The 70,694-nt window shown below is 46.3% G+C and overlaps 1 protein-coding gene across 1 annotated transcript; it reads right to left on the bottom strand.

Moving 5' to 3' along the window:
* Positions 1-28,108: 28,108 nt before the first annotated feature.
* On the bottom strand, positions 28,109-52,058 carry CAPN14 (calpain 14). Its single transcript, XM_057742961.1, has 18 exons — positions 52,036-52,058; positions 51,184-51,358; positions 50,509-50,571; positions 48,669-48,754; positions 44,471-44,545; positions 43,295-43,458; positions 42,125-42,288; positions 41,627-41,635; positions 39,229-39,434; positions 37,615-37,651; positions 37,069-37,125; positions 35,680-35,737; positions 33,095-33,159; positions 31,688-31,756; positions 30,945-31,023; positions 30,211-30,327; positions 29,786-29,841; positions 28,109-28,236 (listed from the first exon to the last, which is right to left on the bottom strand). The coding sequence occupies exons 1-18, from the start codon at positions 52,056-52,058 to the stop codon at positions 28,210-28,212; spliced, it is 1,530 nt and encodes a 509-aa protein (XP_057598944.1). The 3' UTR covers positions 28,109-28,209.
* Between the last annotated feature and the right edge of the window lie 18,636 nt (positions 52,059-70,694).

The raw sequence follows: 70,694 nt of genomic DNA, 5'->3' as shown, positions 1-70,694 counted from the left end.
GTCTTGATAGTCTGGAACAAAGTCCTCATTTCTTAGGGTCTGTTTCCTCATCCCTAACATCACACCCTCTCAAAGGCCTTCCAGCTCACACATATGGGGTTGTCCTTCCTCGTCCCCGAATTGGGACTCTTTTTTGCCTCTCCTGTCGTTGGCAAGTTCTCTCCTCGCAGCCAAAGACGTTAGAGAGCGAATTGGGTATTGGAGCAGATGTGAGTCATTCGTGTTAGTATAAAAACTATGGAATAAAACCCATTATGGCCCCAGAAAGCTGTGTAAAGCAGCATATGGAGCCAATGTAAGCTGGGAACAGGAGGAAGCTGTGAAGTCCAGTGCATATGCTCTCCGGTGCCTTTTGCTGTAGGTTTTCACACTTTGCTTCTGGTTGCCTTTAGCTGTCCTCCTGTCACTCACTCAGCTCACTGCAGAGGCTGCAGCCTTTTGTTCCTTTTGGATCCGATTCCCTGCATCCCTCCTGTCTGCCCACTGTGTGACTTCAGTGAGAGTGTGTGTGGTGCATGTGTGTCTTCCATCTGCAGACTTATTAGACCTGCCACCACCAGCGAGATGCCCTCTGTGCCCAGCCTAATGAGATTGCACCCACAGAGGCCCGTCAGCTTCCTCATGAGGGCTTTACCCCTTCTGGGCTGCAGGGAAATGTAACTGAGAGCAGGGCAGATTGGAGCATGGTGAAGAGCTGAGACACACACGCACCAGCCCAGCACTGGCGAGGGTCCCCAGCAGCCAGAGGAGCCGCAGCAGGAATTCAGAGATGTCTGTCTTTATCCCACGGTCGTACAGACACAAGTCTTTGCGCCCATTCCCGCAGCCTGCTTTGTTCAAGTTCACCACCTGTAAATAATACATCAGCTCCCTTTTCCTCTGTGTTCCTCTCCTTTTTCCTTGCCACTGTAGATTCTATCAAACTGTATGTCCTGAGTCTCCTGCGAGGCCTTTTTATAAAGTGAGTGATAGAATAGTTTAGGCTGTGTGGTAAATGAGAATGAGCTGTTACCAGCCTTCTTGCTTCCTCTCTCTGCCACATTGGTGCATCTTTGTCAAAAGAATAAAGCCAGCCGGCTTTTCCTCTTATCTTCGCCTAGTAGATGGGTGGCTTTATCTAAGGGATCTAAGACACCTTTCTGGATCTTTCTCTATCCATTAAACACCTCCTTTCACCATCCTGCTACCCTCAACCCCTCCTCCCTTTTTTTTCTTATGTACTACTGTATAATTTGCTTCCTGGAAAGGAATTTATATCTTTGCATTTCAAAAGCCTGCTCCTTTCTTTCATGATTTGAAATGCCCCCAAACTTTCTTTGTTCCTCACCCAAATGCCAAGTATAAAACTCACTATTGCTGCAATGATATGCCTCTGCTGGTTGTGAAAGTGGTTTGATCTTCAGTGGTGCTGTCCTGCAGCGACCTGAGCCATGGACCACCCCTCCCCCCGGAGAAAATGTAAAGTTCTAGCAGCATGAAGGGATGACCCAATTAGCTTCAAGGAAAGGAGGGGAAAATTCTTTAACCTGAATTACCTAGCAGGGTCTCTGAAAGAGGGGAGCAGAAGAAGAAATGGAGCGCGCCAAAGACAGATATCGTTCATTCTCCAGGACCCAAATTTCAGACAGCTACATCTGATAACCACCTGCATCACCTCTGACAATCAGAGACAGTCCTTGGGAGGCTTAAGCTTAGCAGCACCAGTGAAAGGTAGAAGGGGGCAGGAGAGCTCAGATCCTGGAAGGAGTGGAAACAGGGTGAGTCCCCTCCAGTCTGGTGGGAATTTCAACAATGAGAGGAGCCAAGTGTGCTCTGGGGGTGGAAATGGGACACATCTGGTTCCCAGGACAAGCTGCTTCTGCCAATGGCAGATTTTGTAATCAAGTCTTTCGTGGGTGTTGCGCATTGAGCAGGGTGACCACATGCCCCAGTTTGCTTAGGGCAGTCCTGGTTTATTCCTATATTCCAAGCATAATTATTAATAGTGCTCCCTTTCACTTTCAAGAAATGTTTTGTTCAAAGGAGAGACAATGTGGGCAAATCTCACTGGCTTTAAGTGGGAAATCATTGTGCTGCCCACGTCAGTCAATGGTTGTCTGATCCTATCTACCCACCTGAAGGCACTTTATCCACCTAGCAGCTCACACATCTCAGGAAACAGCCAGGCTCCTGGCACAGGTGTCTCTTCAAAGGACAGGAGGTTCCTGACATCAGATTATAATTCTCTCTCCAACCCTCTCTTCCTCTACCCACATACCTCCGTGGGCCATGAATGAGTGAAATAGGATGAGGTCAGGGAAACAACAGCATAAGCACAATGAAAACAACAGAACTAACATTCAACCTTCTTACTGAGGACACATTGGGAAGCGGTGGGGTCCACGTAGGACTCACAAGGATGCAGTTCTAACTGATCATTGCCAATGAAGATGAAGCAGTACCAGAGTTTTCCAACTTCGCAACAGACACGCAAGTCCAACTTCCTGATATCTCCTGGATTTTAACTGTTGTTAACTAATTCAATTCCCAGCCCCCTTCAAAAAAAATATATTAGGTGGGCTAAACTAAACAGGTCCACAGACTGGATCCAGCCTGCTGCTTGCCAGTTTACAACCTGTGCTTCAGCCACAAGTGTTTCAATAAGCACTGAGATTTCCTGTGGACCATTAGTCTACTTACTTAGAATAGATACACCCAGCCAAGACAAAAGGGGAAACAGTGGATCAGACTACATTGGAGTCAGAAGGGGCCTTGGAGACCACCTAATTCAATGCTTCTTATTTCGTCAGTTGAGGAAAATGGAGCTCAGAGAAGCTACCGATCTATTTCCAGCAAGACAGCGCGTTCATCAGTAGAGCTTGCATTATAACACATCTCCCCCAAGCCCCCAATTCTCTCAAGTGACACCCCTCACTAGGTTCAACAGACCAAGTGAAACAGGGAGCTGAGATGTTCTGGAGACTAATAAGCCCAGAAGTTTCAGGTAATCAGCAAAACAATCAATAAAAACATCATGGGCACAGATTCTGGGCAACTAGCTGTGAAGAATACAAATAAATACAAGCCTGTTCCCAACTCTTCAAGAAAGTGTAAGCTGGTGATTAGGATGCAGGCTTGAGCACCCGAAGATCTGGTCCGTCCTCTCTGTTGAGTTTCCATTGAGTAATGATAGGAGATCCAGGTAGAGGCGCTTCAGTCCACCTGAGAATGAGCTACATAGCAACAGGAAAGTCATTTTTGTAGCCATACTCTGCACCTGTCTTCAGTTTCGTCTCTAAGTGCTGTACAAATAATAATTAAACATAGATTATTTGGAAAGTGCTTTTAGCATTTGAACTCAACTGGGCTGCATCAGAGGATGATATTAAAATCATCCCCCTGTTGGCAGAATGCTGTTTTTTAAAGTAAAAACTCCTTCCCTTTTGCAGTTTCCCCCCACCCCATAGACAATTTATTTTGCCCATCCTCTGGCTATTTCACCTTTTGTGTCATCATTTTCATGAGACAGGTGAAAATAATATTTCTCTTGTACTCCAAAGAGCCAAATCCCTTTTTTTCTGGCTCAATACAAAGAAGGTGGGTTTGAGTGGTAATAGAAAGATGCCTGATGTACAGTCCAAGCACAAACCCTTGGGGAGAAATAATGCATCTCTTGGGGAAAAAAAAAATAGCTTATACTTATGAGGTAGGAGATTTTCAATTTATAATGGTTTTCTATTTCCTTCGATTGCCAGGATAGCTGCATTCCAGAAAGGTTAGGCTTCCATGTGTAAGGCAGACCTGCCTCTGAGATGTAGAACGTAGATTCAAAAGTGATGAGTGGTAAATAAGCATCTCTCTCCATCCCCCTGCACCACTGTCCCAGGGATTTTGAAGCAACACACTTCAAAGGGTTAAAATCCATTACCCAGAGAAATGGCAAAGTTCCTCTCAGTGATTTCTTCCCCCATCACTGCTCTCAGGCCTGAATTCCAAATTGATTTCCTTAATAACTATTAAAGATCTTTTTAATTAAACCAGGCATCCTCTTCCTTGGCAAACTTTGCTTGATGACATCTCTGGTTAATTAAAGGTTTAAGCTGCAAAAACGTATTACATAAGAACACGAGAAGCTGCTTTGTGGCGTGCCAGTGAAGGACCCTGCTGGTTCTTGCTGCAAGAAACCAGGGCTGCACCAAAGGGCAGCTCCCAGCTTCCTTTAGGGAGGTGTAAGAAGTCCCAGAAAATGTTCATAATAAAAGTAGTTGGGTGAGGCGGAAGTGTTCATTTTCCTGTTTCCCAAGTTTTAATTTCTCCTTTCAGGCTTGCCGGCTAATAAGTGTTCATCAAATGTTTTTCATTAAACGCGTGGTTCATTTGGATCATAATTTGCTGATACTAACAAGATATTTTTACCTTTTCATCCAAAATTCCTGAGGTAGGAATACACTTGGTAATCAGAGAACATCAAATAAAGGCCTCTTTTCACCCATCAACAAAACACAGCCACCTCTCCAATAGAGTGTAGCAGGTTCTCATAGAAGGGGAAAAAGTCATATATGTGTTTGCAGCAGTAAATTGCTCTGATCCATTCACCTTCTTTGTCCTGGTTCCTTTTTTTTTTTTTTTTTTTCCACCAGGATCCCAATTTTAAAAATGATAGAACAGAGTAAGGTGTGCAGGATATCTTTAAGGAACAGAACTTTTCTTACTGCAAAGTTAAATAGCTCTTCAGTTGGGAATCAAACCTATGACCTTGGCTTTGTGGTCATTGTGATCTAAAATATGGGTCTCAAACCTAGATGTACATTAGAATGACCTCTGATGGCTGTTAAATCAGATGCCTGTGTCTTGTCCTAAGCCTGCTGAAATTCTGCAGTTTGGGAACAACTGTTCTAGTCAATATCTTCAAGTTCAGTCAGTATCACCTCTAGGTCTGCCTGGAAATGTTAAAGATGGTTTATTATTTCAATACTTTGGTCTTACAGATGACACAGACAGGCAAAACAAAGCAACAGGAAATAGAGCCTCACCAGTATTGCTGAGGAAAAGTGATTCCACTTCTGAGAAGACACCAAGCAGGGAATTAAAAAGACTTTTCCACTCACATAGTCATCTGTCAGTGGCTCATAGCTCCACATCAATAGGCTCAAACAAATAGAGAGAATCAGGATCACCTGGAAAACTTCTTTTGCTAGTCATTTTATTATAAACATTTTCAAACACGGAATGTTAGAACACTAGTCTACTCAACAGCCAGGCATATAACATACCTACCACCAAGATTCAGAAATTAACATTTTGCCATATGGGTGTATGCACACACAAGCATGCACCTATAATTTCTGAACCATTAAAAAGTAAATTGCAGACATGATACATAACACCTGAACAATGACCCAGAAACACTTCATCACACAGTCCCCCAAATTAATGATGTCCTGGGCATAACCGCAATACCATGAGGACACTGAATGGAATCGAAAATAATTTCCTAAGATCATACAACACTCAGTCCATAATCAAGTTTCTAGGGAACTTTAAAACACAAAACAAAACTAAAAAGCAAACCTTTCTGGCCAGATTCCCGAAAATGTTTGTTCAGGTAGGTGATGATCGTTGACTAATTAAAGACTGCTTGTCTTGCCAATAACTGAAATGCAGTTCACTTTTTGTACTTGAAAATTGCTTGGTGATTTGCATGGCACTTAACAGTCGTTATTTCATGTGATGCTCTTAGAGCTTAGTAGTAGCTCTTAGTGCTACTCTAAGGTAGATAGGAGCAATGAGGCAAGAATTGTTGTGACCTGCCCAAGTCCTGTAGGTAAATCTCAGTGATAGCTTGAATTCCAAATCTGGGGTAATGGGACAAAATACTGCCCTGAGAGTCTGGAATCAGGAATCCTGGTTCTCCCTCTGCTTCTAATCCTGCTTATGGGACTTGGAGCGTTAGACCAAACTTCTCTGGTCTTCAATGTCTTCACCTGTAAAGTGAGGAACTAAACTGATGGTCTCTAAGATCCTTTCCACTTCAATCTCTCTTTGATTCAATGCATTTCTGACACCTCCTCCTCTTAAACCTTTTGCTCACCTCTATTTGGTTCTGCAGCAAATGTGTACAGGGGTTTATTGAGTCATAGGGAAATACCCACCAATAAAAAGTTGATGAGAAGCGATATACTTGACAAAAGTCTTCCTGTTTACTATGGCCAAGCATGTCCAGGTCCCTTACACTCAGGAGGGTGTGAACCAATAATGAGAAATTCATTCCTTCAGGAAGTCAGATGGGACAGAGAATGTGTGAGGAAGATTCTCTTTCTTCAGCCTGAGCCGCGAAGGCACCCCTCTGGAGAGAAGTCAGTGGGCCAAGATGCCGAGCATTTGCCTCTGATGCTGGCTGCCTCAAAGCAGCAGGTGTTAGAGAAAAGGGTGAATCTCTATGGAGGTGCAGGAGCCCTTGCCTGCTCTTCCTCACTCCTCGGAAAGAAAACTGCAAAAATCTAAGAACACATTCCCGGCAAAGTCCACAGCTTCTAAACAGAAAGGATAGGTTCAACTAGAGCCCCCCAGCCCCCCATTTCATTTACAAGTGACACCAGCTTCCCCACCCTTCCCTGTATAACAAAGGCTCCATGCTGCCTTAAACCCCTGCCCGGTTCACCCACATCCCCCACAACTGGTCCGTGGCAGACCTATGGTCTGACAGGTGAGGACCAGAGCTATTTAAAATTCTCCACTTGCAGGAGACTTTAATTTTATATGTATTGTGTGAATTTTTTACAACCAGAACATATTCAAGCATTGCTTATGTAATTAAAAATAAATAATTAAAATCTTTGACGGCTGATGGGTTTTTCTCTTTGGTCTCACAAAGACAAAGCCATCCCCAGGGTGTAGAAAATGGCTCTGAGGTTTTCACAGGGGGTGTGTGTGTGAGTTGGAGTGGGAGGAGGTGGTAGGTACTGGCTCATATTTATAGAAACTGAATAGAAATGGTCCACTAATGCTCATACAATGGTAATAACGTTTAAGACCTTACATGCACAGCATGGGCATATTAAGGGGCAAGATGAAAACTAAGGCTCCGTAACCTTGGTGGAAGCTGGACCAGTGGCGGGAGGTGGGAGAGAAAGATGTAAAGAACCAATTCCTCTAACTCTGTCTCTTTCCCTCAGCCTCTCATGACGTCTCTCAGAATATCCTCTCCTCTTTACCCTCAGTGCTACAGACCTGTCCAGTTGGGAGGCATGTCCTCATAATGTCACTCACATCATCCCCCACCAAGGCTCTGAGCCTGCTCCTTCTTCAGGAGTCCTTTATCCTTATTAAGAAATTAATCACCATCAGCAGCCTGTCCTGGGCGGCCTTTCACCTCTGAAGATGCCCTCTCCATTGTAGGAATCTGATCTGGTGCCGTCCACCTCAAGCATTCTGTCCAGTGACCCTGGGTATTGAATTGCCATTGGTTTGCTATGACTTTGATATTTAAGTTTTACCATTTGTGTGTACATATTAATAATTTGTTTTAATACAGCAATTCTTTGTTTTTAAAAAAGCAGCCTGCCCTTGTCCTTTAGGGAAGTAACTCACCCCAGTGGGCCAGGGTGACCGACCTGAGATCATAGCATCCAGCAGTCTCACAGAGGGGAGTTAAAATTGAGAGCTTATCTCCCAGAGAAATCACACACTCTAGGAATGAGTCCTCCCCGTGGAAAATCAGACAGGGAAGTGACCTTCATGCTCAGCTGGCCAGTGCCCTGGTTCTCACTAGCCTGTGTCCTCAGAGTGTCTCTGGGTGATCTACTTTTAGTGACACACCCCTGTCTCCTGGAATCACCTGAGGTGGGTGGCATCCCTCAAAAACATGGGACTGGAAAGGACAAGTTTCAAAACTTCAAGACTGAATAAATGGTGTTCAGAACAATGAAGGCAAAGAGGGGCAGGCCAGCCTACACCTAGCGTGACGTGAGCACAGCTGATGTCAAGCCAGTTTTGCTTAGTGGCTAAGCACACAGGCATGGAGTCAGAGGCCTGGGTTCTAATCCTGCCTTTGCCATCAGCTGCAGACTTGTGTCAAGGCATTGAATTCTTCTGTCCCGCGGTGTCCCCAGGTTGGAGTTGGTCAGACAGATCTCTGGTTGTAGTCTGAGATTTGCTGCTTCTTAATTGTGTCATGTGGGCATGTTATATAGCTTTTCTAAACACCAGTGTCATCATCTGAAAATCACGGATATCTCCTTGCAGAGTTGTTGTCAGGATTTAGAGACAACAGATACAAAACACCTGGTACAGAAGGTAATCAATACATTAGTCATCCATCATTGCTGCTCATGACCATGTGATAATGGTTCAATAAGCTATCACCTTGAGGGCAAGGACCGTGTCTTTTGACCTTGGCACCCCTTCTCCACTACTTAATGACATGATGAAAACTCTCAATACTATATTTGTTCAATGAATTTTTAGAAGCAAGCATCTCCTTCCATTTGATCAGCAGAAAGAAGGACTGTGAAGTAGTGGGCTCTGGAAAGACATGCCAATTCCACCCATCACTGGCCATGTCACATTGGCAACTTTGGAAGGCATGTGACTTTTGTTTGGCTGTCTACATCTGAACCCCTTTATATTTGGGGGGAATTCACTCCCTGATAAGGAGCTGAAGCAGCCTCTCTCAGAGGAGTTGAAACACCAGCCCTTCCTTTCCTAGCCTCCCTTGCAGCTACAGCCCAGATTTATGCTTGCCTGATCAGACCACTTGGCCAAATTTTTGTGTAGGAGCCTATGAGACAAGAAAGAAGGGACAGAAGGCAGTGGGAGTCACGAGAGTTGAAAAGTTGAATTTCTGGCACAAAAGAGGCATGGGGCTTGCAGCAACAGCAGAAGCAGTCTAGCTGGGTACCTGCATGAAAATGGCAGTGGTGCATATCCTGGCATCTAGTGCTCTTTAAGAGTGGCGATGGTCTGCTCATCAGACCAGTTCCACAGTGCAGTTGTAGGCATACCTCTGGAAGCTTAGCCCTGGTTCTCTATGAGCTTCCCCAAATCCTTTTTGTTTTTTTTTTTTTTTTTTTTTTTTTTTTTTTTTTGTGGCGCACGGGCTTAGTTGCTCCGTGGCATGTGGAATCTTCCCAGGGCAGGGCTCGAACCCGTGTCCCCTGCATTGGCAGGCGGATTCTTTACCACTGCGCCACCTAGGAAGTCCCCCCAAATCCTTTTAATATTCTGTTTCTGCTTTATCAGCCAGAGTAATCTTCTGGAGCTTGCAAGCCAGAATTTGACTGATCATGCAAGGTACTTAATCTCTGCAGTTGTTTCCCCATCTTTACAATAAGGTTAATTCCTTAGGGATAGAAGAAGATACTATATGTTCAGTGTCTGGCATCAGAGTACTCAACAAATACTATTTCCTTAAACACAAGTCCAACAGCAGTCAGAGCCTCAAGCTACAGTGTTACATATATTCCTTTTTGACATTTGAGTATTTGTGTGTCTTGGGGATGCACACAGTTCCAGAGAGATCCCAGCATATTGACTGGTTCTCTAGCTAAGGTGAGATCAAAAGGCCAGGAATAAACTGTACCCTGGGTTCACGTGCAGAATCACTCAGAGCCCTCAAGAGTGACCTGTATGAGCTGACTCCAAGAGGGGACCAGCTCTTGCCCTCAGTTCAAAGAAATTGCAACTAATATCTCCAAGTTTCCCAGAATCCTCCAGATGAAATGGGATAATCTTGGCATGAAAAAATACCCTTTTAATGCTTTCAAGAATACAATTTCTTCCATTTTCAAAATTTGCCAAAATAGGGATAAGAAGCAGTCGCATTTATTATTTCTTGTCATCTATTGTGCTCAGGGACTGGTTTTTGCCCCTTTGTAAAGGCACCTGCATCTCCAGAATTTTGGCACCAGGTGGAGATAAAGAGCCACATGCTCTGACTAAGGAGCCTTGACAGAAATTCAAGGTAGCTTATAACTGCTTTAGATTCACCTTGTGGATTTGCAGATGACTTTGAAATCTGTTAACTGCAAGAAAACGAAAGTCACTCAAACTGGCTTAAGCAAAAAGGGGTAATTCATTAGATGTATAGCAGGTTATCTCACAGAACCCAAGGACAGTAGGACAGCCAGATCTCAAAAGCATCCCTCTCTCCACTTCTCTATGACCACATGCAGCCTTGTCCCTAATCCCCTCAGCCACCCCCTTCTTCCTTTTCTCCTAGATAGCTACATAGACTGTTCCCTTGTTTCACCTTTCCTGTCCTTCTTATCTAAATAGCAGCCTCTCAACCCCATCAACCTCTATGGCCCTAGTGGCTTTCTTTGCCTTCATAGCACTTCTTACTGCCTGAGTGTATAATGTATGTTTACTTATTTTATGTCTCTCCTATGCCTCACTAGAATATAGACTCTATGAGGAAAGGGACTGTGTTTTAATCACTATTGCATCACCTGTGTCCAAAAGAGAGTATGGTGCATAGAAGGTGCTTGGTGAATAGCTTTGAATGAGTAAAGAATGAATGAATGAATGAATTCTCCTTGCCCACCCAGTGTTGTTCACTGCACCTGGGTGCTCGTGGAAGACATGGCTGCCTAGCACAGGTCTCTGTGACCACCCCCTCCTCACTTAAGCTCCTAATTATCAACTAATTTAGCTTCTTAGTGAAATACTTAAAGATAGAAAGAATCTGATTGGCTCTGTCCAACCTACAAATGAGTTCCTTTGGAGTCCACCCTAATTCCAAAGACCTTTGCTTACAGAGTGGGGTTCAAAGTACCAAAAGGCAGCCAGGAATGTGGGCAGAGAGGATTTGCATCCTTGTGTCAAAAACCATTATGGGCACAGCCTTTGTTTTGTTTAATTTTGCATGTGTATATGTAATCACAAAAACCAATGAGTGATCGTCCAACTTCCCCATGGATTACTGGGGGACTTGGACAGTGACCCATTAGTTTTTGTGAATACATACACACATGCAAAATTAAACAAAGCCCACACGGCTGTGTCTTTCTTCATGAATTCCCAACTGTTTCTACAAAAGCCCTTCTAAGTGGATCTTCTCGGCAGCCCTAATCAGAAGGCTAAACTTTACATGAAACCTGAACGCCAACTCAGCATTAAGCTTCTCCCTTGATAGAGCCTTCATGCTGTGGTTTCATTCTCTCCTAAGAAATCCATCAACCATTTTTCTGCTGGTTATCCACTTGTTTACGGGTTGAACTCTTTTCATCCATAACTCCCTCCCAACACCAGTTCTCTCCATGTCTTGTCCTGGTTGGCTTTAAAATGGGATGAAAGCCCTACTGTGAAACTCCTTGTTTCCCTCTCACCTGCCCCTCACAGAGAAGAAAAACATCCCAACCAGCTTCCTCTTCTCTTTAGCTGGAATGGGGTGTGATCACTGCAGTATTAATTAATTAACAGACTCTTGGTCTGGTTGCCCTGGCAATGCTCGCCAAAGCATCAGAACCCTTCCAGAACAGCACGTTCAGCAGGCAATTAACTGTTTTCTGCACACACAAGCCGAGTGCATAGAGCACCTGGTGCAGAGATGAGCCCAAGGCGATACTCCGTAAGCACTTGCTGACTAGCTGACAGCACCTTGGCCAACGAGGATGGTGCTGGGTCTGCTGACTCGAACATCTGAAGGCATTTAGAGCTGGTGGCTGAGACACAGTCCAAGGGGAACAGCAGCCAGTGTGATTTTACAAGAGCATCAGCGTGGTGCTAACGCCTTAGAAATAATCTAGAAGAGCAGGGGAAAGACTAAGCCCTTTGACAGGCCAGGCTGCCATCGGACGGGAAGAAGGAAGAGCTAGATCAACTCCTTCTGTATCTGTCATTTCTGCTACCATCTTCCAAGGCAGCAAAGAATACTCTCCACATCGAACCTCAGTCTTGGCAGTTCCCCCACAACAGGCCATGAGCCCAACTCGTGCTAGGTCAGGTGTCCAGTCAGGAAAGTCTCCCTCACTCAAGTAGGAGTAACAGAGAATGCTAACTGTATACATAAACACAAGCACTGGCTTTCCACTTAGTTACAGACAAGTGTGATATTCGCAGCTTGTTTCTCCTGAAGCTATGTTCGTGGCTCCAGCCTTTAAGAAAGGTGAGTCCCCCCAGGTTCATCTCAAATTCAAATTTAAACTGTTTGCACCATTACATGCCCACTCACTGATTGCTTCTCACACTTCTTTTGAAGATAAAGAATGGAGAGAGAACCCCTCAAGCTAGCCTACTTAAAGGAGAGTTTATTGTAAACATCCAGAACTCACAGTCACCTGACCCAGTCAAAGAAGAAGCTAATGTCATAAATACAAGCAGGATGATGGAGCTGGGCCTGGGCCAATTGTAGGCAGTAGAGGATGGATTTGAGAGAGATTATGGGGAGAACCATCAAGAGCATGTAATTTGCTGAGAGCGCCAATGCACATCCGTAAGCTGTATGAGTTAACCTGTTTTACATGATACAGAGAAACTGGTTGATGAGGAAGGTGATGTTAGCTCTAACTAGGGAAGGTATCATAGAGAACATGGGTCTGAGCTGGGGCTGACTGAAAGATGGGTAGATTTGGACCTGCAGGAATGGAGGAGAATGGGGACTCCAGATGTCCCCTAGAAATATGTTTCAGGGTTTAGAGGATGGGTTGTCTCACTAGTATACTTTATACACAGCCATCTAATTGCCCAGTGAGGAGCAAAGCTTGAAAAAATAAATCAGGTAATATGGAAAGTGCACAGAAGTACTCCTTTAACATTGGCCAATGTGTATCGGGCATCTCCTCTGTGACAGGCACTAAGATTATATACAAATTGATGTCACACAGGCACTGCCCTGAAGATGCTTATGGTCCAAGCTCACCATCTTCCCAGCCCACGGAACAGCCTCTAAAAGTAGAGTCTGAAGACCACCTGTGCCAATGTCGCCTGGGCAGCTTGCTCCAAGTGCACATTCCCAGGCTTCTCTCAAGACCCACCAAATCTGACTCTCTGGACTAAAACCCCAGAATCTTCCTTTAAAGCATATTCACCAGGGAGTGTGTATGCATGTCAAGCATGAGAATGGAGTCAGGGGACAGAGGACACAATACGTGTTTTCCAAGTGATCATGCCCCATGTGTGACAAGCATTTTACATAATAATTCATTTAATCCTCCCAATGATGCTACCATGTTTATATTATTATCCCCATTTTACAGATAAAGAAACCAAGATGCAGAGAGGTTAAAGGTTTTACCTAATGTTACAACTCACATGTTATAAAATAGAGGTTCCACAGGTGAAATCTCTTCTTTCACAAAAGAAATTTTAAGTTCCATGTAACTGTCAAAAAATTGAGGCAGACCACCATCTTTTAGCTCACCAACAGAATGACATTGGTCCATTTGATGAAAATACCCGACGAAGATCTACTGTGATTCTCCCAACAGAGACAAGCAGTTCCTATCGGCATCTCTAGGACGGGGGGAGCAGTCAGGGAGAGAAGGAACAGAAGGAAAGAGGGGAACCAGGGAAGAAGAAAATTGACTTGCAAATTAGTAAACTGAGTCAGGTGGACCAAAAATCACCAGAAGGGCCACTTGAGGACTTCACATGCTATCACTTGGCAAAGTCATTGATTTGCAGACAAAAATGCCTCCCTAGCACTGAGACTCGGTGGAAATTCAGTGGCCCAGAAGTACAGACTCTGCAGAGCCACTTCTAATAAAGAGAAACAGCAAGCAAAAATATACAAAAATACACCCTTTTTCCCCCATCCACTGCCATTTCAATATAACCTCCTGGTTCAGGCACTCCCTGGTCCGTCCTGGATTGCAGACCATACGCAGTAAAGCAGACATAGACCCAGAGAACCAAATCTGCAATGAAGCTACTGGGAGTTAAGAGGAGAGAATTGCCAGGTAGAATAAGCAGGCTTGAAACTGCAGCAGGCGACAGTGGAGGTTTCATTTCATCGTTCAGGGGAAGATTGGCAGGCATGTCCCAACTGGAGTGGATTATTGCAGTGGAGGTGAAATATATCATAGGATATTTTCAGAGGGAGATGCATGCAGAGGAAACTGTTCCAAATATATATATTTTAAAATATCTTTGCAGTAACAAGCTAGGTAGGAACGCGTGGGTAATTGATACGTATGCATGAGAACATAATTAGGAACTATAAGACCTAGAAGATTTTCAAGCTCTATGGCAATTATAAACATGAAAATACACCCTTCCTTGGGGTGTAGGGCTATTATTCAAGCATCTCGCCTCATTATAGTAGCTGGAACTTACATAGCTCCGCACAGAAATGGAATAAACAAGGGGTGAGTTGTCATAAGCTAGTAATGACTCCTGGCTTTGTGTTTTTCCAAGAGTCATCCCACACAAGATTTCACTGGATCCCTACATGTATTAGTTTTCTGTTGCTGCTGTAACAAAATTACTACACATTTAGAGGCTTAAAATAACATTTTTTTTTTCTCTAACAGCTCTGGAAGTCAGAAGTCCAGAGTAAGTCTTGCTGGGCTAAATCAAGGTGTCGGGGGTGGGGGGGTTGTTCGCTGTGAAGGCTCAGGGGAGAATCTGTTTCTTTCCTCTTCCTGCTTGCAGTCCTTGGTCTGTGACCCCTTCCTGCATTTTCAAGGCCAGCCACACAACATCTTCAAGTCTCTCTCTGCTTCTGTTACCACATCGCCTTCTGTCCCTCTGATCTCCTGCCTCCCTCATATAAGGACCCCTGCAATTACATCAGACCCCTCTGGATAATCCAAGATAATTTCCCCCTCTCAAGATCCTTAATTCAATCACATCTGCAAAGTCCCTTTTGCCATATAAGGTCACATAGTCACAGGTGCCAAGGATTAGGATGCGAAAATGTGGGGGGGGACATCGCTCAGGTAACCACACTCCAAAAACCCTGTGAAGCAGGTACATAAACCCCATCTTAGATGAAGAAACTGAGATCCAGAAGGCTTCTTGACTTGCCTTTGTTGGGTAATATCAGTCATGTGTCCCACCAGTATTTACTGAGTGTCTTCTGTATGGGAGACACTATTGTATATACAGTAGAGGAAAATCTACCTTGAGGAGCTTACATGCTAGTAGGAACAATAAACAGTTAATTTAAAGATTTCCATAGATACAAATATATTTGTGTTGTAAAGGAATGAGCAGGTGGGAAAGAAAAATAGCAGAGGAATCGTCATTTAGATTTGTTCAGAGTGAGGTCAGGAAGCCTCCCTGAGAAAGTGGTATTTATGCCAAGACCTAAAGATGTATGGGAGGAGACAGACAAAAGGAGAGGGAACAGCATTTAATCCTGAGGGAACAGAGAGTGAAATAGTTGGAGTGCCTAAGAATCTGCAACTGCAGGAAAGACCAGCATGGCTGGAGCAGAGTGAGATGTCACCTCTGCCTGGAAGCTTTTCCTGATCCTGGACTTGGGACCCTCCTTGAACTTACATGACCCCTTACACTTACCCCTCATCAGAACACCATGCTGACTCTGAATTATGGAGAACAAGACTGGGTCTATTCAGCTCTGAATACCCAGCCTTGCACAGTTCTTGGCATGATGTAGGTGTTCAATAAACACGCGTGGAATAAACGTATGAATGAGTTAATGTATGGCATTTGGATTCTTCTCTGTCCCAGGACCTGCAAACTCAGACCACAGGCCCACAAAGGTAGAGTCCTCCAGCCCTTCCAGACACAAGGGCTCCTGCAGCAGTTGGAGACCTCTCTCAAACAGAGAAGGTGGTAAGAAAGCTGATTTTCTCTTAAGTAAATAATTGTTGTAATTAGGGAACATTATTCTCAACAGACCAGCAGACAGAAAATAATTTGCATAACAGACGCAGTTATTCATGGAAATGTTTGTGATTTATCTACCAAAGCAGATGAAGAGCCTAAAATTAACATGTGTATGCCAGCACCAGGAAGCCAAATGCTCACTTCATCCTCTTCTCAGCAAGGTACCCATGCTGCCAACAGGTCAGATTCAGCATCTTCAGATCCCTTAACTTTGGGAGCTCTGGAGAAAGTGCAGGTCTGAGAGAGCAGCACAGGACCAAGGATGCAGAAATGTACAAACCGCTCAGCGTTTTCATTTATGCCAAGAGGTCAGTGCTGCCAATGCCCAGCTGGTGGGTACCTGACATGAGTCTGATATGTCCTGGAAACCAATCTCCGGAACCCATCTTAGAGAGGTATGAAACGAATGAAATCTGGCAAAGCAAAGTTAGTAAGTTCTGAAACACATCAGAACTTTGCATACATCATAATCATTTTGGTGATTTTTTTGTGTGAAAATGGGAGTTTTATGAAAACCTGGATTTTCATGTCTTGGCCCCAGAATTTCAGATTTAAGTGGTGAAAGGAGGTGCTTCCCTACATGCCCAGAGAAGCAGCCATTCTAAAGTTCAACCAACAGAAAATCATCCGTAACCTGGGAGAACCCATCATGCCCTGAAACTGCCATATGTTAAAATGAAGAGGGTGATCTATGGGCCCCTGGAAGCTGTGTGATTAAAACTCTCCAGGTAATCTGATGTAAAGTCCCACTGGTCAGACATGCTGAGGAGGTAACTAGGTCCTCTACAGCATGTCAATTACCCAAACCCCAGAGTTAACTCTTTCAAACCAAGTAAACAATCAAGAAACTCAGTTTTGAAGCAAAACTGAACTCGTTTAGGGACTTCTCTGGTGGCACAGTGGTTAAGAATCTGCCTGCCAATGTAGTTGACCCAGGTTCGCTCCCTGGTCCAGGAAGATCCTATGTGCCTTGGAGCAACTAAGCCCGAGTGCCACAACTACTGAAGCCCAAGCGCCTAGAGCCCGTACTCTGCAACAAGAGAAGACACCTCAATGAGAAGTCCGCGCACTGTGACGAAGAGTAGCCCCTTCTTGCCACAACTAGAGAAAGACCACGCACAGCAACGAAGACCCAACACAGTTGATAAATAATTAGTTAATTACAAAAAAAAAAACTGAGCGCCTTTAAATATCACTTCTTTATGAATGGGCTTTAAGAGTGAGAGCTCTTGAGGGAGGGAGGGAATACGGGGATATGTGTATAAATACAGATGATTGTCCTTGGTGTACCTCAAAAGCTGGTACAAGAGTGTAAAGCAATTATATTCCAATAAAAAAAAAAAAGAGTGAGAGCTCTTACAAACTATTTGGAGACCAAGCTGTGGGAAACAGATACTCCCCAAATGAAACTTCATAAATGTGGGGTTCTGAGGGAGAAGTTCACATTTGAAGATAAAGACCTGGGGTTTATCTTTAAGGTTTTGTTTCTTCTAAAAAATTAATTTCTAAATGCCTAATAACAACACTTATTGTTTGCTTGCCTTAAAAAAAATTCTTTGTGAGGGCTGGAAAAGCTTTCCATTTCAAAATCCCAAACTCTTAACTCAAAGGTTGGCCTTGTTTAAGGTCCCTGCACGCTTACTGATGTTCTTGGCTTAGATGATATTTATCTAAGCTCCCACAGGCTGTCAGCAACATTAAAGACAGAGGCTATTAGTGAAATAAATCAACACATGTGGTGCTGTAAGGGCAGGGCAGATCACAGAGAATCTCTTTGATCAGACCTAATGGGAATCCAGACTTGTGATGCGGATTAACTGTCTAAAAGGAAATCTTCCCCGGAGAAAGGTTGGGCTGTGGGAGCGACTGGGAGAGCGCCACTGGTGAATCACAGGCCCTCTCCGCACACTCAGGGAAGCAGCCACTCAAAAACACAATCAACATAAAATGACCTGTAAACTTAGCGCGGCCTGCTACAAACGCTCCATGTGTTCAGATGAAGATGATGTCACACACGCGCCAGCAGATGGGTGGAAGTAACTGGCAGCTGATCAGGGCGCAGCGGGCAAGCGGAGCTCTCCACGGCGGTGGAGCACCGTCCAGGGGGACCACGGGCGTGCGCATCTGGCAGCACAAATATTTACTCACTAGAAAGGCCTGTGCTGCAGCGGCCCAGGCTTGTCTCACTCCCTGGGCTTGAAGTCTGTTTAGACATCGAATGATTTGTTTGCTTTTCCAAGTTCTCAGAGGTGGCGCCTCTTGGAGGGTGGACACAAGCATCTGGTCACCCTAAAGGGGCCTCTTTCAAATGGCTGAGTTCCCAGGACACATTACAAGTACATGAGCATGGCAGTGGGGACTCAGTTACCCAGAGGCTGGTCACTTCCGCCTGCCCTGACCCGGGGTTTCTGACCAGCCGCGTCTTGAACTGTGAACGTCACACCACCATACAGCCCCTCCGAGACCCAGCCAGAAGCTGGTCTCTTCTCTTCTCCAACCTCCCACTGCCTCTCAACAAGGGAACTTTCAATCTCTTTTACTTGTCTGAAAAAGCATCTGATTACTTTTGATCTAGGATATAGAAAGTTGCAAAGGCGTTCAGGAGGGGTGCTGAGCACATCTGAGAAATGACAAGAAATCTTGGGAACTGGCTACTCAGAGGTCATTTTTAGCTGGGTAGGATACAGACATGGGGAGGAGGGAAAACTTCTCGAATGTGGAATATGAGGGTGGGAAGCATCTGAGACTCCCGTTCCAGGGCTGGGTTCCTCCCCTGTCTTATGAAGGCCAAGGACTCCTCTGTCTGACGAATAACTGACCATGCTCAGCTCAGCCCTGGCCTCTGTCTCCCGGGGGAGAGGAGCTGCAGACCACCCGTGCTCTGCTCTCTTTGGGCGATGTTCCCCAAGCCCTCCCCAGCCCTACACACACACACACAGACACACACAGACACACACACACACACGGTCTATTTCCAGGCCAGCCCTGTGTGGCTGACTGGGTTTGATATTATCAAGCCTGCATGGTTGACAGACCTGACGCTACATCCTTCAACCTGGTCTCTATCGGTAATAAAAAATGACACCTGGACCCTAGTTTTATTTTATTTTTCAACTGATTAAGAATCTGGACAAGAAAGAGGTGTGCTGGAAACCAACAGTTCAGGATACTTTCAGGGGCCTTGCAGGGCCAAAACTGTTTGAATAATAGTACTAAATTGCTCTGTCCTTTTCTGTTGTGTCGACATGTATACCGATGGTGCAGAAGCAGTGGTGGGTAAACAGCTGGTGCTTTAGACTCAGCACAGTCCTGCCTGACCGTACCCTGCCACCATGTTCTTCACCACCACATATTTGCAGGAGAATGGACGGGAGAGGAGACAATTTCATTTAAGACTGTCTTTGAGAAAGCAGTAAAAAATGATTACTTTGATTAAATCTTAACCCTTCAACTCATGCCTTTTCAATATTTTGTGTGAGGAAAGTACACATAAAAAGTGCCCATGATGAGGCACCTTCCCGTGAACAGCTTTCCTCGGTGCCCTTGGAGGGCAGATTTCCCGCAGGTTCTGGAGGGCAGATCTTGAGCAAGTTCCCAGCTGAGATCTCCAGCGAGTCTGCCATGTCACCTGTACCCCAGTGGCTTCTCAGCCATGCAGGAACCACAACCGTGCACTGTCCAGCAAGGCTTGGGTCAGCTCTGGGCGGGGCAGGGGCTCTTTCTCAGTCCCCCATCTCAGCCCTAGGGATAGCAGATGCCCTTACATCTGCTTTTGTTGCATTATTTAGCCCTCTTATTACTTTCTACTACCCCATCTCCTGTAACTCCAATCCCCTGTTATAGTTAAAAGGTCCTCATGTGAGGGACTTCCCTGGTGGTCCAGTGGTTAAGAATTCGCCTCTCAATGTAGGGGAGGTGGGTTCGATCCCACACGCTGCGGGGCAACTAAGCCCACACGCCACAACGAAGAGCCTGCCCACCACAACAAAAGACCCCACGTGTTGCAACTAAGAGCCGATGCAGCCAAAAAAAAAAAAAAAACTTTTTATGTGAAACATCCCTGTTCAACTTACTGTGTGGTTTCTGTCTCCTGATATGACCCAGATTGATACCCGTACAATAAGATGGTTTCCTCCACAAGGACCATCCCATAGAAAGGAAGCCCCTGTCAAACAGCTCCCTGAATGGTCAGTAAGTTTCCATGGTAATAAAACGGGGTTTCTAAAGCCCCTGCCTAGAAGGCTGGTCTTGCACAGGGTGAGTCAGGGGGGTGGGGATTGGGGAGGGGCGGGACCTTGCCTTGCTCACTGATGCCCTGTTCGCTTCTGAAACAAAATGCCCTTTGGCTGAGCAGGGGGCTGGCAACACAGGAGCGAGGAGCAGCTGTGAGGTCGCCTGTTAAGCCTCCTCTTCCTTCCCTCTCTTCCTCTACATCCCGCAGGACCCTCTTGAGGCTGGCTGGGCAGGACAGCAGGGTCTGCGGAGGCCTCCTCTACACACCTGCCTGTCCCCGAGCCGCCCCGACCCGGTCCATCACGCTCTCAACCTGGCCTTGGTCTGGGTCTCTGATGACGTGAGGTTGGACTGGGCAGCCTTTCCCCCTCCCCTCCCTTCCCGGGCGGCTTGATCTGCAGCCACCAGGGTGGGGGCTGACAGCCACTTGGCTGCAGAGGCACCTATCAAGCCCTTCTGAGATTCTGAGAAACCTGAGGAGAAGGCCCGGAAAGAGTGAGTCACGCACGAGGACCCACCCTTCCCATGGACCTTGGGTAGGTGGCTGACAATCTCTGAACTTCTTCCCATTTCTACTCCTGTTAGTCTGTCCTCTGCTAAGGTACCAGAACAATCTCTCCAAATCACCCTTATCCTGCCACAACCACTTATTACAACACTTCTCCCTCTCCTGATGAATCAACCTTCTAATACTCTGTCCTCGTCCACGCCATTCCTTCTACTGAGCTCATCCTTCTGTCTCTAGATCTGTCTTCGAGCATTCAAACTAAGTACCACGTCCTCCAGGAACTCTTCCAAGCCTCCCCGAGTTAATCTGAGTTCCCTAGGTGCGTCCTCGCCCCCTACACCAGGCTACTTTCTTGTATTTTCCTCCATGCAGACTGCAACCTCCTTAGGAACAGGAGCTGAATTTTCATCTCCATATGTTAGGATCTAGGCCAGCACCCATATGTCTATTTTTTTTTAAGTCTAAATAATAAAATAAAATCAAGTAGAGTGGATGCAGATACAGAGAATGGACTGGAGAACTCGAGGTATGGGAGGGGGCGGGGGGTGAAGGGGAAACTGAGACGAAGCGAGAGAGTAGCACAGACATATATATACTACCAACTGTAAAATAGTCAGTGGGAAGTTGTTGTATAACAAAGGGAGTCCAACTCAAGGATGGAAGATGCCTTAGAGGACTGGGGCGGGGAGGGTGGGGGGGACTCGAGGCAGGGGGAGTCAAGGAAGGGAGGGAATACGGGGATATGTGTATAAAAACAGATGATTGAACCTGGTGTACCCCCAAAAAATAATAAAATAAAAAAAAAATCAAGTAGAGTAAGTAAAGTAAAATAAAATGAACTACCTGCCTTGTCTGTGCTTGGGGTCCTTAAACAAACATCAGCTGTTACAAGTGCCTGGTCAGGCATCATTTTACTAATGAAGAAACCAAGGCCCAGAGTTTAGGTGACCTGCTTACATCCCACAGCTAGTATGTGGCAGACGCAGGACTCTGGCCCAATTTTCTTTGCATTCTGACACGTGGCCTCTCACGGATGACTTTCAGAAGAGGCTATGGGAAGGCGATGGTGAGAAAACTGGAACACTGGTCAGGCCAGTGAGGTGAGCATGAGATTCTGTCCAGTGGTTGCTGAAATCACTTGACTTCCTCTCCTTTTAGGTCAAGGGAAGAGAGCGGCAGGGTCGCTGGGAACCCGTACACAGTGTGTGGTCTCAGGCACTGCTCGGCGCGCTGTGTGGGAGCTGACCCACCTGACGAGGACTGGGTCCTGAAGGCCCCCTCCACCCTCCACACATGTAGACACAGCACCCGCATCTCAGCAGCCAAGCTGGAGAGCTGGAAGCATGCAGGCCTCCCTCCCCCAGCCCCAAGGCCCCCATTCTGGCCCCAGGTGTCGTGGGGGAAATTACCTTGCAGCAAGGGGAGCCTCCAACTCCTCTACCAGCAAGTCACCAATCATGTGGTTGATTGGATCGATTTAAATCACAGCGGGAAGCAAGGCAGGGAGAGAGAGACGGGGTGGTGAACACACTTAGGACACTGTGGAAGGTCCACACCGCTGAGTCCTGGGCTGCACAATGCTTGGGTGTCCTGTCCCTCTGGCACATCAGCCCTTCCTGCTGACGCTGTGGTCACAAGCACCAGAGTTGAGGCTTTGAGCGAAAGACAGAAGGTTCTGGGACCAACCACACAGGTGCTCTATCAACGCGCCTCGGGCAGAGATGGCGGGGCACAGCTGCAGCTCGTCAATTAGTCAGCTGAAAGCCATGGTGCTTATCTGCATTTCTAGGGGTTAGAATAGGACCAGATGGGCGTCACCAACGGGCAGCTGATTGAAGACTGAGTGCCTCTTGGGTCTCGTGTGTGTTTGACGTATCCTGAATATTTGATGCTTCGTGTGCCTCATGTATATTTAGTGCGAAATCATGAATATTCATAGCCTGCTCAGCTCCTCCATCCCTTCCTATCTATGTTCACGCTGCGGTTCACTCTCTTTATCTACATCTGACTTGTCTCTCAAGCCATTTGCTTCTACACTTAATTTTATCTACCCACTTTATTTGTTTGTTTCTCTTATTTTCTAGAGCAGACTCAGATATTCTCAAATAACCCAGCAAATGCAGATGACTCCAGGTCTATCCACTAGAACAGTAACCCCCAACCGCGAACCCTACTTTACGATTTGCAAAACTCTCTCATGCTCACAATCTTACCTGGGAAGCAGGAGTCGCCATCCCAGATTGGTTGATGACTATACCAATACTCAGGTTAAATGGCTTTCCTAAGGCCACACAACCTCACCTTCAGTTAGTGGCAGAGGGACGTGAGCTCACGTCGTCTGGCTTCTGGTCAAGTGTGTTGCCCATTTCATTGGCCCACTCCTGGATATTCTCACTCCGTAAAGGACCCCAATTTTCACAGCAGAACTTGCAGAATTCAGACCTCTTGTCTAGCTCCTGAGCCTCCAGCCCGGCACAGCCTGATCTGAAGAAGCCATCAGTTCTGGGAGCCTGGGTGTGTGACACACATGCACAGCCTCGCTGTAGGGCCTGAGCCAGCCTGCTTCTCCGAACGTATGCGATACTGAGGATGAGAGAGCAGAGGGGCTGGCCTGGGGCCCGCAGCCTGGTCTACCCGCTCTGCCTGAGCAAGGCCGCTGCTGCCGCTGTGTGGCCCCCAGCTGGGCGGCCTCTCCAGTTACTGTTGATGAGCTAGTCGGGCTGCTAGCTAGGTGAGTGGAATGTCAAGCTTGGTGACACTCCCTCTTGGGGGAGATTTGATATGAGGGAAGTGAAAACAAAGACAAAGATCATTTTGATCCTTTCATTTGGCCAAAAGGAAAATGAATCTGGGAAACAAATCCTTTGTACAGAAGCCCTGAAATGGCTGTTTTCCAAGCAGAACTAAAGCTTGGGTTTCAGGCATGACAGCCTTGTGGCCTCTGGTTTGCCCCAGTTCAGAAACCACTTAGCTTCTCCCCTGATGGAACGCTGGGGCCATTGCAGAGTGGAGACCTCCCCTCCTGTGGGTCCACAGGAAACCATAGCGGAGGCCTGGCTTGGTGCTAAGCAGCGTACCCGTGTGATCACACGTGATCCACAACATCCTCTGGACCACAGATACACTGGCAACTCGCCAAAGGTAACTTACAGTAAATGGTGGAGCTGGACTCAAGCAAGCATTTTTTTCCAAGCCCAGCCTGTGCTCTTGGCAAATTTATCTCCAGCCAGAGGCAGATTTAGAAGTTATACAGTCCAGCCTCCTCCAACTGCACACATAACTTTTGTAAGTAGTTGAATTGAGAAGTTAGGGAACTCATCTAAGTCCCCATGGACAGCTTTTCAGGAGAACAAAAATACCCAGACTCTCTACCAAGGTGAGGCCGTCTCCTTCCACCACCCCACCCTGCCTGTTCTGGCCTCATTTTCTTTTGCAAGCAGGAGAAGCTGTCAAGGCTTAGGATGGAGATGAGGATTCAACAACCAGGCTTCAGGCTCGGGACCAGCAACCTCCCACTGCTCACAGAGCTGCCACCGCCATTGACACCCTGAAAGAGAAAGTCTCTGGAACTTTACCCAACTGGTTAATCCCTCTGGGAGGATGCGTTCTAAATGTGTAAGAGCAGATGATGGCCAAGTCCCTAGAATGTCAAGATATGAAGAATGTCTTCAGATAGAGCCTGATGAGCTTTTCAAAGGTGGTTTGAACAGCCCCCTTGGTCAGGGCACAGAGCTCGATATCAGAGTGAAACTATACCTTATGTAACATCAGAGGGACCATTTTAGAGCAAAGTCACTTGTCCCCAAGCAAACCTTATATACTAAATATTTTCAGCTAGAAACTCAAATAGATGCTGACTTTTTAAATGACAAGATTCACCTATTACTTCAAAAATCATTCATTCGTTCAATAAATACCAGGTGTGAGTTAGGCACTAAGCCAGGTGCTGGGGTCCAAGGGTAGGTAGACTGGGTGCGTCATCAAAGAGATGCATTTGAAACAAGGGCTTAAAAGCATAGTTCACTTTTTTCCCGAAATGAAATTTAAGGTGTATAAAATACAGTGCATCAATTAGAACCTAAGCAGGAGAAGGAGGCAAGAAAAGAGGAGTGAGTCCATGTGGGGCTGAAGGGAGCCTTTTGCGCTGAGTCAGGCTAGCAGGACTCTAAATCAGCTGGGGTTTTCCAGTCTGGGGCCTGGAGCTGTCATCTGCAGTCTGGCACCCAGGAAGGAGCACTTGCATGGGGACAGGGCGCCATCTAGTGTCCACACAGCCTCAGCACATGCCACAGATGCAGGACCTGGGTCCCTGGTACTGGAGACTGACGTGTGCCCTCCTGAGGCCACACGTCAAGGAAGTGGTGATAGGTTCAGAGAGGGGATGTGGAGGAAGAAGAGGAAAGTCAAAATGGAGTATGAAACCTTGGGCGTTGCAGGGGAGTGGTCGTTATGAGTGACTGTGTTAATAACAAAAGTAAATAATAATAGTTGTGAAAAAAAAGGCTTATCCTGCCTAAGGAAAAAAAGAGGAGCTTGATTTATTGAGTGCCTACAGCATACCGGCATTATTTAATCTTCATAATGACCCAGTAATGTGGACATTTTGGGCTCTATTTTACGAATGAGTAACCTGAGGTCTAATGTCGTACAGCTAGACTGTTCCTGTCCAACCTCTCCTCACTTTCATTCCTGTTGGATTGTGTATCCCCTCAGCCTTTGGGACGCTGGGAGAGAGTTGGTAACTCAGGCCCTGGGGCCAGTGACCCCAGAGGGCTGTCTTCCCAGAGCTCCCCAAGAGCTGGACACACAGCTTACTCCTCCACAAAGCCAGGCAGAGCTGGCCCCCTTTTACCTGCCTAGGACCCACAGAACTCATTTTTTCCTTTTTTTTTTAACATTATAAATATAAAAGACATATATATCATTGGGCAAACATCAGCTTGGGAATCCTGGAGTCTACAATCATTTCTCTAAGCCAGTGTGATGACAGCAGGAAAGCAGTGCTCTGCACAGTCAGCTGCTGACTGCCCTGCCTGGGCCTTAGCTGGTATCTGGGAGATTCTCTTTGGAGACTAAGTTTTTATACAAAACATACCCGAATGGAAAAAAGAAAAACAGGGATAAATAAAGGGCAGGTAGCCTAGTCCCCTCTTGCACTGTCCTTTTCTTTTATCAATGAGAGTCCTTTTTTTCTGAGATTTGAAAGCTTAGGATGGGCTCCCCCGGCATGCTCTGTCTGCTTGGGCTGGACTTCTGGACAACCCTTCCTTCTGGACAACCCTCCCCTCTGGACTCCCTGACTCACCTGTCTTGGCACCTGAGGACTGACTGCTTGCTCCTCTGTTGCTGGGCTTCTGGAATGCAGACTTTCTATCTGTCTTGGTCATGATAATCTTTTGGCTTTTGGCTTCTGGAAATCACTGATGTCCACCACTCAGACCTTCAGCATGACTTCATCCTGACCCTTGAACAGTCTATCCTGTCCTAGAGTTTTACTTGCCCTCTATGCCCTGAGGGGACAGAAGATGCGGAGGGGATATGTGGGTGGGGACATGGCTTTGCCTCTCATCTCCAGGACTCAGCTTTGGGGGGCACAGAGGGTATCAGTGGAGGTGGAGGTTGGCAGGGCACAGGGTATCTGTGAGTTGCCACAAAACAGTGAAACATAAACTCAGAGGAGTGAGGGTAACACATGAGTGACAGAAGGGCAGCTCAGATTGCCACTGAGAAGCCAAAAAGGGGACTCTGTCAGAATTAATTACCTTGACTGTAGATCCCATCTGCACCAAGCAAAATCATCACACTGTAATCCAAGTGTCATTAACAGAAAAATGGTACCACCTTCCCACCACCCAAAAAAAAATCTGCAAAATTGCCTTCATAGTGCAAAGCAATAACAGCTTAAACCAAATGTTTAAAATGGCAGAGTCTAAAGAGAGAAATAATGATAAATAGGAACTTCCCTTGTGGTGCTGTGGTTAAGAGTCCACCTGCCAGTGCAGGGAATACGGGTTTGAGCCCTTGGCTGGGAGGATCCCACATGTCTCGGAGCAACTAGGCCTGTGCATCACAACTACTGAGCCTGTGCTCTAGAGCCCATGAGCCACAACTATTGAGCCCACGTGCCACAACTACTGAAGCCCACACACCTAGAGCCCGTGTTCCGCAGCAAGAGAAGCCACCACACTGAGAAGCCCACACACTGCTATGAGGAGTAGCCCCCACTCACCACAGCTAGAGAAAAGCCCGTGCACAGCAACGAAGACCCAAATGCAGCCAATAATAATAATAATAATAATAAAAATAAAACAAAAATGATAGACATAAAAATCTTTAGAAGACTATAAATATACAATCACTACTTACGAAATCAGTACCACCTCATGTCTTAGTGTGTATGGTACTTTAAGACAAACTATTTTATGTTTTCTTATTTGGAATACATAAAGGTTTTTCTAAATAAAATGCGTTTCCACTCCCTGAGCCATGCTTTGCAAGAGCTCTCTCCTCCTACCACACTGTCAAACTCCCTTTAGTTCTGCCAACGGACACCCTTTTATCCCCTCATTCAGCCGCCTTCTTCAGTCTGCTGTGGACCTGGAAACCAGGTAGTCATGTTTGTTAGAACAGTTTGTAAATTAACAATAAATAGAGTCTTAATGAAGGGCTCTGGGTTGCTAACTTACGAGTAAAATCTATGTGCCTTGGGAAATGGCCACTGTTCTGATTTTCCACCTGGGTCCTGGGTCGGGAGGGATGCCACAAAGATGAGGTATCAGTGTAGTACAAAAACTCAGACATACCGACCATCCACCGATTAACTCTACAATGTAGCATGGATTTGTTGCTCTTCTTTGAAGTAGATCTGATAACCCATAGGTCAGGTAAACAGACTGACACCCATCACATGCAAGAATCCCTTAATGAAGTCGAGTGTTTTAAATCCACTAGCACCCCCCAAATCTAACCATCGGGAATATTGTCCGTGGACGATCACCCAGTGACCTCAGAGGCCAGATCCAGCCCATCCCAGCTGGACCCCGCCAATTCTGTTATTTTCTGTGTTCTTGAAGTGCAATATACCCCCACCCCAGCCCAAGACCGTTAAAACTTAGCCTATGCCTCTACCAGTTTATAGATGCCAGTAGAGATATCTACAAACATATCATTCCGTCTTCAGATCTTGAAACCTAGACTATTACTGTAAATGTGATGACGCGGCATATCCAACTAAGGTCATTTAAGTTGGACACCCGTGGAGGCAGTATTTACAAAGGTAAGCACACCAACCCTGGAGTCAGATCGCTTAGACCACGTTTCTGCTTGTGACAAGGTTGTGGTCACAGGGAAAGTGAGCTGGTCTTGACAAGTCCCAGGCAATCTTCACTACCTCACTTCCCTTTTTGTATGCTGCCCATCCAAAGGAGAGTTCTTCAGAAATCTTCCCAGATGGCTGGAGATACGGTCCTGAAGAACTGTAGGTGAGCTGAGCATGGGCTGGTCTCAGCCAAAGGCCACCCTGGGGCCATATGCAGAGTCTTCAGTGAGGCCTGGGGCCATATGCAGAGTCTTCAGTGAGGCCTGGGGCCATATGCAGAGTCTTCAGTGAGGCCTGGGGCCATATGCAGAGTCTTCAGTGAGGCCTGGGGCCATATGCAGAGTCTTCAGTGAGGGCCAAAGAGCGTCCAGCCTTCTCAGGAGTACAGAGTCATCATCAGCCACTGGAATAACGGGGCAACACATTATGGCCCATTCAGACCCATCTCTGACATCCAGTTACGGATGCTTCATTTCTCAGTCGCCAGGTCCTAGAGCCTGACACAGGACTTGGGGCCTCCTCCCCCTCACTCCTGGGAAGCCATGGAGACAGGGCATTGATGGATAGCTTAGCCAGAGGGACCACATCACCCAGTAGTAAGTATAAATCAACCTGAAATATAATCAACCTTGACTTCTCTTGGTGCCTGTGAATGATGATAGCTAAGATGCAGGCTGATTCCATATTCAATTCTCAATGCAATTTTCCCCATGAATTCAATCTGGCATGCTCATGACAGCAGTGTGCAGGTGTGTGGGGACCCACTGGGTAGCAGAGACCCACTAGGGCATATTCTACACATTTACATTTATGGGCCCATTTGTCTGACAGCTTTATGTAGGTGTGAAGAGCACTTCCTCTGACTCACACGGGGGGACCTCTGGGGAAACCTCTCTCCAGGCCAGTTCCTTAAAACAGTGGCGCTGGTGCTTGTGATGATGGAGATGGCTGTGGCGAGGTTGCCGATGGGATCAGAGAAAACCCCAGAGTGAAATTCCACCAAGCTGGCTACCACTCCCTGTAGGCCTCCTTGGAGGGCCTTGAGGATCTTCTCAAGGGGTCAGAGGGTGTCAGAGCTGGAGTGAATCTTAGAGACCACCTCACCCAGCCGGCTCATTTCACACACAGGGAAGCTGAGGCCCAGCGTTGTAACGTGGTCTGCCGACAGTCCCACAGGTGGTTACAAGGGGTGCTGTGGCTTCAGCTTGGGTCTCAGTCCAGTTCTGTGGCCACGATAGCACGTTGCTTTTTCAGAGCCAGCTCAGGCTGTGGGCTGCCCTGTGTCACCTGCCTCTCTGATGCTCCCCTGCTCTCTCAGTGCTGAGTATGCCCCTATGGAAGCACTGCTTGGGATCAGGAGGTAACCTTGGGGATCTGTGCTTGGGGATGGGCTCAGAAGTTTCAACGATTGCCTCTCTGCCTCCATCCCGCCTTCACACTCAAATATGGAAGTGATTGAGGGTAGACACACGCTGAGGGTTCCTATATCTTAGAGGGTTATTCCATAAAATGGAAGGAAAGTCAAGGAAGAAACCCCAGCTTTTATTAATCCCCTTCTAAGCAGCCCAAACACCTCTGTGTTTTAGAAAGAAAGGTCAGATGATTCAACTCCAGACTCCAATGTCTCCACACCTGGCCCATAGCAGGTGCTCAGTAAATCCGTGCAGCTAGAATGATCAGGGAGGACAACCGGTGTCAGACACAGAGCTGTTTTCTCCTCAGCCTGTCACTCATTCACTCGACACACACTTGTGCCTTTACATTTGCCTGTCCCACAGTGGGTGCCCAGTCACATCTGACGCGTGAGTGAATCAGTGCAGTGACTACAGTGCTGCAACCTGAACTCAGAGAATGAAGGGCCCTCAGAACCCTTCTGCTTCACAAGCCCCTGGACCGGCGGTGGCCACTGCTCCCTGAGATCGCGTGAATCAACCCCGTGGAACAGGTCTTACCTCTGGCTTCTGGAGGTATATCCCTTTGCCATCTTGGGTCAAGTTTTGGAAGGCATCTGCGAAAATGCAGCAGAAAGGAACACAGCTAGAGTGTGTGTGTGTGTGTGTGTGTGTTTGTGTTGGAAACAAGAGGGACTATTTCCTCCCATGTGTCCCCTCACCCAGGAACCCAATTTTGGCCTCTGTGCAACCACATGGGCCACACGTGTTCTAAGCAAGCCACCTCACACCTCTGCCCGGCAGCAGGCAGGGCATAAGTTACTTTGGGCAGATGCAGCCGGGTTTCACAGGCGCAGAGCCAGCGTTCCCCAGAGCTCCCCGCGCTGGCAGCCGTCCCCTTTCGTGCTTGAACTGGGGACAGGTGGGCAATCCACGCAGCGAGCAGAGGAAGCCTGGGCCCTCCCTCCTCCCCTCCCCCAGCTCACCCTCCATGTTCTCCGCACGCAGCATCAAGTGAACAAAGCTGACGAAGTCCATCTCCAGGTCGGGGCCGCCGTAGCGGATGAGCATCAGCTGGCAGACGTCGTCATTGAGCACGATTCCTGCATTGAACACGGGCTCTAGCTACGGTGCCGGGGACCTCATACCCAGCTCCCCTCCCACCTGAGGCCCCTCAAGTTGTGCCTCCACTTCCGGGACCTAAATCCTAATAGCCTGAGATCTTCTTCGACACGGTTCATTGTGAATTGTTTAATTATTTAGCCTATTACTTTTATTTTCTCTCCATTCTCCACCCCTGTTCCCTAGGCAACCAGCATGAGGATCTTTTTATCAAGTGGGTTACTGGCCTTCAAGGCAGGAGGTAGTCTGCTTAGTGGTCAAGAGCATCTGCTTTGGAGTCTGGGAGTCCTGGATTTAAGCCCCAGACAAGTTAACGTCTCTGAGCTTCCATCTCTCCCTCTGCAAAGTGGGGATTATAACAGGGTGTTGGCGAAGGCTAAATGGGAGTATAGATGTGCCAGCCCTCCATACACGTTAGCGGTGACCATCGCGATAATAAGCAATGTTTCACTCACTTGTGGACCCTCACCTTTGGGCCTCTGAATTCAGGGAGCAACTTGGCTCATTAGAACGATGCTGGACGCCATGCACCCCACCCCCACCCGATGAGTGTGCGCCGGGCAGCACCAACTCCCCCCACCCCCGCCTCGGTGCCTACCTGCCTCCCTCATGGCAGCCCGCAGCTGCGCCCAGTTCAGGGATCCTGACCGGTTAGTGTCTTGCTTGTGGAAAACCTCCTGTGAAGAACCCACACCAAAGGCTAAGGAAGCCAGGCGTTTCCAAGCCCAACCTGAGAGCCCCTCGCGCCCCGCTGTCAAGGCTACAGGACTCTGAGGGTGAGGCTCCACCTGTGGGTCCGGTTGCCTGGACAAGAAAAGGGCAGGGGGGTCCCTGCCAGGATCCCACCTCCTCTCCCAGTTCTCCTTAAGGCTTGTGATGGGGGCAGTCTTCCTCTCACGGGGGATGGAGAGCCTGGGTATCGGTACCCGTGTTTAATCTAAGCACGCTATGCAAATTTTGAAGGGCTTCCAACCTTATGACTCAGGAGCCAGGAGGAGAGCTGTGAGTAATGACTGGAAAAGGAGGAGGGGGCCAATTTATGAAGGACTCTGAATGCCACGCTAAGGAGTGTGAACTTGAACTGAAGGCCACGGGGAGTTTCAAAAAGCTCTTAGTAAGGAAGCAACATGATCAGCTGTCGCTTTACAAATTCAGAAGGCTACTGCAACAGGCTCTCTGAGTTTGGGAGAGAAAGGAGGAATTACTAACAAGACGTTAGGGAAGATCGGGTGAGTGGTTGGGTTGAAATGGCTTAAAGGGAGAGAAGGGCTTTTCACATCTTTGCAGAACTGCCATTTCTGCACCGCCCTGGCAGGAGGCATGCCGAACACCTGTTCTTACCTGATAGAGCATCAGCTGCTTCCACAGTTCTCTGAATTCCTGGATACTCACGGTCCCGGATGCATTAAGCTGATAGCAGAGTTAAGGTCAAAGCCACTGGGGGAGTTTCATCCACACCTCTGGAGGCAGTGATGGGCCCTTCACACAGCAACATGCAATTTGGGACGCCCCATTCAGCTATCCCTAGCTGGCCTCCTCCGGGCCAGCCCAGGGCTCCCTGGACCTTGCTAGGAAAGGACAGAGTGAGCTGGAACCCAGCAGCACTGGGAGGAGAGGATGTGGTGATGATGGCAGTGATGACAGCTTCCATTTAGTGAAGCAGGGTGTTCTGACGTGGCCAATTTGATGTGATTTAAATAAAAAATAACTTTTTTTCATTGCTGTCAAAACCAGCTTATGGAAGGGGTCAGGCACAGCGGGGCTAAGGATGCCTCTTATGTTTAGTCATTTTATGATACGTTAAAAGCTGAATGGTTGGCCCTGTAGACCATGTCAAATACCCCCTCATCAGAGAGACTGAGTCAAAAACACCACCACACGCCACCTCTGTCTGAGCCCTGATGGTGGGCCTAGCCCTGAGCCATACACTTGACCTATGCAACTTCATTTTCACCTAGCAGGTGGGATAGGGGGTAGGTACGAATTCACGCCCTGTTATAGATGATGAAATCAGCGCTCAGAGAGTATGATCTTGTCTGAGTCCAAACAGCTGGTGACAAGACCGGGCCCTGCCCCGATGCCCGCACACCTGACCGCCATCCCACACTGCCCACGCTCGCTGCCAACTTTCTGCAAACATCCTTTATACTTGCAACCTCCCCACAGTCTCCATTCTATGTGCCTCTCTGTAGTGTGGGCAACTGAACTCCGACAAGTTGTCTGGTTAGAAAGGCAGAAGCTTTGCTAGAAAAATCACCGTGTTGAGGACGAGGAAAGCGGATTTCTCAGCATGTCATTGAACTCCCTGAACTCTGGTTTCCTGGTCTGTAAATGCGGACCGCCGCTGCCCCATCACCCAATGGTGGTGAAGACTCAGGACCCTGAGGCTCTCGTGAAAGCTTCTCTTAACCTAGAGCATTGTTACTAACTGCTACCCTGCGGCTGCCTCACCCTCACTATCAGGAAATAAGCTTATTGCTATTAGTAATAGTACTGATCACCTTTAGATGTCGGTTCTGCCCTAAGCGCTTTGCATGGGTTATCACATTTGCACTCGCATACCAAGCCTACAGAACAGGTTTTATACCATCTCCATGCTGCACACGAGGGCCTGGCAGCCCAGTGAGGCTAAGCGACTCATCACAGACCTAGTAAGTGCTGAGGCTGGGATTCAACCCCAGGCGTCCTGGCTCCAGGGCAAAGCTCTCAAACAGCAGAATGCATCCTCCCACAAACCCAAAAAGATACATCCAGTAGGGCCAGAATTCCCTGGCAGGCCTCGAGGCTGAAGACAGGCTGTTTGCTCCCTAGACCTGTGAAGGAACAGAGAGAGTCTGCACGGGGGTGGGTGGCCCCAGGACTGCATGGCCCTTTTCTGAACAGGAAGTGGCAGTGCTGTCCAGGCCAGTCATAGTTTCCAATGACCACTACTTATGTTGGGGGCAGGAAGAGTGAGAGCAGTGGACACAGAGAGAGAAGGCTTAGGGGGGATTCCTGCATCCAAGTAACCCAGTAAAACCCTGCAGAGAACATTCTGGTTTTGCTTACACAGTGGGTCAGATGATCATGGCCCTTTGTACCTGGGGGTGGGGGTAGGGGGTGTGGCCAGGACCACAGAGTCACAGACTCCCCAAGCTGAAAGGGCAACTTGTTCAAGCTCCCACCCACACTGGGAGGCAACCTCAGATGACTTGACAGTTGGCCTGTCAGTTACAGGAGCTCACTTTCTCACATGGAGCCACACCTCCAAGGTAGAAATTTCACATGTTAATTCTAAAGGAAGCTCCTGTAAAATTCACTCACTAGTCCTAGTTCTACCTCCAAAAAAGGCATAAACAGGTACTTGTCCCCTCTTCGACCTCTCCCTCCATTCTAAACATCTATATATTTCTCCAACGTTTCCCCAGGTGACTTGGTTTCTAAACCCTCACCTCCCTCTTCTACGCACTGTGCTTTGCCAGCATCTTCCTAAAATGTGGTACCAAGACTGGAACACACTCCCGCAGCTGCAACTGGATTAAGCAGCGTACAGTGGGTCTATCACTTCCAAAAATTTCAGTCCGCATTTCCCAAATTAGGTTCCAAGAGAGATGTTTTGCAGAGCAAAAGTTTTGAGTTCAAATACATTTGAAATATTTTGTAGCTACGATCCTTTTCTCCATCACCATGTACCTCAGCACATGATTGGTATAGAGGAGCCAACATTGAAATTTTGTTTTACACAGAAATTCCTAAGCACGATTGACCATAGAAACTAACTAACCCCTTTTACCTTACGGAACACTTACTAAAACCTCTTGGTTTCTAACATTTCTTGGAACACAATTTCAAAAACACACATCTAAATGCTCCCATTAAATACTGCCTGAATTTGGAATAGCTTATTTAGCAGCAACTTGAAACTATTAGTACATGTTTAAGCTCAAGGTCAACTAAATTAACCAGATAGCTTTCAAATTAACTGCCACAAAAATGAGGTCTCTTGTGTTAGGAACTTTTGCAACCAATTTTTAAAAAATTATAAAATGGCAGTTTTTAATTATCATCCTGACTACATTTCATCTTTTTGGCTTGGGCACAGCTTGTGGTGAACATTCTGAATTTCAATTCTGTTGCCTATTATATTAATGATTCCTCCCAGCTCTGTGCCATCTGCAGATTTGATAAGCCTACACACCATGTCTTCCTCCAAGTCACTGACAAAATTTGAGGAAGTGTAGGGGGACCAAGGACAGAATATAGAGACTCTCATCTAAATATCTAAACATATAGACTCTGATCCATAATATAACATAGAATTATCCCCTTGGGTTTCACATTTATGTAACTCTCGGGATTGATGATAAAACTTGTGACTCATATTGCTACTTTCCAACCCATATTTCATCATTTATCATGGGAGATTTTACCAGCCATTTTGCCAAAATCTATAGTAGCTCTCTGATCTATCAACCAGAAACCTTCTCATAGGAATAAATGAAAGCAATGTGTCTATCCATTCTTTCAAAACTCATTTTTCATACTTGTGGTTAACGCCTTAAAAAATTTAAATGTGCAGAAGCCATCTCTTTTATAATTTTTTTTTTGAGGAGGGGAAGGGAGGCGGCGCATCTCATATTCTATAATTTCTAGAGTCTCCCCTTCTGGCTCTTTTACAATACCTGAGTTTGGCTTCGAGAAACCACCTGGAAATTATACAATTTCTGAGTGTGTTTGGGTTTGAAGTCTTGGCTTCATATAATGGAGAAGCAATCACATACCTCAGGTAGCAAATGCCCTTTAATTGTTTGATTTACTTTTTTCAAAATCAGGTTTTTCTCACTCAAAATATACATATAAAATACTTTCATATGGGCTTTAAGCTTTCCTGATGATTTATCCCAAGCTTCATACATGATGTGCTCCCTTCCATCAGATTTTTGTAGGTTACTCAATTTAAGTATGAGCTCATCAGAGAGCTTCCTGGTAAGCTAGTCAATACTTAATATTTATTCGCTGTGTTGAGAAAATGAATGCCATTCTTCCACGTGGACTTTATATGCCAAGAAAGAAGTACTCAGCTATTCTCCTCAAACTAGCAAACTAGCAGAAATCTTCATTTTCACTGCCATATATCTCTACACACCCAACTTAGCAAAAAAAAGAGCTATTTTCCAAGCTGCATAAATTCCTCTGCCTCTTTGTCACAGCATATGAGCCATTCTGGTGTCAGAGACAGATGCTGGGGGGACCAGTGGGAAGTCATTCACATGTCCCAGCAGGAGAAGGAAAGAGACCGAGAGTTCAGAAAATTGTGTCCCCTGAGTGCTACAGGATGACTCTGAAATACTCACCTGACCAGGGCATGTGGTTCAGGATATTCTGCAGTTGGACTGCATTTATTTCTGGATGCTGGAGCGGAAGCAGAAGGGCAAGAGAAAAAAAAAATCACATCACTGAAGGCTCGTTAGATGCAGAGGGGCCACACCTAAAGGGGGCTGGGAAATGTCTCTCCCACATCCGTTCAGCACTGCTCATATACCATTTCTGGGCAGAGTAAGTGACATCATTTTCTTGCACATAAGGAACATAACTAGACATGTAATTAAATCCAGGATTTCATAAGAACTTCTATAACAGTTTAACTGGGTGCCAAATTCAAGAGCACCCCAGCAGGGCAGGACTCTTGAGTGGTGATTCTCAAACTGGGTTCTATAGTGATGCTTTGAAAGTTCAGCAATTGGGTCTTGATTTTATTATTAATAAACTGTCCTTACCCAAGAGTCCAGATTTCCATTTTAGAGCTCAGAAGCAACTTTTTACATGAACATTTAACTTTAGGACATATTAATGAAATATAAGCACCATACATTTGAACTTGTAAAATGGATATAAGTTATCTCTTTATATTTATCCGTTTTATATATGTTAGGATTCTCTATGAGATTCCATTTGATAAAAGGACTGCAGCAGAAAATGTTTGGAAACCCCTAGTATGGAGGAAAACTTTTATAAACAACGCACGTAAGATTCTGATGTATCTTCTCTGACAACATTAAGCAAACGCCAGTGGTGAAAATGAGAGAAGACGGGAGGGCAGGCAACTTGTGAATTAAGCCAGGAGTGTTACTAACCCAGGGAGTTTATGTTCTCCCAGTTTTAATGACATCACTCAGATGTCAGACCCAGATTTCTTGCCCTGTTCCTAAGTGGGTTTAGTGTCCTGCAGGTTAAGGATGGGGTGGCCTCCTGCTACTGCTCAGACCTGGGTCAGCCCAAGGTAAGACCTCAAAGGGACAAGGTGTGTAGCCCTCCTCCTCCCCAGTGCCTCTTACCAGTCCTCATCCCCCTCAGGTGACCACCCATGGGGTCTTTCTCCCTGGGCTTCCCTCTCCCAGACCCCCCAGTGCGCGTCATTGCCACGCTCCAACCCCACCTCCCAACACTGAATCTCACCTCTGCAATATTCCATTGTCTCAGGGGTTAAAAATCAAAGTTTCTCCTACAACAAATCAATGTAGCTTCCAAGAACAAATATGCATTTTACAGGCACCTTCTGGAAATAATGGCTCAACTCATTTGTCTAAACCTTGTGGGCTTTCATAGAAAGTGGCAGTTTGGGGACTAGGAAGCCTTAAATCACAATTTATACCCAAGGTCAGGCAGGTGCAAACCCACCCTCCATGGAATTATAGGCGCCACGGGGTCTCCTGCTCCTCACGTCTTCCCCTGGTTCAACTTACCTTTTTGAAGAGTTTGGTGAAGAATTCATCCTGCCCTTCACTTTGGTCTACAATTTCCTATAGGAACAGACAAACAGAAGGACTTGGTCATTCCCCTGGGCAAACAAACTCTGGTGCACACACACACACAGCTCCCAGGCCTCTGAAATCCACAAGTTTGACCTTGAGTGCTGTCTTAAATTTTCTACTGTAGCATTCACACACATCCCTTGTTTCTCCAGTCCTCACTGGCTTTGGGGACATAGCAAACCATGAAAGGGGCAGAAGAAACACCAGGTAGAGAGAAAAAAAAGAACATGGAGGTGTAACTCATACACCTTGGGCTCTGGGCCTTCAGTGCCGAGGACCTGACCAGAAGGGCAGTTCTCTTGGTGCAAAAACAGCAGAGCTGCATACTTTGAGGCCACAGTAGATAACATAGTATGTGTGCCATAGGGTGGGGCCCACAGGGTCTGCAGGCCTCTTCCCCTGACCCCTGAATGTGAGGGGAGAAACCCCGGCTTTGTAAACAGCTCCCGTCGTGAGAAATTTCACCGGACCCCTCACCTGAGACAAGACGACACTGGATTTGCTGCCAATTTCACTGAGGGGGGAGAAAAGCCAGAATTACTTCTTGGGGATCATCCAGGGAAACTTTTGACCAATATTCTCCCTCCCCTGGGAACTTCCCAGTTCCTTAGCTGATGGGCCACTTGGCCTCACCCAGCTCCCACCTCACGCCCCACTCGCCCATGAAGGGTGCGGTCTGGCTCACGACTCAGCACAGGGCTGCACCTCCCCACCCACCCTGTGCTCTCACCCCCGTGCCTTGGCTTAGGCCCAGCCCGCCGCCCCTGCGCCCTTTCCTCCCCCCACCCTCATCTAACGCCTCCCACTCATACGTTCAGACTCAGCAGTCTCACAAGGCAGTGAGGTCTGGGACCAAGTTAAACTACTATGCCCGAAATATGATGGGAAAAGAACTGGGTTCTAAGCACGGAAGGGCTGTCATGTGAAAGCAATCATAGGCAAAATACAGGCCTACCTCACTTCCCTGAGCTTTGCTTTACTGTGTTTTCCAAAGATTGAAGGTTTGGGGCAACCCTGCATCGAGCAAGTCTATGGGCGCCATTTTTCCAACAGTATTTGCTCACTGTGTGTCTCTCTGTCACATGCTGGTAATTCTCGCAATATTTCAGACATTTTCCTTATTGTTATATTTGTTATAGTGACCTTTGATCAGTGATGTTGCTATTGCGAAAAGATTCTAAGTTGCTGAAGGCTCAGACAAAGGTTAGCATTTTTTTATCAGTCAAGTTTTTGTTTTTTGTTTTTTGCCATGCCATGCAGCTTGTAGGATCTTAGTTCCCTGACCAGGGATCGAACCCGGGCCCCCTGCAGTGGAAATGCAGAGTCCTAACCACTGGACCTCCAGGGAATTCCCGAGTACTTTTTTTTTTTTTGATGTTTTTTTGATTTTTTTTTTCCCGAGTACTTTTTAATTAAGGTATGCACATTGTTTTCTTAAGACATACTGTTATCGCACACTTAATAGACTACAATACGGTGTAAACATAATTTTTATATACCCCGGGGAAAACAAAAAATTCCTGTGACTTTTTAACGCAGTATTTGCTTTATTGCAGTGGTCTGCAGTTAAACCTGCCACATCACCGAGGTAGGCCTGTGATAAGTTTGGCTCGGATGTGTATATGTTGACTTGTCTGAGCTTGATGGTCAATGACAGCCACCCTCATCTGAACGACCTCTGTGCATCTTGTAGGAATCACCACCTCCTTGAAGCCACCCCTACATCCCCCAGGACCATGGAAACTTGGCTCAGATGCTCTTCCCTGATGTTCTCCTAACACCCTGGGCAGATAAACACTTGCCCAGGACACAGTGTAACATAAATAACTGTTCATATGTCCATGTTTTTTCCAGACTTTGAGCTCGTGGAGGGCAGGGGCCAGGCCTGTTCTAGCTTTTTCTATGTCTAGCAGAGTGATCATTTGTTAGAAGGAGAGTGGGGAGGAAGAAGTGAAGGAGAGCTGGCCTGCTCACCCTGTCTCTCTTCTGTGTTGCTCGCAGAGATCCCCGTCCTCCACTATTTTTGCCTCACCCTGCCCCCCTCCCCTGACCCAAGTGGACCCCAACCTCCGGGAGAGGCCTGGCCCTTACTAAAAGATATGCTTCCTGGAGAAGACTCTGAGGACGAACTTGGACTCCTGGCGGGCTTCAGATGTGCAGGGCACGATGACGTACGTCCCGGGCTCCAGCCACAGCTCCCGACTCACTTCCTTCTCTGTGAGAAACGTCTCAGGCCAATTCAGGGGAACATTTTCCCAGAAGAACTCGGGGGGCAGTCTCCTCTTGTTGTCATAGCTCTGTAGGTGGAGGACAGAGGGCAGCAGGTGAGGTGATCACCCAGGGCTTGTGGCCTGGCCTGGGCCCCTTGGCCAGGAGCCAGGACTAAGGTGGCCCACCTGCCCCAGTGGAGGGGTGAGGAGTGGAGAGAAAACACCAGAACACATCCAGAGTGGGCACCTTTACTGGAACCCTGCGTAAATTTCAATAAATATGTCAATTGATTTGACTTTGCATTAAAAACAACATTGTACACAAAATGAGGTAGGAATGTCACTTTGTACTTTCCACTGTATTTTTTTTTTATTTTATTATTTATTTATTTATCTATCTATTTTTGGCTGCATTGGGTCTTAGTTGAGCACGCGGGATCTTCATTTCAGGTTCTTTGCTGTGGCGCAAGGGCTTCTCTCTAGTTGTGGCGTGCAGGCTCTAGGGCGCATGGGCTCTGTAGCTTGTGGCATGCAGGCTCTCTAGCTGAGGTGCGCAAGCTCAGTAGTTGAGGCACGCGCGCGGGCTTAGTTGCTCTGCGACATGTGGGATCTTAGGTCTCCCACCAGGGATCGAACCCGCATCCTCTGCATTGGAAGGTGGATTCTTTACCATTGGACCACCAGGGAAGTCCCTGCACTTTCCACTTTACAGCTGAGGGTCTGAGGTGCAGACAATTTAGGTCATCTGTACAAAGTCATCCAGCAGGTAAGAATCTCAGTCAGGATTGGAATTCAGGGCAGCTGAGCTCCAATGCCCATGTTCTAGATACTTCCTGATGCTGCCTCCATGTATGTGCTACACTTCCAAGGTTGATTATGACACGATTATGGTCACAGGTACAGATGGGCCATCAGCCATCTCCCTACATAGAGATCAACTGGACATGCCGTGTCATCTCAGTGCAAACAGCCTCATGGAAGGGGGAAGAGGGCTGGCCAAAGCTCAGAAGACCCAGATCAGAGGTCTGGTTTATGTTTTGTTTTATCTCATATTTTTATTCTCTCTTTCTCTCTCCCTCCCTCTTTTATTTCCCCCTCTTGCCCTATTTTTCTCTCTTGCTTCCTCTTCCCTTGGCTTTCATGCAGGGCTATGGAGGGAGGGGCAATCCATGTAGGGGACGCTTACAAGTTGCTGATAAAGACACTATCCACCATGTAAAGATGTTTCCCAGATTCCACTCAGGGCTGGGGAAACAAAATGTATCTCTTGGTGATGCATGCTTTCTTTATTGAGACAATGAGAACTAGAGAATCAGCCCATTGCTGTCTTTGCCCTGGCTGCCAGGAATCTCAGAACTAAATTTTATAATCTGCTGTAGTAGCTGTTCTAGGTTTAGTGTTCCTGGTAGAATTAATTGCTTCCCTATCCCTCATCCATTTATAACTTTTTTCTTGCCTTCTGAATTCTGTAACTGGTTCATAGTTTTGTTACACTTTTCATTGTAGGTTGACCCAAATTCTATTTAGGAATCGGCTTGATATAAATAACTTTTTCCTTTTAAATGAATAGGTAACTTTGGAAGCTCTCAGTATTCCCTTGGGAGGAAAACAAAAAACCCAAATTGACGCAAGACACCCAATGCAAAATGGTTTCTTTATAAAAATCCTTTTACTTGATTCAGTCCAATCTGAGAAAATTAAGTTTTCCACTCCTGTTTTCTTTGGAAAAAAAAATAATAGCTGCCACCCTACAGAGGCTGGGATAGCTCAGGCATTCTTAACTGATCCCTCTAGGCAGCCACTGCAGCTGAAACACAGAGCTGTTCTTGTCCTCTGCCTGGGTTTCTGTTTTGTTTTCCCAAGCCTTGGTTCCCTTGTTCCCTAGGAGGTGGGCTCCATGGTCTCCTGATATCCCATCTGTCATATATCTATTTTGTTATGGGTTTCATAACTCAGGCAAGATTGTGATTTATCATTCTTCCTATGCTGTGACAGTCTTCAATATTAGCCCTAGGTATTTATGTAGGGATTTAATAAATTCTAAAATTTATTGGTTCTGCGTCAGGCTCAGACCTCTCTATGGAGACATAAGGACTTTGGGGGTGGGGGTGGGGCTTGGATAAAAAAAGAACAGCAGATGCTCTTTACTTGCACACACAGAGGCAGTTGGCATTATTGCCAGACCTTCCCGTAGCTCCTTACATAAGGCTGTAGCAGTCACAGTGAACCCTGGGCACATGACTCCCAACCAAGGCCAGCCTGGTAAGTGTGCAACTCACCTTGCTCATCTGAAAAACAAAAAAGAGAGGCCTTATTAGGCAGTGGCTCCAGCTCTTTCACAAGCACAAATTCTAATGGAGGCTGATATACAAGCAGACTCTACCCAGAGGCCACTTCCCCTCCCATAAGATTTGCTGTTCTAGTCAGTGACATTTTAATCCATCATCAGAAATTCTGGAAAAGTATGAGGCAAGGTAAGCTTGGCTTTGGGGGAGGAGTGAAGGGAAACAGGATTAATTGTACCAGCTGTGTGCCAGGCACAGTAAGCACTGCCACAGGATCTTCTTTTACTCTGCCCTTTGCACAAATATCATTGTCCCCATTTTACAGATGGAGAAACTGATGTTCAAATGCAAGAAGGTGGCTTGTTCTAGATCACATATTCCCAAGGATTTGCACCCATGGTAGACAGACAAGGATGTAGGTAGACAGAGATGGATGGTAAAGAGGACAGGAAACAGGAAGAAAGGGTCAGGCCCCATGAGAGGCCCACCTACCCTGAAGATGTAGATGGCAATGGCGAGGTAAGGCTTCCAATTGCGGTGCCTGTGCCTGGGCTTCTGGATCAGGGACACCAGCACGCTGCAGGGCATCTGGGACCTCCTGCCCTCCTGGGGCCTCCAGACCGACAGCAGGAACTGCGGATTCTTCCAAAACGTGTCTGCGGCAGAACACAGCAAGGTAAGACAGGCTTCCCTAGCATCCTGCTTGCCAGACCACAGAAAGGAGCACAGACCCAGGGCGCTGCCCCGGATTCCCACCCGAGGCCCACCAGGACAGAGCCAGGGTCTCTTGCACCACAGCTCCGTGCCCCTCCCACCCACCTCTTCCACCTCAGACTCTTCTAGGGACACACAGACTGAGAGTTACTCTGCACGGTAGCTTTTGCACAGCACTCTGCCTGGCACAGACTTCGTGTCCCATAAACGTTCACTGCCTGGGTCAGTGGCTGCTAACTAACCGAAGAGAATGTGCCTGTGGTCCCAGGGGAGCAGCAGTTTAAGGGGACTAAGCCTTAGCTCATGGGCGGCTTCAGCCTTTGCAGGGATGTGACGGGGGAGAGGAAGCCAGAGCTGAGGCCGCCCTGGCCCCGCTGAGATCTCACCCCCTTCAAATCATTCCTGCCAAAGAGATGACTCATTGTGGAGGAAGGGATGCTGTCTGCAAACCTCTCCATTTGCAGAATGTAGACACGTTCATCTTCTGTACCTGATGACCTGGGATATTGTTTCTCTACCAAACTCTAGGTAAGGAAGGCCTGATACATATGATATAAATACTATTTCAATCCTGCCTGTGATGGGGTGGTTACTTCAGCATATCAGTGGTCTTGTTCTAAAACCACAGAGAGATGTAACCCCACCTTCTACTACGCCTTGCGCCTGTGGCCTCCTGGTGTTGATTAGGAAAGGGAACCCTCTGGAAAGATGCATCCCTAAGAGGTAGACAGCTTGACTGAGAATTCTATACCTTTGTGCAAATTAGGACAAAGTTGCCCCATCTTCCTGGTTCACACAGCCTGGGGCCAGTGCACACAGCTCGACCAGCAAAGCCCCCTCGCCCTCAGCCAGGTGCCTTGGGCAGCAGCTCTGCCCACAGCCCCACCTTTGCCTGGAGAAGCTGCCACTTTAGACCCAAGAGCCCCTGGCTCCTGTGCACAGGCTCACCTTGGGGTGACTTTATCTGGCCACTGGCCGCGGTCCCCTTCTCCCATCTCCCCTCCAGCATGGTGTATGACCACTTCTGGCCTGCCTCCTGACTCAGCAGGCCTGGGCTCAGTTTACAGATGACCAGAAGCACGAAATGCGCTTTAAAGTCCCGCAGTGCCATCCTGTGCAGACAATGAAGGAAATGACATCCGGTCATCAGGACCAGAAGGGAGGCTGTGACTAAGTAATGGGCATCCCAGCCCTCTCCCAGACCCAGGGCCCCATCCTCCACACCCCATGCAGAGTTGGACTGGCTTTGGGCCCATGAGAGTAGGGCCGGCTGGCCCAGTGTGAGGGTCTGTCACAGGCAGGGGGCGCTAGCAGGAAACCCCACCCTGTGGCTGGAAGCCGCCTCCAACAGTGGCTGCCTGAGGGCAATGTTCCTGTGCCACTGATGGGGGGTTAAAGCGGAACTGGGACATTCATAGCTCGTCAATTGATTTACATATGTTCAGCAAGAATTGCAGAAATCAGTTCCTCATCGTCAATTGATAAAAATCTTCACCCCTACTGGCTAATGTTTTGCCCTGAGGCATGCTGTCTGAACCAACTCAGTTTACCATCTGTAACATGGAAATAATACTATAGCATTTGTAGGACTCTTGAATTCAGTGACCACGTCAAGAGCCAATGACCACAGCGGTCTGAAAAGGATGGGTACGGGGAGAAGAGGGCCCGTGGGACAAGGTGTGAATTAATAGTAAGGGTGAAAAGGGGAGGGAATGGGGAACAGGTGGGTCTCATGTCAGACACTCAGAAGCAGCATCAGCTCAGGGCATCTGGTGGCCTTTCGGAGAAAGGAGTGAGAGGCTTTGGGGCGGGTGGGAGTTGTACTGCTTTGCTCTGGAGGGCACTGGTGTGGTGGCTTATAGTTTGGCAAGTAACAGAAGTCAGAGAGGAGGTGGTGGCCACCCCCACCCTCTGCTTTGAGCACCCACTGAGCTCCAGGGATCTCTGCTCTCATCACAGAGACTGTGACTGTTTGATTGCTCTGCGAGGCTGTGAGCCCCTAAAGGGTCTTCTTGATCGCTGTAAAAGAGATGCCTGGCATACGTGAGGCACCCCATAAATGTTTGCTGGATGGATGTCCTATTGTAAGCCAGGGCATGTGTCCCAAGACCCCGAGTCAAATACCAGAATTCTCCATCATCATCTTTTCTCAGCAGCAGAATCTTCTCCTTGGGGCTCAGTAGGTCCCACGTACTTGAGCTGAAAACAGAAAAGAAATGTTTTCACGGGGAAGGAAAGGATTGTGAAGGACGTGTAAGAAATTCTTCAGTAGATGCTCTATCGTGTTGTTATTTATTCTCATCTTCATACTGCTTGCAGACAACCACACCTCACATCCTCGATGATAAAAGCAACATGTGACGTTAATTCATCACTTACTCTGAGCCAAGGTCTGGGCTAGGCTCTTGACATATTTTATGTCATTTAAGGTTAACAACAACTTTACAAAGTACGGATTTTTATTGCCATTTTAGAGATTAGGAAACTGAAGTTAAAAGAGATTAGGTCAGTTGCTTGAAGTCACAAAGTTATTAAATGTCAGAACTAGCATTGGAACCTGTTGCCTTTGCTTTTTTCTCATAGCCTGTCATTTTGGACTTCTATTTCTGGCCATAAAGGAGTAAGGCTTTCATGTGTCACTTCCCCACTATAAACAACTAAAAATGGGACAAAATACAAGAAACAACTGTTTTTGGACATTAGACAGCAGGCAGCACAGAATTGTGACCCCAAGAGGAGGGAGATAAATAAAGTGAGCCCTAACGTTGCCTAGACTCCTGCCTGAAACAAATTCCCCGGACAGTGATGCAGGGAAGTGGACCCAAGGAAAGCCTAGCAGTCCTGCTGAGTGGAGGGGACAGAGTCTGAAGTTCACGGAGAGAAGACAGCTAGAATTTGCTGTGGAAAGTGCCCAAGAGGAGCGGGCTACTTAAATAAGGACCTCCAGAGAATGTCATAGGGGTTCCCTTGTGTCTTTGGTGAAAATAAAATCTGTACATACATAAAATGAAACCCCACAAGACTGGACTATACACAGAAACATTCCCAGAGCGGACACCAGGCTGGAGATCATCTGCATTCCCACCAACCAGACACAAAAGACTTTACAGCATATATGAGGTCTTTAGTAGAGAACTCAAAGGGTCTATACCTTAGTAGTGGGGTCAAATTATTCCCCAAGTAAAGGTTTTCCTAGATCTGTCCTAAAAGAAAACTTCAAAGTTATCAAAATAATACTTAGTTGCCTAAGCAACTAAATTTACAATGTGCAGGGACTTCCTAGGTGGCGCAGTGGTTAAGAATCCGCCTGCCAATGCAGGGGACATGGGTTTGATCCCTGCTCCAGGAAGATGCCACGTGCTGAGGAGCACCTAAGCCCGTGCACCACAACTACTGAGCCTGCGCTCTAGAGCCCGTGAGCCACAACTATTGAGCTCATGGGCAACAACTACTGAAACCCATGCATGTAGAGTCCGTGCTCCACAACAAGAGAAGCCATGGCAATGAGGAGCCCGCGCACCATAAAGAAGAGTAGCCCCCACTCACCGCAACTAGAGAAAGCCCATGTGCAGCAAAAAAGACCCAACATAGTCAATTAAAAAAAAATTTACAATGTGCAGCAGCTAATGAAAAATTACTAGGCATATGTAGAAGCAAAAAATGTGATCCATGACCATGAATAAAAACAGACGCAGAAATAAGAGATACGATGGAATTAGTAGATAGGGACCTTAAAACACCTATTATAAATATGCTCCACGTTCTCAAGGATGTAAAGAGAACTATGGACACGATGAAGAGAAAAGTGAAAGATATTCTCAGATGGTACCTCTAAAATTAAAAGATGTAATATCTAGGGCTTCCCTAGTGGCGCAGAGGTTAAGAATCCTCCTGCCATTGCAGGGGACATGGGTTCCATCCCATATGCCACAGAGCAATTAAGCCCGTGCGCCACAACTGCTGAGGCTGTGCTCTAGAGCCCTAGAGCCACAACTACTGACCCTGCATGCCACAACTACTGAAGCTCGTGCACCTAGAACTGGAGCTCTGCCACAAGAGAAGCCACTGCAGTGAGAAGCCCGTGTACCACAACGAAGAGTAGCCCCCACTCACCACGGCTAGAAAAAGCCTGCGCACAGCAACAAAGACCCAACACAGTCAAAAATAAATAAATAAATAAATAACTTTAAAAAACATAATATCTAAAATGAAAGCTACTCTGGATGAGACTAAGAGTAGATTAGACACTATGAAAGAAAGCCCATCGTTTTATTTTAATCCTTACCACACCTCTGGCTCAAAGAAATTACGAAGTTTGCCTAAGATCACACAGCTAACAAAGTTAACTTAACCCGTCATTTTTCTCAAAGGCAAGCACTTGTTTTCCTAAACAAACCACTACCAACAACATTATGATGCTATATTTCACTAACTCTTCAAAATTTATGCATATCTTTAGAGGCCATTTTTACACATAGACCCAGTCTGTCTGACAATTCTCTTTGTTAATGTATGATAAGTAGAGTATAGTACATTCTATCAGGAGTAAAATTCCACTTATTTTTCTTAGCCTTCATTTTTTTCATCTATAAAATGGTTAAGTGATAATGCACATGTGAAAATGTTTGTGTGCTCTTAAGTGTTATGTAGAGTTAAGTATTGTAAATCTTCTTCGCCAGAGGAAGAAGGGCTGTAACACTTGGTCTGCCTTTCTGCCTGTGCCCTACAGTCAGCCTGTAGCCTGTAAAGCCCACATAGCTTCAGGGTCAACTTTAGGCAGAAACAATCTAAAGGTAGGCATCTAATCAGAATGCCCAGAGGTCACTAAATGTAATTAGAATGTAGAGCCAACCCATGACATATACACACTACCAAATGTAAAATAGATGGCTAGTGGGAAGCTACTATAGAACACAGGGAAATCAGCGTGATGCTTTGTGAAGACCTAAAGGGGTGGGATAGGGAGGTTGGGAGGGAAGCTCAAGAGGACGGGGATATGGGGATATATGTATACATATAGCTGATTCACTTTGTTGTACAGCAGAAACTGGCACAATACTGTAGAGCAATTTTACTCCAATAAAGATAAAAAAAAAAATTTTTTTTTTTAAAAAGGTAGGGGCCAATCCAGATCTGTCTACCTCTGACATAAGTCCAAGAACTGACTAGAAAGAACACTGGACTAGATCCCAAAGACCTTTCTTGAGTCATGCTGTGAGACCTTAAGGAATTCACTTAACCTAAGCATCTGTTTCATCATCAGTAAATGGGTATAAAACTATCTACATTATAACAGCACTGTTTGGAGGATTAGATGAGACAACAAAAATTCAAAAGGCTTAGCACAATGCTGGCAAGTTCTCAATAAACATTACCTTCAATTATTATAATGAGTGAAAAAAAGTGTATATATTTAAGCATCTTACAAATGTGAGGAGAACACACACACACACACACACACACACACAGAGGATAAGTCAAAAATGATCTGCACTCCCGTTATATTAAAACTTCTGTTGACGGCACTGTCTTATCAGCACATTCCATTCAAGGCACAGTCACTGCTATGCAGACGTGAAGGTGTTAAATCGGTTTACTTGTAACTGCAGTGCCAGCAAACATGGATGCCCCACTTGTGATTTGCATGAAAGAAGAGCAGCGTGCAGTGATTCATTTTTTGTGGTCTGAGGGTGTGCATATCCATACATTTCTGCCCACACTGTCGACACTCTGAAAAACTTCGTTTTGAGGTGTTAAAGCATCCTCCCTATAGTCCTGATCTTGCTCCATTAGACTTTCACCTGTTTGGTCCCCTGAAAGCAACCCTATGAGGACGAACATTCACTTCTGATGAAGGAGTGAAGACAGCAGTGCATTTGTGGCTTGCATCTCAGCCTAAAACATTTTTTAATAAGGAAATACAAAAGCTTGTTGACAGATGGACAAAGTGTATTGAAAAGCAAGGAGATTATGTTGAAAATGATATGTTTGTCTTTTCTAAAAATTAATTAAAATAAATTCTACAGCCAGAGTGCAGATAATTTTTGACTCACCCTGGTGTGTGTGTGTGTGTGCACGCGCGCATGTGTGTGAGAATCACTTTGCTGTATACCTGAAAGTAACACACCACTGTAAATCAACTATACTTCAATTAAAATAATAATGATTATAAATGCGATGGTTCAACGTTCATAGTCTAAAAGCTTTCCTGATTCAGCCTGAGACCAATAGGACGCATTTAAACTCATGTGCCAAAGGCAGTCTCTTTTGTAGCCTTCACCTACCCCATCCTCACCCCTCCCAGCCAGCCTCAGAAGTTCACCTGTCACTCCAGTCTCCTTTCCACTCCACTCTTCCCCAGGGGTTCCGCAACTTGACTAGATACTCAGGTCCATGTTTGTAGGTCACCTGCATAAAATGAGAAACATTCAGGTGTCTGGGCTGAGTGCCAATAGCAAATGCTGCAGATAGCTGGGTGAGATTCACATCTGCAGATAAGACCTTGAAATGAACAATCAAAGGCCCTGGGAGTTGGTAGAAGAGACAAATGGCTCTTCTGCTTACTAGCTATGAGACCTAAGGCAAGTTACTTAAACTCTCTGTGTCCTTTTTTTCCTGATATGTAAAATGAAGCCAATAGTCACCATCTACTGCAGTGTGTTGAATGGGTGCCCTCCTCCAAAAACACGTCTACCTAGAATTTGTTAGTGTGATCCTGTTTGTAAAAAGGGTCTTTGCAGGTGTAATTAAGTTAAGGATCTTGAGACAAAATCACCCAGGATTACGGTGGGTCCTAAATCCAATGACAAATGTCCTTACAAAAGAAGAGAAGGGGAAAGACACAGAAGAGAAGGGCATGTGAAGATGTAGGCAAAGACCAGAGCTACGCATCCCAAGCTGGGGAATGCTGGGAGCCACCCTGAGCTGGAAGAGACACGAAGGGTTCTCCCCTAGAGCTGTTGGAGTGAGTACAGTGCTAAGGACACCTTGATTTCAGACTTCTGGCTTTAAAAAACACTGTGAAAAATAAATTTCCCTTGTGGCAATTTGTTATGGCAGCCCTAGGACACTAATACACCTATTCATAGGACTGTTGTAAAGACTGAGTTAACATTAGTAAAGTGGTTAGGTCACTATTTATCACATAGTAAGTAGTAAATTTTGTTAAATAAATTTGTTAAATTAATGTAAAATCACAAACATAAATATTTTAAATATAAATTTTATCTAAATATGAAAATAAAATATCCTGACACACACAAACATGCTTGATGCAGATCTAAGAGAAAGAAGAAGTCAGGTGTGAATGGAGTTGAAAAAAATTCTGAAACAGAGTTAAAGGGAATTGGAGGACTTTGGAGAAGTCACACTCTCTAGAGAATAGCAGAGGTTCTTTAAGATTCAACCTGCTGATTCCTTATCTCCAAGCTTCGCTCCTGCCCTCCCTCCACCAGGAAGGCCCTTCTCCCTTCACACAAATCTACTCATCTTTCAGGGGCCAACTCCATGTCACTTCCTCTATAAAGCCTTTTCTGATTTCCCTCCAACCCAACCAAGTACATGTCCTCTCTCCTCCCTCTAAACCCCTAAAGTCTTTCATCACTGCTTTCTTCCTTCATTTTCTACTTTGCTTCCCTATCCATTTCAAACATGGTTTGTCTCCATACTTGACTGTAAGCTCTCTGTAGGCAAGGTCCCTGCCTGGTTCATCTTTCTCTCAATGTTTAGTAGAGCTCAAAAGATGGATAGCATCGGAAGGAAACTGGGAGACTGCTGAAAAGGAGAATGTGAGAAAGAAGTAGGAATTTGGAGGGAAAACCCAGCAGAAAAGCTATCACTGGTAGCCCAGGGCAAAGTGAGGCTCAAGGAAGGGTTCTGAAGCACAGCGAGGCGAGGCGGCTGATGGGCTGGGACGGCCCCATGGCGAGAGAGGCTGGGATGGTGTGGTGGAGGTGGCAAAGGCTGGACCCACCACTTCACCCCAGAAAAGCAGCACAGAGGTCTGGGGAGCCTACCACCTGCTTTACCAGGCACACCAGAGGATTCGCCCCCTAGACGGGTCACAGATCCTAACATTCACCAAGATGAGGCAAGACCTTGGCAAGAAGCCTGGGAGAGACAGGAGAGACTGAAGGGAGACAGAGGGGCCAGGTTCCACCCACCTTCCGGATCCCTGTGAGAGTATAGGCATGGCCGTCCACCAGCCCGTTCTCCAGCACCCTCTCCTTCTGCAGAGACAGAGAGCTCCTATTAGGGCTCTGGTGTGTACAGCTAACTTGGGAGTTGGGGGGATCTGTTTGCTGAGCCAGGGTTTACCAGGAGGGGATGGGAGAGACCCACATTGTGTTTTCTTACGGTTTTCTAAGCTCTTCAGCACCTACAGCCTCATTTGAGCCTTCCAAGAAGTCCGAGTGCCATTCTGCAGTGATGAGCACCCACCTTCCGGAGGGCAGCTCAGACTCAGAGCTGCTCAGTCACATGAGATGACAGGACGGTCTTCAGCAGAGGCAGGGCTGAACTGAGCGCTTCCTACTCCAGTTCCCGGTTCTTGTGCGTTATGAGATTAGACAGTGACAGCTAGCGGTGCTGGCGAATGGCCTTGCATGTGGGTGACACTCAAGAATTGTTAGCTCCCTTCTCTGCACACCACCTGTATTCTACGGTGTTCTCGCCTGCCCTGGGGGCTCAGCTCTGCCGTTCTAGTTTGCACACCAGGGCTCTGGGTGCGGGAGCTGGTGGAGTCTGGGGCCCACACTGGGGTGAGCACAGCAGCAGGTGGATGGAGGGGACGGGAGCAGGGGAGGAGGCCATCCCGCCAGGACACAGCCCAGTCTCACCCCTGAGTGCGTCTGGCAGCCAATCAGGGTTCTGCAGCAGGTGGCTCGGGTTAGGATTTCCCAGAGGTTGCCAGGGGCTTTTGCCAGATTGATGGTCATTGTCACCCCTCCGGTAAAGTCCACAAGGGCTTCAGATACCTCTCCACGCTGCAAGTCTTCATAGGAGCCAGAGAGCCTGCCCAGGGGAGACGTAAACATGGGATGAGGGGGCAGTGTTTATACTGCAGCCTGGGATGGTCCAGCAAGTCTAGAGAATGTGCCCCGCCCCCCGCCCCGTTATTCCCAGGTCATTCCTTCCTTCCATCCCAGGGGAAAAAAAGAAAATACATACTCAGAGTTTCTACCCCTATTAAACAACTCCATCCATTAGGGAAAGGTAGGACTCCTGAAAGCTTGTTCCGATGGAGTGACCCTTACATAAGAGACCCTGGATGTGTCACTTCTCTATTTGCTGAGATGTGCCTCATATCTCATTTGATAAACTTTACCCGTCTCTTTCTCCTGTCCTCCCTCAACATTGATGAGAGGGAGCCAGAGACAAGGGAGGAGGGAAGGGCCGGGAAGGAAAGGGGTTGTCTCACTTAGCATAGGCCTTTTCCAGAAGAGCTCCCCAGAACAAGTTCTTGTAGGTAGAAGAGACAAAGATCAGCTGGCCAGCCTCATTCACAGGCAGTCGGTCATCTACCACCACTGGAACCCACTTCCCAAAGTGCCAGAACTGGAAGGAGAGAGTGCCCACTGGTGAGTGAAGACTCCCGTGGAGGGTGTCATCCCAGGGAGCAAAGACATGACTCTTCCAGAACCCTGTTTTCTATGGCCTCCTCCAGGCTGGGGCACCAGGAGGACACTCACCCAGAACCGGAAGATGCCAGCATACTTCTCCGTGAAACTCTGATTCAGGGGAACGACACGACTCAGGATGTCCTGGTGCAAAGTCAGAGCTTGCAAAGCGGCCAAGAACCAGCAGTCGCCTAAGCCAGACAGCACACATGTCCACATGAATCTGCTGGACACACGTGCACAGACCGCAAGTGTCTCCGTGGATGTACTGTACAGGCCTGCATGTGCTACAAGTGTCCACGTGAATCCACTGAGGACTTACTGTGTGCAAGAAATGCCTGGTCCCAACTGCTATCCTCTCTGGGCTTGTAGCCTAGTATAGGAGAAGGGGATTCTATATCGGGGAGGAAGGTGGTGAGTGAGCAGAGTAGGGGGTGGGGAACATTATCTGGAATCGAGATTTGACACCAAGAACTGAACCATATTCCTGGACCAGCTTTTAGCTTCCCGAATGCCCCCATGTCAGGCACTTGGACCCAAACACAACTCAACTTTTCTAAGTCCTGCTTCTGTAACTGATCTATGCTCTTCTGAGAGAGTCTCAATACTTCCGGACTCCATTTCTCCGTCTGTGAAAAGGGTATCATTACACGTGTGCCTTCCCTCATGGCCAAGGGTTTTTTTCTATTGCTCTAAAAAGAAAGTTGGGTTGAGCATAGATCTGCTTGGATTCTGGGGCATCTAGTGACTGGTGTGGCAAGAAGGACTCATTACAGGGACTAAGGTAGAGTGCGCACATTTTCCCAAGATGAGACTTAGACCTGTAAACTGGTAAGAAGGATGATCGTTGGGCAAGGTGTGGCATTCCCATGCATCCTCAGAGGACCAGTTGCGATCACTTACTTAGCAAAGGACAGTATGTCAAGGTGGAGTTCGGGGTGGCCATCTCCCCCCCTGGGATCTCTCGATCCCCCTCCCCACCCCCCACTCTGCCCCGGCTGGGCCGGGCTGGCAGGTGCCAGGTGTGTGTCTCAGGGGCTGGGCAGACTTACCTACTAATCCCTGGCACAGATCCAGCCTTTTGGCCTTGGCAGAATAGAACTGGGGATTGCTGTGCAGCTCCTGTAGGAACAAACAGAAATGTCCTTCTGGCCAAGAACAAAGAAGCTCCTGGAGCTACAGGGACCCGTTTCCCATATTCCCAAACTGGACTTCTGGGGACATAAATATAGAACATATGTGAAATCAGGGCTGTCCCTGAAAAGCAGGCATATGGATTCTGCTCACTGTATTTCTTATTTCTTCTTGCAGTTCATGTTAAGTCAGAGTCCTGGAGAACCCTGTGTAGATATTGAGAAGTAGCACTTGTACCGAAAATGCCTTTTCTTGGAGTACCTGTTAAAAATGGAAGCACCTCTTTTAGGGGGTGTTCTCATTTTTCTTAGAGATCTTCCCATTATCCTTATTTTCGCCCGCTCCTCCTTCCCACCCCCGACCCCCAGTCTAATGGCTTCCTTGGCTTCCATGCTGAGATGCAGGGTGGGGTGGTGGGGGGAAGGGGGAGTGGTCTCTGCTCCACAGCACGCCCTAATCCCTCCGTCTTTGCATGGTCACACTTCCCTCAAGGCCAAGTGTGTGACACACTCACTACATCAGCAGTCCCCAAGATTCTCCGGGAGAAGGGGAATCTTGTCTGTCATCTAGTTTAGGAGGCTCACTTGGGAATTTTACACTCTTAGTAAGCCAGGGGCTGCAGGCTCTGATGGCGATGGCCGAATAGGGAACAGAAAAGGGGAGGTTCGTAGCACAGATTGGCGTCACTTTGTTCACTAGCCACGTTCAGGAAATCTTGCATGTTCACCAAGTTTGGGGGAGCTGGATTGCCTTTGAACACATTAAGAAGTTGCCTTTTGAGGATTCCCTGGGGATCAGTCCAGTGGTTAGGACTCCCTGCTTTTGTTGCTGAGGGTCCTGGTTGGGGAACTAAGATGTCACAAGCCATGCGGTAGGGCAAAACAAACAAAAAACAACCCTATTCCACAAGAAGTTGCCTTTTAAAGGAATTATTGATGCGTTTTACAAGGAGAATACTTTTGTAAAGTGATTCATAGCATCTTCATGTACACGTTTCATGAGCCTGATTTGGGGGAGGGGGGTGAAGACATGCTAAATTCTTTCTGGCAGAGGGTCCTGGCGAGGCAGATGGAGCCCAGCAGGACCTTGATATATTTCTGGCTACAGCAGTTCCATGGACTTCTGGGCAGGGCATAAGGGAGTGCTTAGACCCTTTTCAGGATCATCCCTGATTTTCTCTGGAAAATGGGAGTGTGAGGACTTCCCGGGGCCCTTCATGTGGGGATCAATGATGATGAGTAGGCCCTGAGCCCCGGGCAGGCGGGTCTGGGTTGCCACACTGCACGCGCGCATGGGCCAGAGGTCCCTTACCCAAGGCCGCCTCCAGTGCAGGCTGCGCGGCAGCTTCTGCAGCAGGGGTCCGCTGCCAATGGAGCTCAGGGTGGCCGGGAAGCTCTTGTCCTCGAAGAGGCAGCCGTCCCTCAGGCAACTTTCCTGCAGGGCCTCGTAGTTCTGTTTGGGGAGCTCTGAAGAGCCCCTCATTGAGTCCTTACGCCCCAGCTTCCAGCTGCAGCGGAGAGGAGACCACGCCATGGCCAGGGACGGTGCAGACACCAGGACTTCCCGAAGGGTCTGTTGCACCTGAAATGGAGAGTGGAGGATGCTCAGTGTCCTCACTTCCTGCTGAGGGTTTGCCAGGACCATGGGGAGAAGGAGGAAGATGGAGGGAATATGTGTGTGCTAAGGGGTGGAGGGAGAAAGGAGCTGTGAGAACTGGACTGAAGCACCCAGTTTATTCTTATTCCAGAGCAGGGGGTCCTGGAGCACATTCACTTAAGTTCTGGGGTTCCTGGTTGGGGGTCTGGGCTCCCACAGGGAGTCCTGTGTGAAAGGAGGGTCTCCCCAGCCTCAGGGTTGAGTCCTGGGCGCCTGTGTCACAGGGCCACCCCCGCTTAGTGGAGACATAGGGAGGAGAGGAGCAGGAGTGTAAACTGGGTTCATGGACCCAAGTCCCTTCTGTGTTCCTCCAGAGTCTCCAAGCTCACACAGGTCCCTCCTCCTCCTCCATCTTCCCTGCAAAACTGTGTCTCTTACTTTCCTTCTTCTACACTGTCTTCAAAACTACTTCCTTGAAGATATTTTTGGCAATGTGAAAAAAAAATCACACATGTGTTGTGGAAAATGCTGAGTTACCTTTACCTACCCATTCACCTTTTTTTTTATTCTTATTGATAGAATCCCAGTTTTGATCGCTCAGCTTACAAAACTTGATTTCCCTGGGCTTCTTGCCAGATAAGGCAGCCACACAATATAGCACTGGCCAATGAGATGGAAGGTGACATCTACCAGGTGGGGCTTTTGGAAAAGCTATGACTTTCCTAATAAAAAAAAAAAAAAAAAGACAGCCTCGGTTGGCACTAATTTTGACTTTTGCCCTCTCCCCTTTCTGGAAAGCAGATGTGATGCTTGGAGAAGGAGCACCTGTCTTGAGACCATTAGGAAAAAGCTGCATGCTAGAAAGAGTCTGGATCTTGATCACTTCTTTGAACAAATGCACCAGCCTTGGGTGCTTTGCCTCTAGATGTCTTCTTATATGAGAAGGATAGTGGCTTACTTAAGCCATGGTAGCAGCCAGACTTTGTAATGTTCTTTATGTCAGCCACTGTAGGGATGCCTGCTTCATGCAACCACAGCACTCTCAACTGATACTCAATGGCATGTAAAATTTTATCTATCTATATCCTGAGGGGGGGGGGGAGGTCAATGGGTCTCTCTTTTGAAGCTCACCCATGAACTTTATATTAAAAGCTCTGTAAGCCATGGTCCCCACCAATCCCAGTATTCTTGCATATGCTTAGTTCTCCCAAGTGCAGTTATAATTCATTGTCAATGATTTTATGGCCTCTATTATTTGCATTCTTATCTACTTAGAATCAGAAAATGTCACAGCTAGAATAGGCCTTGGAAACCATGCTAGTTTAGTATTTTCCAAAATTGTTTCAGCAGTAGGGTTCTTTCTTCCAGTGAAATCCTACAGAAACTCAAGGCTGGAGGCTTGAGTTTGCACGTTGGACCCCAATGCATCTTTGCAAAGTTTCTCACTGTATGGTTTGAAAATCACCAGTCCTTCCTGGCCCGCCTCATTTTTCAAGTGTTAAAACTGAAACCCATTCACCCATTCATTCACCGAATACTGTATTGGGAACTTGTCATCTGCCAGACTCAAGCTAGGCACCATTCTCTGGAGACAGTCCCTGCCGTCATGGCTCTTACAGTCCAGTGGGGGGTTAAGTGATCTTTCCAGTGCTGCACGAGAACATTGAATCACAGCCCAACCCAGCACCCAGGGCCCTGACTCCCATTACAGTGCTCAGCTCTCAATGCCAGTAACTCACATTTGCATGAAGTACAGCCCTTGGAACAGAATGTATTCACACTAAAAGCCACCTACAAGTAGGTCTATACACAGAATGAGTATTCCCTCACAGCTGTGGAAGTGAGGGTCCTCTTCATTTGTCAAGATCTTGCCCATCCTTCAAAGTCCAGCTTGATCCCTTCCCCGGGAAGCCTTCCTTGAATGCCTGGCATTCGCTGAGCTCCCCTCATCCTAACTATCTACTGACCCACTGTCTACCCTGAAGGAGTCCCTACTGCCCTCTAATTGATGCTTCTCAAATTATCACTAATAAAGGATCTGTATTCTTTTATTTCCAATTTGTCACAGAAATCTATTGAAAATGAATTAACAGAAAAATAAAATGTTGGAGGATATACAAAATACAAGCCCTCCTTGTAAAAAACTTTCAGATTCAACAGAAATAAAATTATTTGGTCAATCGCTATGAAAGTTTTTAAACACTTACCTTCGTTTTAGACCTAGCTCATCGTGCACTGCTAGTGACCAGTTTGTGGAGTGGCCTTGTCCTTGGACCCCACTGTGGGCTCTGCTCTGAGGGGTTCCTACACTGAAACCTCCCCTGCCTGTTACCGGTCTTTTATCCCCCGCGGGATTAACACTGGTTCAATGCTGTTAGTCTCACACATTCACCTCTCTCTGAGGTTAGGACGCTCTGATTCTGGCTGTTCTTATTTGTCACAGTTGCTGGCACACTTCCTGGGGGAAGACCCAGCCCTCCCCTAACCCGGGTGAGAGGGATCCAAAAGCGGTTAGTCTGGTCCTGTGTTTTCCCCTGCGCTTTTCTTCCTGATAGGGACTATCGGGCAAAGCTTCCTCCAGCCCACTTCCTTTCCAAAAGTTTCTTCCACCATTTACACTTGTAAATCAGGCCACCTAAAGGCAAGGTCTTACTTTTTTGTCCTTCAAGTGTGAATAGCCATCCATCACTGCTTGTGACATGACAAACAGGAGCGGGTCCCTTGGCTTCAGAGTGTGGCCCAGGGTCATGTCCTCCTTACCGAGTGCTGAGTCACACTCAGGTTCCTCTCCGGGCCTCAAAACATGGCATCTCAACACAAGCCTCGGTGCCTGGTGGGGCTCAGAGGACGACAAACCCATCACAAGATTCTCTCACCCTCGAAATTTCAGGATGAGGCCATACACACACACACACACACACACACACACACACACACACACACATCTTATCTTTAAAGAAGTGTTCCGACTTCCCTGGTGGCACAGTGGTTAAGAATCCGCCTGCCAATGCAGGGGACATGGGTTCGATCCCTGCTCCAGGAGGATCCCACATGCCGCAGAGCAACTAAGCCCGTGCACCACAGCTACTGAGCCTGCGCTCTAGAGCTCACAAGTCACAACCACTGAGCCCGAGTGCTGCAACTACTGAAGACCGTGCACCCTAGAACCCGCGCTCCTCAAAAAGAGAAGCCACTGCCATAAGAAACCCTCACAACCGCAGTGAAGAATAACCCCTGCTCACTGCAGCTAGAGAAAGCCCGCAGCATGCAGCAATGAAGACCCAACGCAGCCAATAAATAAATTTTAAAAAAAGAAGTATTTGTAAGTCAACTTCAGGAGAGTCTAGACCCAGGCGCGGCCTGTTGGAAGTTCTTGTGTATCTTCTGGGTGTTATAAGCTGTGGAAGAGGCTCATTCCCAGATTGCCACAGCTCTCTACAAAGGCCCACCTGGATCTGGGTGGTATTTGGAAATGTACTTTAACTGTTGTAAGTGAGCAGTGTTGGAGCAGGCCAGTAAGACAAGGTGATGCAAATGAATGCGGGAACACTAACCGGGGCACAGACATTAGCGTGAGCAGCCTAAAGACATGCTGCCTGGCCTGAGAGTTTCCTTGGCTCCCCAGAGGGAGCTGGGCTCCTCTGTCATGTTCTTCAGGTCAAGATTCATTTGTCCTCAGCAAATCAATAGCCAGAGCCTCAATCTTCACCTTTCCCACATCGGCTACTCTTGCCGTCTTTGTAGATGTCGGGGGCAAGAGAGACCTTTATGGTGGGGTGGGGCATCCCTGGTGCTCATGACCCCAAGGAGACCTTAGGATGTTAACTGGCTGGTGAACAGGGAGCAGCTTCACTGGGTGAGACACTGGGTCTGTTTCATGCCTGGGGTCCCTGCCCTGATGTTCAGTTCATTCAGATGTTTACTGAGAACCTACTATGTGCAGACATAGGGCCATGCTGGACACGTACACTTGGCTCTTGACCCACCAATAATGGTAGAGTCGGCGTTCTGAAAAGGAAACAAAAGACGTAAGAAGCACGTCCCTGCTCACAGGTACTGTGGACCTGTAGAATCCTCCTACGGGATGATTGACTTCCAGAGAGCCCTGGCGTCTCGCCACAACCCACTGAGTTGTCTGAGGTAAAATTGGAATAGAAACCTAGGCTCCTTGCACAATGGCTCTGTCTGCATGATAAAAAGCATCGGATTGAAAAAATAGTCAATTCCATTCTCTTGACAGTCGGAACAAAAGAACAAGACTAAGAATCAGCCCTGCCTGATTTATCTTGGGCAGAAGCATCATTCTTTTGGGTAACAGGCATTGTACAGTGTTCATAGCGCACCAGATTTGGAATGAGAAAACCCAGGAGGTGGCTGGGTTTACCACCTCTTACCCGTGTGGCCAGGGGCAGACCCCTTCATCCTCAAGCTGGCTGCCTTACCTATAAAATGGAGATGACGTATACTGTGCCTACTCTCAGAACTCAAAGAGACGACGATGTGAAGTGGCTTGAATAAACTCTAAAGCAGGGGATAGCAAACGGTGGTCCATGGGTCAAATCTGGCCCACCACTGGTTTTTGTAAATAAAGCTTTATTGAAACACAGTCACACTTACCCATTTACGTACTATCCATGGCTGCTTTTGCAACATATATTACAGAAGCAGAATTGAGTAGTTAGAGCAGAGATCCTATAGCCCACACGTAAAAATAGTTATGGCCTGGCCCTTCACAGAGAAGTCTTCTCTAAAGTACTACCTAACCCAGGTGGTTTATTGCTGCATGGTGCTAGGCACAGGGGTAAGCTCCAAGGAGGAATTCACGGAATACAGTGTGGTTAATTGGATCCGTCACTGAAAATTTATCTTAATGCAAGAGCATTTTATCTCTAATTGACTCATTGATTTTTTTTTTTTACAGACAACATTTTCAGTTACATTCATGTCTCAGAAAGACTTAAAGATGTGGCTTGCCGTTACTCTCTGGTCAAGTCTGGTCTCTAATGCATTTTTTAGAGGCGATGACATCAGGCACTCTTGAGCAGTTTTCAGTTGGTTTTGTGGGTACTGATTATGAATAGGAAAACTCATATCTCTATGTACACATCATGACCTGTTCATAAAAGGGGAAATGATTTTACGAAATTAATGTTTGGAAAGGATCTTGAAAGTTTTTTACCACATAGATATCTGTCTGCATTTAGACTGAGTTTTTAATAGAAGATCCCAAGACAGTGCCTTTCAGGAAACAATGAAGAACGTGGTCCGATGCTGAGCTATTGAAGGCAAGAACAGGATTTGTTTCCTGGACTTGCAGAGCCCAGCATTGTGTTACGAATAAAGAGGTGGTTGATGAGTGTTTGCTCACTGACTGACTGCATGAATGAATAGATGTTTCTTCATTTGTAAAATGTAAAGAATGGTAAATCCTGACCTCCCCACCCCTCCTGAGGTGAAGCTGAAAGGAGAAAGGACGGGAAAACTTTTCGTGAGCTCTCAACCATTTGGCTGCTCTTCTGTTGCTCTGATCACATTCCTGGAACTGGTTTAGGCTGAGACTTGCTTTCAGGGGCCTCCTTAACAGTACCCCCCAGGCTGGCTTTAGGGCTCCTTTCCAGGGAGATATGTGGGATCTGGGGCAAAGTGCCCTGAGGAACAAAGTAAAATCAAGGTCGGCCTTCAAGAGGGAAAGCAGCCATGAACCTGGAGAGTAGATTGGGGCGGGAGTAGGGGCGAGGGGAGAAGAGGCAGGCAGCCCCCCTCCACCCCCCACCCCCCCCACCGTCTTCACTGGTGATCCTGGGAGATGCTCTGTGTTGATTTCATGCCTATTTGGAGAATTGAAAACTTGGCTGATGGAGCTCCCTACCCACTCCCAACTGCCCCATCTGCCGTCTGATTCCAGAAGACACGCCACACAGCCACAGATCTTTGTAGAAGGGCAGACACCCAGACACCCCCAGAATGTGAGTGTGCACCTTGAGTTTCCACGTAACTTTCCGTGGGCTTCTGGACATTCCCTTGGCCCATGCGGAAGCCAGACCCTGATGTCACTCTTTGCACATGAACTAAACATCAGGCTAGAAGGAACTCGTTGGTCCTCCCTCTCAGCGCCCCTGTGGAGAGGTAGGACCTCTGAGAGTTTCAGTGGCTCTCGACTGCTCAGCCTGACTGGGGTAGGTAAGCCCTGGGGCATCTTTCTGGCACATCCTCTTTTTTAACCTTTTTACAGGCTCCTAGACTGGAACCTCGGTGGGGTCACAGTATTCCCCTCTCACTTTCTTCTGGTTTTACAGTTCTTATCATCCTAGTCTCAGACTTATTCCCTACTCTGATTTCTCCAGCACCTTCCACACCTTTAAAGGACCAAACTTTAAAAATTTTTCTCCTTTCTGGACATTTCAAAACACACCTGAGTAGGAAGGAGTTTTAAGCCAGGTGTAAATGAGTCCCTCTTATTTTTTCAGGAATATTTGCATCTTAAGAGAACCACAGGATTTGAACTGCATTATTCAATTAAACGGAAATAGCTTTCCTTCCCCTGATTCACACAGAGCGTGACCTCAAATCCAAATGGTCAGGCTCTCAGTGTTTGGGCCCCTTTCTGGGTAAACAACCAGCAGCACACGCCCTCTGCTCTATCCCAACCCACCTTTTGCTCGCACACAAACACAAGATGCGTCTTGCCCTCTTTGGTTCAAATTGCATCCATTTTTCAAAGCTCAGCTCAAGTTTCCCCTCCTCCCCAGAGCCTTCTCCAGTTTTCCAGCATGTTTTATCTTCTCCTCACAGCTGAGTTACCTCACTGATGCACAGATTTTTACATCTCAGGAAAGGTATTCTAAGGACCTCTGAGCTTGTGTAACAGTATTAAAAGGAGACTGTTGTAAAAGGAGCCACCATGGAAGAACAATCCTGAATAAGCTATGACCTGCGGAGGATGATGCTGGGTGACAGCATTTCCCCGCCCCGAAACCTTGGTCCTGGACCCGAGGAACGGATGGCCTCGAAACTCAGGCTGTGATTTGCACTACTCCAGGAAATCAAGCTACGTAGTTGGAAACCGAGTCAACACTTCAGAAAAAGGAAGTCAATCAAAAACACCTTTTGCGAAAACTATTTGGCAGTCAATACTAAAGGTAAACATATATACATCCTCTGACGCAGCGATTCCTAGGTATTACCTAACAGTGATGCTGTGTCTGTGCAACCCAAAACACGTACAAGGATATTCGTAACAGCGTTGTTCAAACTAGTCCTGAACGGAGAACTACCCACAAGGCCGTGAACATGGGTAAATGACATTGGGGAACATTCACACAACAGAATGCTATAGAGCCTTGAGTGTGAACAAGCAAGAACTACACACTACCATACAGATGGAAGTCACAAACTTGGTACAGAGTGAAAACATGCAGACACAGAGACTCTATGAAGTCGTTTATATAACTTTCAAAACAGGCAAAACAAATCTATGTGCTAGAAATCAGCTTAGTGGTTACCCCTGAGGGAGAGAGGTTTGTCCCCAAACCAATTATGCCACTAATAGTTAAATCAATTCTATTCCTTTCTACTGATTGTTGTGATGGTCTGTAGAGAGATTTACAAGGGAGATGGAAAAACGATAAATTCAACTCATTTAGACAAGTCTGGATTGGACACCTCCCCACAGGGCCCTGCACCGCAGGGATTTTGGACGAATCAGAATTTCCGCCCTCAAGGATGTCACAGGCCAAGACAAAGGGCTCTCTTCTCCTCCCCTGTGAGGTTCACTCTGTGTAATGGTCAACACCCAACCCATCCAAGAGTCCTCACTCTCAGGAGTCAGAGATATGCTCTCACTCTGCCAGGTCTGGAAGAGCTCCCCAGACTCAGAAACTTAGGCCCACTTCACTGGCTCAAAGTTAGGCTCACAGTTCTAGCCCCGAGCTCCCATAGACTGGATCTGACATGTCCGGAACAAAAATATTGAACCCGTATCCAGGCTGTGTCCCACTCACACGAGCACAGGACAGAGTTACACGGTGAACTAAGAGCTGACAACCTGCCTCTAGAGCCATCTTGAGCCTCAGATGTCCAGAGGCCAGCAAACTGCTCCAGCATGGTGATTCTAGATTTCTCGTGTAAGCAAGGGCCACCCCTTAGCGTCACACTGGCAACTGCCATGTGAGGGACCGTTTCCCTCCCACAGGAGGTGAGCATCATCATCAGTGTTTCTTCACATCTGATTTCACAGACCCCATCACGCCAGCCTCGTTGCCTATGAGCAGCCTGCCTCCCAGAACATCAGGACCCCAGAAGGCCCCAGGCCCCCTCCAGCAACCTCCCCAAATCAGGGAGGCTCAGAAGATCCCTGGAAGGGCCTGAGCCCTGGGAAATGACAACACCTAGCAGCATTAATAACTCTACCAAATCACCATTGATGGAAATCAGAGCTAGAGGGACCCCAGGAATCACCCAGGTAGAAAGACCTCACCTTCCCTGATTTTGATGAGGAGACTGAGACCAAAGGGCTGCAGTCTACTATTCTAGGTTACACTGGTGAGCGAATGCAAAGCTGAGAACAAAATTCAAATCTCCAGACTCCAGGGCTCTTGCTATATACACTCTGACCTGCAGAGTTCATATCAGGAAAAGCAACTACGTTTCTCTTACCTTCTGAACCCAGACCTCACAGAGGCCCCAGAGGCTCTTGGCTAAGCTGGACCCACCCTTGGAGCTAAGGAAATTTACCTGCACAAGAGATCTTGCTTCTTTAAGCAACTGGATAAGCTCTAATCCCAATGCAGATAGAACCCAGCTACCTGAGAGCACACCTTATATAAGGTCCTTTTTAGGCACAGGTGCTGGGCTGGGAGTCTGAATTCCTGCCTCCCAGAGTCTTGGCTCCTCCCCGCTGTGTGTTCTCTGGAAGGGAGGGACTGCCTGGGGCTTTGTGATGACATCACACAAATCCGATTATTTTCTTATAATAACAGACAGACAGAACTTGTTCCAGTAATGCCTTGAAGAGAGTTAGTCATCTTCTCAGTTCCAATCTAGGGAGGGTCTTTGGAGATATGGCTTAGAGCATTATTTCATTGCAGAAAATAATACAATTATTACTTTCTTCTGTGGTCTTCAGAGTTTGATGCAGCTCCCAGGGATGTTTCCTGCTGAGGAGGAAGTTTGTGACTCCTTTTTGCTATTGAGAGATCCCTCTCTCCCTTTCCAAATCTATTCCCTTAATCCTACTTTTCTGCCAATTTTGTCTTCATGTCTTTGACCACTCAAAGCTAGAAGTGTTGACCCCTATTGACTGTTTCCTTACATTTCACAGTGGCTATTCCTCCCTCAAAACACTTCCTGGCACTCATAGGCTTGCTCCCTTGTGAAGACTTCTCCTGGGTGCCTACCATCACATGCACAGATTTTCATCGCAGCGATTAAGGTCAGTTCTAGCTTGTCTGACTCCATGCTTGTACACTTTGGATCCCTGGGACCTAGAGCAATGGCTGGCACCCAGTGGGTGCTCAACACATGTCAGTGGGATTAAAGAGTCCCTTATCTCAGAACTCCTCCCTCCTCTCCTACCTGCTTCTCTGCAGTGTCCTTTTGCCCTGACTCTAATCTCTCACACCTCCATCTTTCTGTACAACTATCGCCTCACTCATTTTGGTAATACTGAGAAAGAAAAGACTACTGATAATAATAGCTGTTATGGACTGAATGTTTGTGTCTCCCCAAAATCCATATGTTAATGCCCTAACCCCACAGTGTGTCTGTATTTGGAGTAAGGAAAGAAATGAGTTTGTAATGATGCAGCCCTGATTCAATAGGATTCATATCCTTATAAGAAGAGACACCAGAGTGCCCCCCCCCCCTTTCTAATTGTGCACCGAGGAAAGGCCGTATGAAGAGGCACTGAGAAGGCACCCATCTATGAGCCAGGAGGAGAGCTGTCACCAGAAACTGACCCTGTCTCTTCTCACCCCACTTCCTGGTACTCTTCTTTCAAAGAATCCAAGCGCTCTACACAAGCCCAACCTTCACACAAACTTTAGTGCATTCTCTGAAGTATTTCCTTCCTTTTCCTCCAATCAAATTTCTCATTCTTTTAGGGCACTGGAAAGCAATCTGACTGAATTAGTTCTCACTAATGTGTGAAGGGCTCACAAATCCTTATCTTCACCATCGGTATGTGCATTTTTAAAGTAGAAAACTCCTTGCCCTAATCCTTGATGGCTGGAATCTCAGGCAGTGAAATAAGAAGTGAAAAAGTGCCGGAGAGGAATAAGTTAAGGTGCCCAGTACGGGAAATAGTAACTGTTCAAAAGTGTTCATTCTTGCTTACGTGGATCACTTGTGTTGTTTTAATGAGACTCACATTAAAAAACAAGTAACGGTGTTATGTGTCCAACACAATTGTAAATGTGGTTAAGATCTAACCACTCCCTGTGAAACAGTGCAACTCAGATTGGGACTTGAATCCACATGCCGGGACTCAAACCCGGCCGAAACCCTCATTGGACTTGAACCCACACGGCTGGGACTTGAACCCAGCCAAAACTTAGATTGGGACTTGATCCCATGTGGCTGGGACTCAAACCCTGCCAAAACCCAAGATCTTCCCAGTGAGATCACACACACCTGGTTTCAGGACTTAATGAAGTTCAGGTTCTTGATGTCTCATCACAGAAAGAGTTCAGTGAGAAACAAAGTGATAGGTAAGAAGTTTATTTAGAGATTTATTTAGAGAGAAACACACTCCAAAGACAGTGTGGGCCATCTCAGAAGGTGAGAAAGGCACCAGGGGATGCGGGTTGTCAGTTTGTGTAAGGGGGGGTAATGTCATAGGTTAATGAGTGGGCAGAGTATTCCAGAATGGGCCACGCCCACGTTTGGATCCTCTTGGTCAGCCTTGGAGCTGTCATAGTGTCTGGAAGTTGACTTGTCTGCCATCTTGGATCCATTTGGGTCTAATCAGTTTATGTTATGTCCTCGGGCTATATCATTCTTTCAAAGGTTGTGCCCTGCCCCCTTCCCACCTGTTTCACCTGCACTGATTCCCTTTTTTTTGCAGATATAAGAGTAAAACAAGAAAATCATGAGATAGTATAGCCCTGGCAAGGGTTACTTCTGGCAGCTCTGTAGACAGGGATTTAAGGTCCTTGTGGTTACGGCAGCACCAAAGCTTCATAAAATAAACTGATAGGTTCTCTGATGTTTCTTCCTGCTTGATCTTATTTAGCTGGTTGTATGTCTTTAAAACTAGGATCCAACAAAGAAAAGAGAAGGATTTGATTTGTGAGTAGGAGAAAGGAGAAGGAAAAATTGGTGCTTCCATATATACCTGTTGAGCTTAGAAAGGTACCCAAAAACCAAGATAATAAAAAGAGGCCTTGTGAGCTAGCTCATAAATTAAGTCATCTCCAAGGTTCCAAAGTAAATTCTAAGACCTAAGTTATTAATTTCTTCGCACTGAAAATATACTCAGAATGTCATAGGAAAATATTCTCTAAGAAACTCACTAGGAAGTTTGGAAATAAAAATAGACAAGGTATTTTTTCAACAGGAGGGTGTTTTCCTAAGTTGTCAGAGAGTTACTTAGGATTTCAAAGACATTTATTTCTAACCCATAATCCAAGTGAACCCAAATCGTCAAGGTGTACTGTATCTGGGAAGGGTTTGGGGATGCACTGGGAGTCATGCAGATCAGGGAAGCAGGGCAGGCATCAGGGCAGGGTGGTCTGGAATAGGTGAAGGTGAAAAGATGCAGAAATACACCGAGGTCCAGCTCCAGGCAGGCAGCATCAGAGAGGGTCTAAAACAGCTATGGGTGACCTGGCCACAGAGCGCAACTGGATTCCTAGAAAAAGGGTGGATGTAAGGCTGATCTCCATCTCTTAGGGAAAAGGGTCTGAGGCAGCGTTTAGGATGCAAGGCATTTGCTTATCATAGAAAACCATACAAGAAAAGAGCAGAATTACTGAAACAGATGTCAAGGGCCCATAAAATATCTAAATTAGGCCCTAGTTATCTCCTCAGTCTTGGGGCAGAATTGGTCACCAAATCTGGGGTGGATGGAGGACGTTAAATGGAAGCAGAAGCAGGAGCCCCCCTTCATCACCCTCTATCCGGGTTATTGTCTTCTCTACCCCACCTCTTCTGACTTAATATTGGTCCAGGGGAGCAGGTTTGTATAGCATGTGGGGTCACACTGGGGCACACATAGATGACATATATATCATCTATGGTACACAATATCTCAGTTAGAAGCGAAGTGCATTTTGGCATTTTTCTAGCAAGTTCATGAAACATCCATTAACCTAGCACTCTGGCCTCTTTTTTTTTTTTTTAACATGCTTTCCCCCATGACCATCGGAAAGAATCTGATAACCTAATTTACGAAAAGATGCACATGACTGATAACAGCTTAATTGCCAAATGCCAATGATTCAATTACAAAACATAGACCTTGAAACCTAGAACTTCATCTATTAACCATAAGCCACCAGGGGTGGTCTTCTTGGCACAACGGGCCTTCCTGGTAACCCGCCCCCCAAAATCACACAATTATGAAGTTCTGAATTATTCTTCCAAACAAAGACTATTTAAAGAGAGAAAACTAACAAACAAAAAGGCCTACATTATGATTTGTTTTTTCATTTCTTCTTTAGCTCCTAGTCTGATTCCCTGACGGATAAAAATGTTGTCTAGACTGTTTTTTCCTTCAAAGCCTCAGAGTATACATTTCTTGTTTTCTGCCCCTGTTCTTAATTGTGTTCTTGGCATTTTTAAACTTGTCCAGACTGATACAAAACTACAGAGCATATTGCTAACCATTCTTCTTCCTGGCCCTTACTCTGTTCTTAACACCATTTTCCTGTGTCTCACAATTTTACCTCTACTTATCTATCGATGTGGGTTTGTCTATTTGTTTGTTTATTTTCCGTTTGGCTCGTGAGCTGGGCTATCTTTACTGGCAGCACGTCTGTCTGCCATTATGTTGCTCATGGCAGAGAAAACTGATAGCTGAGAAGAACAGTGTGGTTTCCATATTTCCTTCCAAGAGGTGGTGGCAAGATTTCTGACAGGAAAACTGCTCTGATGGTAAATAAACTGTGACTAATCCCAGGGATATAAAAATGAGTAAGACATGGTGCCTCATGCCCAGAAGAATCCAAAAAAGGAGGTGAGAAAGGCCCAAAGCCAGTGACATCCTAGCCAGGGTGATGACTCCAGTAGACTTGTTAATACAGTAGTTCCAATCCCTGAGACTTCAGCACTGTATAACTGTCTAAAGTGATGTCTCCAGCATGGAAGCTTCCGGGTCACCAATCAAAGGAAATCCCCACCTTAATAACTATGTCTATTAGCCATCCTCAACCCTGCATTCTCTTAAAATAAGGGTTTCTCTATATCCAGAAAACAACACGCTTTTATGGAATGTTTAGGCTAAAGTTTTCAACAGGACAGTGGCAGAAATTTATTTTGAAATATATTTTTTTCCGACAGTTCCATGGAAGGGTTTGTGTGTGCCTTTCAACACATAAAAGATCAAACATCCTTTTAACCCAAGAATCTAAGCTCTGATAAGCCTGAGTGTCTGGACTTTTGGGGCTGAGGCAGCAGTTTTGAAAACATTAGTGACCCAGTCACCCTTAGGTCTGAGGCTCCTGAATGCATGATGTATTTCTGGAAATTTGGAGTCTGTGTCCTAGAAAGAGTTTACACTTCAAGCCAGGTAAACTTGGGGTTTGAACCCAACTGCAACCATTTACTGGCTCAGTTTTATCATCTCAGTTTTATCGTCTGAGAAATTATTATTATTATCACAAAACAGGGATAATATATACTTTGTAAGATTAGTGGGAGAAGTCAACTGTTCATTTCAAAATGAATACAAAACATGTAGTCTGGAGGCTCGTCCATAATAAGCACTCAGTAAATTGTGTTAAAATAGTAATTAAAATTATTCCTTTATGATTGAATTTAGTGCTTACCGGGAGGTCTTTGGGAAACTCTTAACCCCTGGGACTGGATGTAAGCTGCCTGTCTACAGAATATCCAGGGAAGCTCGGACTGGAGATGAGAATGTCCGGGATTATCGGCATATACATGGTCACCAAAATCTGGCAAGTGGATAATAACATGGTAGTAGATTGGTTGTTTTTGGCATGTCCTATATTCATAGGTTTTGCCCTCACAGGGAACAGTGCTCCAAATACAAACTTTTAAAACTTCAGTTCCTTAAATTATTCATAATACAACATAGTAACTGTTAAACATTCCACATCAGAGCACATCTGGGTGTACCAGTCAGTTCATCCACACATCTTAAAAACTGTGGCGCGTGCCCTGCTCTTTCTCATTCTAGGTACTAAGCTTCTGTTCCACATTCTGGGAGAATCATGACCCTTCAAACTGTCATGAAAATGAAGTAAGTCATCTGTGTGAGAACAGCTAGCGTGGTGCCGGCCATGTAACATGCTTCCAGGAAGAACTGACATGCCTCATTTCTTATGTTTGTCCACATCTCCTCATGTGGCTCAAATCTTATAATTATTTTTTTGGCAACTACATCTTAGTGTTGACTCACATTGAGTTTGCTGTCAATTCAATCTCATGCCTCACATGTTAAAACATGTGAGTCCTGTCCCATCCTGCAAAACGAAAACCCTTTGAGAAGATCCTAGACTGAGCTTCAGTATCCTTGTGGCTATTAGCAGATATCATTTTCCAAACCTGCTCCTCCTCCTGTGCTCTCAATTTCTATTCACAGCATCACCATCTACCTAGGCTTCTAAGAAAACACTCAGAGCACATAACACAGATATGTAATTTTGTATGTAGGATTCTATATTCACACAAATACATGTGTTTGTCAAATCTAAGAGGATGCTACATGCCAGATGCTAAGCAGATTTTTTATCTGACTCCCCCCCCCCAAAAAAAAAGTGTTGAAAGAGATCACAACTCGCAAGCCAAGGAGTGAAAGAAAGAAGAATCCAGATAGGTATCAGAATAGTACTGACATCGGGAGTAAAACAAGAAGGCTCCTTTTAAAGTTTTCAAAATTATTTTGAAAATTCTGGCAAAATATGAAATACAATTATAAGCCTAGATAGTATTAATAAAGAAGAAAAATACTAGTTAATCCTCATTTAACTGGAAAACTAAGAATGAAGTAAAAAGTACTGCATAAATGAGTATTAAGTAAAAAAAAAAACTATACATAAGATACTTTTTAAAGTAGTGGAATTTCTATACGTAGTAATAAGCAGTTAGAAGTTATAATAGAAATACCTTTCATAGTAACAATAAAAAGATAAAATAACTGAGAATAATCTTAAAGGAAATTTTTTTACCTATTTGACAGTAACTACAAAAAGTTTCCACAGCTGTAAAAGAATAAGTGGAATGTTGTATCATATTCTTGGATTGAAATTTTAAATATTAAGAAGACCATTCTTCTAAAATTAACTTATAGTTTTATTGAGACTCTGATAAAAATATTCCTATGATCTTGTTTTGTGGGGAAGGATAGAGACAAGGAAAAGGTAATTGATAAAAAATCTTCAAAATTAGTCTGGATGAATAAACACAGAGACATAAGACGAATGTCCTTATTGTAAAAACAGGAACCTTTTTCAAAACAATGAGAAAAACACTAAATGTTTTTAGAAAAATGAAGGATAAACAAAAATAGACAATCACAGGAGAAATATAAATGGCTTGTAGACAAATGAAAATTTTCAAACTTTTTTGTAATAATATATACACTATTTTAAAAAATGAGTTATTTTCCACTTCCCAAATTGGTGAATTTATTTAAATAATAATGTACAGTGTTAGAGAGGAAGAAAAAAACTCTAGGAACTCTAACTTCATTGCAATAGGGATATAAACTGTTGTACCTCTTTTGAAAAGCAATCTGGTGATAAGTATCTAAAGAATTAATAATGTTCCCAGTGGTTCCATTTATAAAATATATATTAAGTAAATAAAACCATGAATGA

The sequence above is a fragment of the Hippopotamus amphibius genome, chromosome 7, assembly GCF_030028045.1.
Source record: "Hippopotamus amphibius kiboko isolate mHipAmp2 chromosome 7, mHipAmp2.hap2, whole genome shotgun sequence".
NCBI classification, from domain to species: Eukaryota; Metazoa; Chordata; class Mammalia; order Artiodactyla; family Hippopotamidae; genus Hippopotamus; species Hippopotamus amphibius.
Note: the sequence above shows the minus strand (reverse complement) of the source record. Positions and strands in the feature narration are given on the sequence as shown.

What these genes read in the sequence shown, in the direction of transcription:
- CAPN14 (XM_057742961.1), bottom strand. Translation starts at nt 52,058, where the DNA reads ATGCTGGCATCTTCCGGTTCTGG. An exon ending in GATGATGATGGAGAATTCTG is followed by an intron (nt 43,459 to 44,470) that starts GTATTTGACTCG and finishes TTGTCTGCACAG; the next exon opens with GATGGCACTGCGGGACTTTA. An exon ending in GGCTGCCATGAGGGAGGCAG is followed by an intron (nt 30,328 to 30,944) that starts GTAGGCACCGAG and finishes TGTTCAATGCAG; the next exon opens with GAATCGTGCTCAATGACGAC.